This window comes from Patagioenas fasciata, chromosome 23, assembly GCF_037038585.1.
Source record: "Patagioenas fasciata isolate bPatFas1 chromosome 23, bPatFas1.hap1, whole genome shotgun sequence".
NCBI classification, from domain to species: domain Eukaryota; kingdom Metazoa; phylum Chordata; class Aves; order Columbiformes; family Columbidae; genus Patagioenas; species Patagioenas fasciata.
In genome coordinates this window covers 6,750,566-6,821,445 of record NC_092542.1, presented here as the reverse complement: position 1 = coordinate 6,821,445, position 70,880 = coordinate 6,750,566, and the positions used below count along the sequence as shown (strand labels likewise).

The window sequence follows — 70,880 nt, the reverse complement described above, 5'->3', positions numbered from 1 at the left end:
TTCCTCTGCCTACCCTGTTTCCCTGTTGGCCCAAAACCTTGAGATGTCAGCTGCTTTTGGATAGAGCTGTTTCTTTCATTATCAAGCTGATGTGATGGGATTTTGAGTGGCACTAGTTACACTCCTGTGTCTTTACACATCATGTCTTCGAGCCAAGAGCTATCAGCTGCACATTTTGCATGTCCCTGAGAGGCGTTTGGAGGAGGTCAGCAGCAGGAAGTGTGGCCAGATCCCCCTGAACTGGCAGAGCAGAACTTGCCCTGGAGCATGTAACATGTAACCTGTGATATTTTCCTGAGCTAATGAAAATCACACCAGGACAGATGGAGAGATGAGCTCCCACCATCGTGAGCACACATTGCTGAGCAGAGGCTTTTGCTGCAGGTTGTGTTAGAAAGATGGACACAGATCAGGGCTGGATGTCTCTTGTGAATTTTTAGCTGGTTACTGCGGATTTGCTCTGGATTTCTGACAAAGGGGCATGAGAACACATGGATCCATCAGGGTGCACAGTGAGGTTTTTCTCCACCATCTTAGTTCGTGGCATTTGGCTCCATTTCGCAGCCAGGTCCAAAGCGTCTGGATGGAGTGGGGACTTCCTGGGGGTCATGCAGACTGTGTTGTGTGTAGCCTACCACCCCGATTTCCCAGGTGGGAGCAGCAAGCAGGGAAGCTGGTGCCAGGGTTATGAGAGTGTGTTTCTGCCATGCAACTCAAAATCCACTGGGCAGGCGAGCTTGAGGTAGCAACTGTAGTTTGCAGGGGATCATCAGCCTCCAGTTTGGAAGGAGAAGCAGTGCCCAGGGATCACTGGGCACATCCCACCACCGTTGCTTTTGGCAAGCTGGTGGCTGGCTGGTCTGCAACTGGTGGTATCACATCCTCGTCACCTTGAGCAAGGTGCTGCCTGAGGTGGAGGTTCAAACCTCCAAATCTGTTTCTTTGTGCCTCACCTCGTCCCCTTTTATTCCTTCCAATATCCCATCACTTTGGCTGCCAGCAGCCTGGATGGAAAAGCAGTAGGACAGCCAGAAAGTCATGCCAGAAACAAATTTCTTGCAGTTCTGGGCTGTTAATTAACCTCTCTCTAAGACGATGCTAGATGCTGGGATGCTGCAGGCTCCGATTGCTTTGCTTTTCCGGCAGCAGCTCACCATCCCTCTGCAGACACCGGCAGTGCCAGCGAGTGTGAGCCTGGGGCAAGGGCAGCAGCACCCTGCCCCAACCAAGGCAGACATCTCCATCGCTCACCCTGAGCGCCAAAACCCACCAGGCATCAATAACAATACCTGCCATGCTCCTTGGTACTGCCATCGTAATGCTTGGCTCCCGAGACGCTGGCTGCAATGGGACAGGAGGGAACGCTGCAGGGGCCTCTGTTCCTACATCAAACACAAGGAGGATTGTTCCTCTTGCCTGGTTCGTGCAATGAGAGGAGCAACTGGTGCCTCCTCTGACCCACTCCTGCCCCGCTGCCTCCTGCCTTGGCAAACATGCCCTGGCTGGGTGGCATTGGAGAGTGGAGAGGATGGCAGGGAAGGGGAGAGCCTGGGATCTGCAAGGTGCAGCCACCATCCTTAACTTTTTGTTGTATCTGCTACTTTCTCTTAGGGACAAAGGCTTCAAATGTCACTGTCTCCTGTTTAATGACCTAAGAAGCAGTTACATGCCAAGGGATCCTCAGGTTCCAAGCCCAAGCCTGGGGAGGTTTCCAGATCAGCCCTTGCACTTGGAGATTGCAAGAATGCACAGGGTTCCACTAGCCCGGGTGTCAGCTCCACAAATACCCCCTTTTACTGAGCCCACAGAGCCTCACACATTGTGGAAGTCCTTTTTTCAGTACATTTCCTCAGTGATTTGGCAAGCTCATGAGAAAGAGGGGTTATTTTGCTGTGGGATCACATGGGGTCAAGCAGCAGGCTGGAGCAGGGGGTGGGGAAGGCACGTCCCAGGCATGGAGACGGTGCTGAGTCCAGGAACCGGCAAGATGGCCAGAGCATCCCACAAGGCACTTATCAGGAATTGATCTTGAGACTTCGCCATTTAAATCTGCTTATTTATACCAGAAAAAGATGCTGTTTATAAGCTCAAAAAGAAGGAAATTGATGTGAGGCCTCAGTGGGAGATTGAGATTATTATTTAATTCCAAGATGACCCCATTCACTCACCCTCAGAACCCACAAGTGTCCAAGTGGTTCGGCCAGGATCACTTGTGTGCGATAGAAGGGACAGGGGGGGTCAGTCCATAATCCCATCTCTAGCACTGGTGGTGACAAACTTGTTTTAACACCCTTTGGAGAGGCAGCAGCAATTGCAGGGTGACATCTCATCTCAGGATCTTGCTTACTTCAGCCCCTGAAGACTGCGAGCCAGGTTGCTGCCCATCTCCTGGTGTTTCTTTGTGACCTCATTCTACAGCCTTCCATCTCGAGGTCTTTCCCAGGACTGGCTCGAACAGGAGCTTTTGTGCCATTGAAATCCTCCTTCCTCTGGCACGGGCAGGGCAGGGCTGGGTTCCAGGACAGATGTGGAGGGAGATGCCCAGATCATGAGTTATCTGCAGTGGGGAGTTTGCTCTGTGCCCTGTGGGGAAGGGAGAACTAGTACGAGCTTCTGTAGACCAGGGAGGATTTACCATCTGCTGCTTCAAACCAGGACACACAACCTGTAGAAAGCATCCCTTCAATGTTTTGCTCAAAGAAAGGATTTTTCAGAGGCAAATATAGTTTCACAGTGGTCATGAAAAGCTTTATCATCCATTTGGGTTTGGCATCAGCCTTGGTGTCTGGCGGTGAATAACACAGGGGCAGTTTGAAAGGCAGAAATTGGGTGACTGCACCATGAATTCAGATATTAATATGTAACTAGGAAACAAAGAACTCTTTAATGCTCGCCAAGGAAGGAGCACCTTTCTCCACAAGGATTAATGGCAAGAGCAGCTCAGCCTGTGCTGGGCGATGAGAATCATGCGCTCGCCTCTCTCTGCTGGGGGTCTGACATTTTGTCTGCATGGGGACACCTGGGTCTGGCGTGACGGATGGCGCTGCTGCAAGCTCCCAGAGCTGCACGTCTCCTTGGGCTGGATCCCTGTAATGAAGCCTGACAGCACCACTCAGATATATTCTCCTGCTCAGCCTTAGTGTTAATGAGGGCGCAGATGAAAAAGGAAACTACATATATCTTATTTGCCCATTCAAGAGATAAACAAACAACCCACTAACACAAGCAGGCAGAGTTTGGAAAGGCTGTGCAAGGCCTGAGGGCATATAGATATCACAACTCTTCTCACATCTACTGGGTCACTGTTTTCCTTCCAGAAGCAGAATTAACATCTGCCAACAGCACAGGCCCAGCAAACACGCTCCAGTCCCCACGAGCACAGGAAGGACTGTGAACAAGTTTTGCATCTCCAACCAGAAGAGGAATCACCCGTTGAAGCACAGTCCGGTTCTGAATTAAGGGATCCTGAGCATCTTTGATATGATGGCATCCAAAGGGGTTTCTTTAGAAATTCAGATATCCCTGGAACCTATATTTTCCAAAGATATGTTTTTGCCCACGCCAGCCATTTCACACTAATGGCTTTGAGATTAGCAAATCAGGATTTTCTGTAGGGAAAAAAAAGAAAAATCACTGTCCAGCCCCACTTATCACCCAGCATCCTTGATCCCACTGAAGATGTCGAAGCCTATGAAAAACATGAACTGGAAGGATCCACACCTCTACTGTGTGACTGTGGTGAGGTCACCAGATGTGCTCACCAAGCATCTACTCATCTCCTGACTCCCTGGACACAACATCATCTTGGTCTCCTCCTTCCCCCTCCTGCACTGCCGTAACCCTCAGCCATCCTCATGGTCTGGCTCTCCAGGGCAAGATCTGCGAGCCCCATCCCTGTCCCTGCTGCACCTGCCGGGGATGGAGACCACGCTGGCCCTTGATGCAGCCAATATGTGAGCAGAGTGCTAATGCCAGATGCTGTTCAGAAGAACACATCCCTCAAGTGGTGACAGGGCAAATCAATACGGTGGCTGCTCTTTAGCAATCCCTGGCAGGGAGCAGCAGCGCTCCCAGCACTGTCTGCCAGGCAGGCAGCCGCTCGTCTGCAGGATGGATTACAGGACAGACTGACAACGGGCGGCTCTTCCCCTGCCACTGCCACCCACACAGACAAATCACAGTCGCGCTGCCTGGACACAGTGGAGCAGCCTGGAATAGATGAGGATGAGGCACAGGGACCAGGTCACATGTCCCATGCACGCAGCTTTACACCCACACGTGCTGGAGAAAACATTGGCTTCCACAGATCCTGAGACCCCACGGAGCACCATGTGCTCCCTGAACACGGCACAGGACAGTGGGACAACCCACAGCCACAGCTGTGCTGGGCACATGGCAGAGGGCTCACAGCACGGTGCCACCGGCATCCATCCACAGCAGTCATGTACAATCCCACTGTCAGAGGGAGGCAGATGGACACCAGGCATCGTGGCCAAGAGAAAGGGAAGGTTTTAGCTCACCACTCTGGGTTTAAATTGGTTTAATCTGTCTCTCCGCAGAGCCCAAACCAACAAACCCCTTAGAACAAACCAAAGCCACAGAGATGCATCCAGCTGGGCCATACATTGATCCCAGAAAGTCCCACGTCCGGCCCATTGTGCAATGGCTCTGGGTAACTCCAGCACTCTGGCTGCACCCTGGTTCCCCAAAAGGCCCTTTGAGATCACGTCATCTCTCCACAGTACTTTTGGTCTGCATGGAGCACACACCTCTCCTACCCTTGGCTGCACCAGAGATTGGTATTCAGCTTTTTCCACCCAAAACCTCTGCATGCCACTGAGCCATGCTGATCTGGGGGCACGGCTCATCCCCAGGTACTGTGACCTGGGGCCAGCAGCAGCGTCCTGAGGGAACACACATGGCCAAGGGGAGCCCAAGCAGCACAGGAATCCTGCTGCTGCCCTCCCACTGAGGCTCCCATGGCCAAGATCCTCAAAGGGACCAGGGAAGAGGGTAGAGGGAAGATCTCCCACTGACACCACAGGTCCCACTGAAGCAAAGGACCAAGGGCTTGACAGAGTCCACAAGTCTGGCAGCGTGCTCAGACAGCCGCTCGTGGAGACGAGCCAGGGACGGCAGCCAAGCCCGTCCCAGGGGAGCCCATCCCTGCTCAAGAGCAGCAGCACGTCGGAGCCTCTTTGTTGTCTGCTGATGGGGGGGGCATGGTGGCCCCATGGAGGTGCCACTGCCAGCAAGGAGCTTGCCAGGACACAATGCAGAGCTGCACCGCGAGGTCAGTGGGACCACATCAGCACAGTGCTGCAGGGCCAAGGTGACCGGGATGGTCAGGACAGCGGTGGGAGCTTGCAGGGATGCTCTTGTCACCATCGCAGTGCTCCCAGGACAAACATTGCAGCGCTGAGGCAGAGCATCATGAAGGTACAATCCCTGACCAAGTGAAAGCCTCTTCCTTGATGGGAGAGATGGGGACAAGGTGGGGTAGAGGGTGAACCAAAGCATCAGGACCAGCTCTGGAGACTGGGAGAAGTAGCTGCCTATGCTAAATGCTAACATGCATCACTCAGCCCAAGTCAAATCCAAACCAGCCAATCACATGTAACAGAAAACACGCTCCTGCTGCTGCTGGGTGCAGGCAGGGAGCAGCAGTGGCAGCACAGAGGTGCCCAGAGCAGGTCCTGCTGAGGACCAGCCTTCCAACTGATAAGAGACTGCAAAGAATGCCTGAGAGCACGTCTGTGGCTCTTAGCAGTGATAAAACTATTATTTAGCAAAGATCCCCAACCTGGGAACAAAGCAGCTTTTCCATGTGCCACAGGGTGGCTAAGGCCACCCCGCTGTTCATACGAGGGAGCTGCTGCTGCAGACTTGCTTCAGTGCAGAGGCATTAGGTGAACACACTGTTAGATGGGACGGGTAAAACGCATCTACACGGAAAAAGAAATAAATAAGCTCCCTCCAGAATCTTTGAGCAGTCAGAAGCAAAATGTGTTGATTCTGATTAAAATGCGGGAAATAGTTTAAATGCAAGATAGGTCCCTTATACAACCTGAGCCAGGAGAGGTGGGACATCAGGTTTTCAGGTCACCTTCTGCTACGGAAGCAAAAGCATCTTCCAGATCAGAGTTCTGGGGAAAGAGTGCTGGGATCCCTGTGCTGTGATGCTGGATCTCAGCCCCTCTGGGCTGCCTGCGAAAGCTTGGAAGAGCAAGAGCAACATCTATTAAGCAGATTAACTTTGTGCCAGGGTAGAAAGGCCAATGAAAAGCTGCTGTGCTACATCTGGAGCGGGGAGCCTGCCCTTAGGAAGGCGGACTCTGCCACCATGCAGCAGGTATCATTTGACCCTCGCTAGCTGGGTACCATGTCTTCCCCCATCATTTCAAAGAGACAAAGAGAGGAGACTGTCTCTTCCTCCTGAAAGATAAATGCCTCCAGATTGTAGCCACTCGACAGGTCTACTGAAATTCATCAGTTCTGACTTGAAATGAAAGCTGTAATAAATCTCCCTGTTGAATAGGAGATCAAAGGCAGATCATTAGAGCTCTAGGATTACCCAGTGAGAGTGCACTTCCATCAGCTGCTGTGCTGCCGGTTCCCTCGTGTCCAGAATGACCCCTTCAGCGGTGGAGCTTTGGCTCTAAAGACAAGGACAGTTTCCCTCAGAGGAGGCCGGGGCTGTGCCCCTCTCCTCTGCCACCGCCTCCCTGGTTGCTCTCAGGCGGCTCTGCAAGGCTCATGGCCACGTCCTCAGCAGCTGCACTGGTACGAGCTGCTGCACAGCAGGGGTGGGACGCTGCTCCACCGCAGAAGACAGAGCAGAAGAGCTCGGTGTTGGCCCAGCCCTCAGGGGAAGCTCTGCTCCACGCTACAAACCTCCTGTATCTCCTTCCTAGGGAAGGAAAATCCTCCCCAAGCTCTGGAAACGATTTCAACTCAGTCACCCTCCTTTAATTAAAGACAGACCTCAACCTGCAACACTTCAGTGGGACAGAGTGTCCATGTCAGCCCTGGCTCTGGACAGACGTGTAAGGACGTCGTGCTGATTCTCCACTCCACCCTGTGGTGAGTCCCGGTGCAGAGTTTGCTGACCTGTGCCCACCGGGGACAGGAGCAATCCCCTCCTCAGCCTCTCCACACCCATTTGTTGGTAGCAGCCTACGATATGGCCATGGTCTCCATGGGCTGTGCTTTCCACAAATCTGTGTGGGCTAAACCCTCCTCTTTGTTCGGACCATGAGATCCAAAACTCAGCCAGTCCCCTGGGCTTCCTATTTCCCTCATTTCAACCTCAGTAACTGCCTTCTTGGTGCCACATCCAAGTTGGCATCTGCTTGTGGGTGCAGGGAAGGGCTGTGTAGCAGGAGCAGAAGGTAAAGGCGGCTTCAGACTGCAGGTGGTGACATCCTATCAGCCACACAGATGCTTGTCCACCCTTCCTGGCTCCTTGGTCCTGCTGGGGATGATCCTCTCCCAGCCTAATGCTGATCTGGGGAGACAGCTGCATCGGAGCCAGCTGGAGGGACGCTGGACAGTAGATAGAACAGAGTCAGCCCTGATTCTCTACGTGGTTTTATTTCTCTAACAACTTAAGGCAAGTTGGTCTTTCCCAATGCTCTGGCCTGTGCACTGATGGATTGTACCGGAACAAGCTGGCAAACATCATTTGAGGTCCCTTGCTCCTCACAGGTGGGACCCACCACTGTGGTCCAGGTCTGGGTGCAGCAGGGCTGGGACCAGGCTCATGGGCTGCCCAGCAGCGTCTGGGGAGCCGAGGAGCTGAGGGACCGGTCCACGAAGAAGCCACACAGAGGAGCGAGGTTTATCTCCGTGCCGCACACAACAGAGTGAATTTCATTCCTGGAGAGATTTTATATATTTTTTTTCCCCACTGAGACCAGGTTTGCTGAGCTTAGCTCTGAAATGAGGGACCATAATAAGTCCATTAGCTTCAGAGGAGTTATCCTGAGCACAGAGTTTGACCTGTGATCCCTCATTTTACAAAGGGCTAAACGTAGAGAGGATGTAGCAGTGGAAGTAAGTAAGACACCCTCTGCCATTTTACACACAGGAGGACGTGACTGTGATGTGAAAATCAGTACTGGGGTGAAAGCCAGGTTACATGGGACTTGTTTCACCATTTGAAATGCGCAATCCTGCCGGTCAAGCTTCTCACTATAAAGCTTCTGTTCTGCACTGCAGGATGGGGTATGGGGTGTCTCACACTGAGAGGTGTCTGAAGACATGGAGGTGTCCCGTGACGGCAGTTTGGGTGCCCTGTGATACACCCAACAGGACAAGGTGTGTCAGATACAGGGTTCCCTGCAGCATGGGATGTCCTGAGGACATCTGTGTTGACACAGGACACCCAGCTCCTTGAAAAGAGGCACTTTGGCCTGATTTTCACTATTTACCAGTCTGGCTGGCTGAAGGGAAAACTCTGCAGCTGGGAAGCAAGAAACAAACAAGGTCCCAGTGCTGTGGCTCCAATAATGAAAAAACAACCCTGCAATTTGTAGCTGAGCTCACAGTTTTGGAAGCCCATCTCCTGCCTTTTGAAGTGCAAACCTGCACGACACCCCACCACTGACCAGCTCACTGCCAAGAAAAGCCCACAGCCCTTTGTGTCACCTCCATCGCAGGACGTTTCCTGGACCCTCGAGCAAAGCTCTGAGACACCGGTGCAGACAAAACTGCTGAGCAAGATCAAACATGAACCATTCCCCAGGCTCCCCCCCGCCTCCTCCAGCTGCCCGGATAATCCCCCAGACTGAAAGGGACCCTGAACCCTGAGTGGTTTTGTGCAACGGGAAACAGAGCTGAGCCCCCGAACCCTCTTTGTGCCGGGATAATGGTCCCGGTGTCTGACATCCCCGCGCTGTCCTGGTCCCCGCCAGCCCCGGGTGGAAGATGAGCTCTGGAGATGTCACCGCTCGGAGCTGCAATCTGGCACAAACCAAACTTTTTGTTTAAGGTAGTAGTTAAAAAAAAAAAAAAAAAAGAAAAAGAAAGAGCGCAGCATATGTCTTTGATCTTGAATAAAGCTTTTATCACAGAGCCTTCAGTCCCGGTGAGCAAAGGGGATTATCTTTCTCTCGCACAAAAGTTCACCTCCCAGTGCAGGTCACGGGAGGAAGATTTCACTGGAGTGGGAAGCATTTTCTCCGGGGCATTCACCCCAAGTCCGGCAGGCAGCCGCTCCCAGGGAAAGCTTTTTATGCGCTAACCTAGTGCCTCAAATCCTTTCAGATGCAAAGGAAGATTAAAAAAAAAACACCTCCAAAAGAAAGAAGCGGGTGCAAACTCCCTGACAATCGCTGCCGGCCTCATTTAGCAGGATGGAGCTCAGCGCAGGAGAGACCTCAGCCCAGCCTCCCGCCGGCAGCCCTGACTCCCAGCAAACACTCAGGACTGGCAGAATTAACCCGGGGCTGTGGCAACCCCGACCCAGCCCGTGTGCAGGCAGAGTGCGGGATGGACCCGGTCCTGCTCAGGGAATGGTCTGGTGCGGACACGGCTGGGCAGGCTGGAGCCCCGGGTCATCGCTTTCCCTGTCCACAGGTTAACGCAAAAGGTGCTTGTTTCCCGCACCATGGGTAATCACAAAACCACAGAATCACAGAAGGTTAGGAATTGGAAGGGACCTCAAAAGATCATCCAGCCCAATCCCGTTGCCCGAGCAGGAACACCTGGTTACCGATGCACTGGGCAGCCTCCTGCCTCCACCTGCCCTGCCCGTACATCGGGCAGCCATGCTGTGTAACAGGATTTATCATCAGAGCCTGGAAGCTGCTGGTGCTCCCAGCATCCAGCAAGAGCTGGGGGCAGGAGATGGCACCACAGGCGTCCTGCAGCCCCAGGGGGTCACAGCACAGCTGGGCCATCCGGGGAGCAGCGCCACCCCGGAGCTGCCGGCTGCCTCCACCGCTGCAGCCGGGAGGAAGGGTGCAAGGGGGGCTGCCGAGTTCTCCGCTCCCGGGACATTAATCGAAGTGACAAATATGCCTTGACATCAATTATGTTGCTTTCTTGTTCAGCCAAGAAGTAATTAACTTAAGTGAAGCAATTAGGTAAACTTATCAAGTGAGGTTTAGAGTATCTTAAGCAAACAGCTAATTGGGCTGTGAAGGGAGTGAGGATAAAAGGGGATGGGGACGACACACCCAAAGGGGACGCGGGGGTCCCCAGGGCTGAGGCTGCCGCAGCCATCAGTTCAAGGGTCAGATCCTGCGATGGGAACATCTGGAGTGGAATATCCCCCTGAAACACCCGGCATCCCGAGCAGTTCTGCTCCCAGCCTCACTGTCCATCCTGCTTGTCTCAGGACACAGGCAAGAGGAAAAGACACAGCGCCAGGGGTCTCCTGAGAGCAGACATGAGAAATAAAGCAATCGATGGGGAACCCCACCGTGTACAGGAGATTCACACAAACAGGTCTCAAAGTGTTTGCTGATAATAGCAGGTGAGGCAGAGGATGGAGATGGACGCTGAGTGGTGCTGGATTCCCCACAGGGACAGCAAAGACACGGCTGTGTCTCATTCCCAGCCTGCACCAGAGGAGCAAGAGAAAGGGCTGGGATGTTGTGTTGGGACGCGGTCCCAGCGCGGTGTCCCATGGGAGCTGGGACGGCAGCGTGGAAAGGGGTGCTGGGCCAGGAGCCCCCGCGGCCTAGAAATGCTGCTGGACCCCCCCTGCTCCCAGGACCCATCACACTATAAGAAACTTAACACCCTGTGAAAGCCGTCTCAAGAAGAACGACAGAGCAGCGGAGCACACGCCAGACCCTGTCACATGCGGAGACGGATGGGACACCCAGGCCAGCGCCGCCTCCTTCGGCTGCGTCCCTGTGCCAGGCTGGGTTACGGTCACTTTGCAAGTATTCCTTAAGCTTTCTCTCTCCATTTAGCAAAGTGACTATTTTTGCCCATTTTTGTCCATTTTCCCATCTTTCAAGCCAATGAACTACTAAATTTTCATATTTAATTTCCAGATTTCAGCAGAATCCATGGCACGAGCCGCTTTTAAAGTTTGCTAAGGTGTCGAATCAAAATGCAATACTATAAATCATTAATGCACCCCCGTGTTGCAATGAAGCTGGAATATTTTAATCACTGAATAATGTAGTCAATACTCACAAATCTCAGCTGTCATTAAAAGACCCGCACGCCTCTGTGTGCCCAGTGGGAGAGGAAATCTTGCAAGTGGACCAGATCTGCCCACGGGAGGTGCAGCCGGGAGCCCCGCAGCGGTGATGGGACACAAGGGGATGGTTTTGCAGCCCTGTTTTGTGATCGGCGGTGAATCAGCATCCTTTGTGGTACCTGCTCTTTAAGCAGCATGATTGGTAGAAAACAATAAAGTCAAGCCAACCTGGTACATGGTTCCTGGGCAGGAATAACGGTGACCTGAGCGTGTTACAGCTTGGATGAGTGAGGGGTTTTTCCAAGCGAACACCGTCAGGCTGCTTGCCTTGGTACCACGAGAGTTTTCTCCAGCCCCACTGAGGACAGACTGAAGTCACCCAGACCGGGGACGCCCTGCACACGAGGCCAGAGACCATCCTAGAGCTGGAGAGGCCCTGGAGACAGCAGTGCAGGGAAAACCAGAAAGGGCAAATCTGGAAGACGGTGAACAGAAGGCAGAAGGGCAAAGTTGAAACAATTCTGCAAATGCTGGGACGTGCCTGCAGGCACCAGAGACACCATGTCCCTGGCACAGATGGAGCGAGTGGCTTGGAGCCGCAGCAGAGCGGGGGGAGGATGGTTGGCCCTGCCAGGGGAAAGCGGGGCAGGCAGCAAGCATTTCCAAGTAAGAGCAGCTCCCACGAAGAAAGGGAACCCCTGGAAGGGCAGCGTCAGGCTGGCAAACAGCCACGGCCAGCACGCGGGGCGGACACAGAGGGAGAGGGGCTGGCGACTCTGCCTGCCCCCGGTCCGGTGTCTGCTGTGACGCTCAGCTGTGTGCTCCCACTGCTTGCAGGGCATCTTGCCCCGTGACAAGCCTGCGGCCACAGAACCGCAACACCAGCAGGATGGGGTTGCCGTCCAGCCAGATGTCTGGGTACTCCTGGAAACCACAAGGTCAGGTCAGCATCACTGGGACAAGAGAGCAGCTTGGGCCAGGGACCCACCATGTTGGTACCTCCAGAACTGGGTCACAACCCATTCATGGTAAGATACAGCTGGTGGGACCTGTGGGAAGTGGAAGAGGTTGGAAATTGCCCTTTCATTTCTTCATGAAGTGGGGAGCAGCTGTAAAATTGCTAACACAGGGCTGTTGTGGTGGGCACAGAGCTGCCAAATGGCCACAGGAAGCACAGGAAACCTCCCTGGATCTGGAAAGAGCAGGTCAAAGAACCATGCACCAGTCTTTCTGGATCCATGGCATAACTGAGCCAGATGTTCTTCCTCCAGGACCAGGTGAGACAAATCTTCCACCCTGAGTTGAACTGCTCCATCCCAGTTTGGCACTAGGATGGCACTAAAGCCCACACCGAAGGTCTCTTGAGTTTGGTCCATTTTTTCTCTGGCATGGAAACAGAAACAGCTCTTGACTTTCAGGTTTGCTTGATCCTGCTCTGTGCTACAGTGGGGAAGCCCAGGCAAAGCCCCTCCGGGGAAAATTTGGAGAAGGCTGCAAAAAACTTGCAATCACAGAACTGCAGAGTAGCTGAGGTTGGACAGGACCTCTGGAGATCCTCTAGTTCAACCCCCTCCTGCTCAAATCCTTGTTGTGCCTTTTTCCTCCCAACATCACAAAGCACTTGGAGATGCAGCGCTGGTCTAGAAGGTTCTCGCCACGGGGTTTAACAGCACACAGAGGCACAGTTGGACATCCAGCCAGCGTTCTCCTATGGGTGACCATCAGCAGCGCCCATCAGATGTGACTCCTGCTTCACTGTGCTTGAGGCCACGATTTGACAAGGGGGAGCAACCTGGAGTACGTGAGCCCAGAACCGGACACAAGGGGTCTGGAGCAAGTCCTGCCAACCGACTCCTAAATTAATGTCAACCTGGATGACCTGGGGAGCAGAAGGGCAAAAGCTCGCTTGATCTTGATTTTCAGTACGAATACAGACCGTGAAAGCGGGGCCTCACGGTCTGGGTTTTTGGATTTTAAGCAGGAGGTGTCAGAAAAGCTACCACAGGGATAACTGGCTTGTGGTGGCCAAGCGTTCATAGCGACGTCGCTTTTTGATCCTTCGATGTCAGCTCTTCCTATCATTGTGGAGCAGAATTCACCAAGCGTTGGATTGCTCACCCACTCATAGGGAACGTGAGCTGGGTTTAGACCGTCGTGAGACAGGTCAGTTCTACCCTACTGATGATGTGTTGTTGCCAGCGGTGTAACAGGGTTTGACCCTGCAACGGGACGACCAGAACATTTACCGAAAAGCTGAGAGGGCTACAGTGCTCCAAAGGGATTTCTTTCCCCTTCAGGCTGCTGCAGAAGTGTTTGTGTTGATGGCAGAGGATTTTCACCTTTGGAGCACGACACCGGTCACTTCTGAAGAGAGGACCCCGAGCGAGCTGGGCCAGCGTGGCAAATCCCGTTTCCTCATCGATTTTTTTGAAGGATGCTCCGGAGGAAGCTGGGTGTACATATTTGTGTGAGCAAGGGGTATTAGAGACTCGTGCAGTGAGATTATAACAGACACCGAAGGTCGTTCTCTCCTAAACCCCTCTTTTCAGGTGTTAACAACTTAAAAAAAGATGAATTCTTTGTGCTGGAGATGTCTCAGGTTTCATCACAAACTACACCTTTTTTGGAAAACGGAGACGGAATCTCTGTGGATGTGTTCTGCATTATCTGAGCTTGGGAGAAAAAAAAGAGATGGGGAAGCGCTCTGTGGTAACAGCGTTTGTCGTAATCCTCTTCTTGCATCATCCTGCCCAGCAACAGCCCTTGGCAATGCCACTGCTCCTTCTACGAGACCGGACACCGATGCAGCCTCACGTCAGCACCCCCTGCACCCCGTCCCGCTGGAGCCGCTCAGAGCAGGTGGGTGTTCCAGGGCACCCCTGTATCCCTGTGAGGTGCCCGTCCAGAGCACCCCATGGGTGGCAGCTGGAGGACTCTGCACCTCCCTGTTGCCTCCAGGGAGAGTTTCCAGGCTGGTTCTCCTGCGCTCAGCACCAGCAGGGCAGTGATGCCAGGACAAGCGGGAGCTGCTCAGTCTCAGCAGATGATTCTTCTGACTGCGCTTGCCCAGGGTGAGCAGGGGAAACTCGGTCCAGGTCTGCCCAGCCCACGCAGCCCCTGTACAGAGCATGGAGGGAAACCTGAGGTCCACAAAGAGCTCACTGAAGGCAGCGAGGGACACAGCACAGCGGGCAGGGCCAGAAGAAAACGGAGCAGCCCACCGATGAGCAGAGACCTGCCCCAAACCAGCGGGAACAGAGGATGGTATGGCTCCCGCAGTGCGGGGAGGGAGACGCCCCCAGCCCCAGCACAGGGACCCGGAGCCACACGGTTCCTGGAGGGTGAACTGCCAAGGCTGCAGCCCCCAGAGGCCTCTCTGGGGTCTCCAAAGGGTCTTTGTCTGTTTGCCCCCCAAATCACCACCCGTCAGCCCCACAGCACAGTGCAGTGGGCTCAGGGAGGGCGATGGGCCAGGGCAGCAGAGGGGCTCTGGGAGATGGGGGGGCACTGGAAATGTCAATATCCAGCCCTAAGGGTCCCGCCAGCATCCCCGAGTGTGGAGCAGATCCCACAGCCCCTGTTGGAGCCCATCACCAGCTCAGGGCTGCATCCATCCCCCCGACCTGCAGTCACTGGTCCAGCTGCTTTCAGATTCTTTCTGCTTCCCATTGCGGGAGGCAGTTCGGCTTCTTTCATGTTTAAACCAGCAACAATTAGTCCCCCCCCAAATTATAGGTCTGAGTAACAGCTCCCCCAGCCCAGGGGAAGGGATTGTTCCCTTGTTCCCAACAGGAGACCTGTCCCTGTAAGCGCTTGGCGTGATCACAGCCCCAGGAGCGGGCTCATGACACAGAAAAAGGAAATTGTGTTCAATCGCATTGGCAAGGGGACCTCCCAGCTCCCCAGTGGGGAAAAGGGATCTCGGGGTCCCTGGCAGGGCTGCAGAGCTTTGGCAAGGGACAAGGAGCCAGGCAGGGGCAGGCAGCAGTCACCGTCATGCCAGGCTGCCCCACGGCCGCGTCCCACGTCTGCACGGGGACAGGGCTGACACACGGAGCACAGAGACCTTGATCACCCTGTCGCTTCCCAGAGCTGCTCCAAGGCACTCAGAATAATCTCTCAGGTGTTCACAATTCTCCACCAAGTGCTGAATCATCCTTCTGCAACATTTGCATTAGGCATGCAGGAGCGGTCGAGCCTTTTGCAGTGAGAAACGGGAAGGCTGGAGACAGGTACCGACACACACGCAATGAGAAGTATCAGCAGTAGCGCTCTCGGTGCCACCTGCACTGCTGGCCCTCCTGAGACAAAGCGGAGCAGGGGACAGATCCTGCCGCAGCTCCGCACTTGCCTGTGCGCATCCCAGAGGGACACAGGCAAAAAGGGTTTGGGCACACAGCAGAGCCGATGGTTTGGCTTCTTCAGCATGAAAGTCGGTCACCATGAAGCCCTGAAGCAAGTCCTACCTGTCCCCATCCTCCACCACAGGAGATGGAGACCCAACCCCAACAGTGCAAAGCTCCTGGGATCCTGCGTCCCATCATCTACCACAGGGTCCTACCAGCTGCATCACCTCCTGGTCACCAAAAACCTGAACGGCCCATCTAGTGAACAGCAATGCCTCACCTCTGAAAAAGAAAAGCCCTCTTGAACCATTAAGAAACGGATGAGTAAAAGCGGTTTATTTATTGACTTTCAATAAAAGTTTGACAGTATCTTGCACTGGAGGATTTAAAATCTTGCAACCTACCCTGGTTACACACAAGGACACCAGAACTTTTGTGTGTTTAATAGATCTACTGAGATGTGGCAGATAGCAGAGGATTATCTGGGTTAGTCGATGAGAGAGGCTGTAGGGAGCTGCAGAGGGAATTCACTGCTAACAGAGACCAGTTTCGCTGCAAGGGAAGAGTACTGTTGATAAATGGAAGTTCATACACACCACAGGGATCATCTGACCTACTCCTGCGTATCACCAAATCCACTATCATCTATAAGCACACTGGAAAAAGCCCTGTGTGTCACTGGACAGCTCAATAACAACGGCTATTAAATGCTCAGAGAGAAGAGAAACAACTTAAGGTTTCAAGTGCAATGGGCTAAACAAACATAATATCATTCTGGCTTTACGTATCAACTGGCAGGGTGGTCCTGCTCTAAATTCTGTCTCAATTGTAGCCTCTGGACTGGAACAAGCAAAAGCAACACAAGCTGGATAAAGACAACCACCCACGTGTTTGTAATCGCCAAGGGGTCCTTGCAGCCATCCCACCCACCCTCCCCCGCCGCAGAGCCTTCGCTGCAACCCCTGCAGAGGCCAGGAGTTATTTACCAGCAACTGGAGACTCCCCAGATGTGCATCCACATGCAGTCTCTACAGACAAAGCCCTGCATGGGGCTCAGCTCCTGGCAAGTGTAGGTTGACATGACCATCTCTGTAGGATGAGTTTCAGAAGATGCGCTGGGCACTGACAGGCCAGGTGAAGGTGGGCGGATGGCTGGGTGAACCTGCAGAGACCTCATCCATGTGAAGCTCAGCGGAGCAGAGGGGTGAGGGTGGCTGGCAAAGACTGGAGCTCAACCCTTCCCTGTCCAAGTGCTGGCCAAGAAGGCCAGTACCAAGGAGTAGGTGGCATATGGCCTTGGCCTCCTTGGGCAGAGAAAGGCAGATTTGCACATCAAGGAAAGCCATCATCATGCCCATCAGCAGGTTCAGCACAGCTGGAGGGGCACGGATTATCTCCACAGGCAGCGTGAAACTTGAGGCAGGGCTCTGCTCACCTCATATGGCCAAGAGGAGGAGAGAAAACTCCATCTCTGGCAGAAAACCTCCAGTGGTTGGAAGACCTGTGGGCTGAGACAATTTTGCATGGCACCAAGCTAGATTTAATCTATCTGGACAGACCCATTAGTTGGCAGCTACTTGGTGCTGCAAACGAGGATGTGCACAACAGACCCACCCTGGCCAGCCCTCCCCATCTGCAAGAGGCTCTGGGGCAGTGGGAGAAGGTCTGGCCAGCACAGAGAAGAACATAAGGAGAGAGACTGCCCACACCAGGCTTCCCACATGTTGCAGGGCTCAAAGTATCCCTGATCCAGGGGATGAAGGAAATATCGGTCAGCAAACTTGACCCTGAGCTCCCTGGGAACAAGCCAGGGATCGACCGCTCCTGTTAGAAGTGAAAAGGTCACTGTCTGAACTGCCAACAGTGCTGGGCGTCGCAAGGCTGTCCAGGAGGGGAAGGGAAACAAGGCAAATCCAAGCGTTTGTGCTCTGTACAGATGGACCCTCACCAGCGCTGATGCCCCTCAGCACTCTGACAGAGCTCAGAGACAGGAGCGAACACGGTCCCCGGCACAGGGGCTGACGGCTGCCACCAGGTCACTCAGCCACGCTGAGCAACCATAGTTCATCATAATTCTTGTGTAATAAGGCAGAGGTTTCTGCTTTTGGCTCCTGCTGGTAGTCGCTGCCTGTGCAGCCACCGGTTTGCCATTTATCTGTTAGATGCTGCTGCAGGCGAGCAGCTGTATAGGAATGACATCCAGTCCCAGCCATGCTCAGAACAGGGGACAGCCACCAACACCTCCTGCCAAATGCAGCCACTAAACACCGCCAAACATCGCTCACAGCTCCGTGCACCTCCAGTTATGATCAGCAGACCCCAGGAAGCTTCCAAACACCCTGACCAGAGTCTCCTCTTCTCTCCATATGGCCAGCATCACCTCTTTGCAGACACACAGCCTGACATTCAGAGATGCTAAGATGCTCACAGCTTGACTGTGCTCACGTGCCCAGTGTGGATCCCAACCACCCCACGCTGCTCCTCCAGCCTCCTGCCCGCACACTTTGCAAGCAAGGACCTTGTGTTGCCTTGCAGGTCACAGGAACAGATGCCATGACCTAACTCACAGGTGCTCCTCAGCCCCACTCCTGTTTGTAGATGAGAGCTGTATACAGTGGGCGCTACACAGCATCCACGCATCTTGTATTGAGTGCATGTAGAGCTAGCTTACTTTATCGGGTTTGCTTAAATATTTTTAGGAAACTGCTTTGAATGATCATAAACAGTGCAGGGAAGGCAAAGTGAGAGCTGCTACTTGTGCTTTCATGCAAAAGTCTAGCTGGAGATCCAATAAAAGGAATTACTGTTTGAATGGGAATCGTGGTGACTTACTGCAAGGAGACACCGTACAGCTGACTGTGCCGGGGGATCAGACACATTAACTGATGCTGGAAAGACCCCCAAGCTCCCTCTATTAGCCAGCCCACTCCTCCCCATTACAGAAGGTTACTCACAGAGTCAGCAGCAAACCCCCGATATTCGGAAGAGGGAACTCCCTCTGGCTGCTGAAGCATCTCGTCTCTGCCCTGTGAAATGCTGCTCGGTGTTTGCTGAGCTGGAGGCCATAGAACACATCGCTTCCCTTTTCCAGCGCTTGAATCTTCCAGGGATGTGCTGGCAGCCTGCCAGGCTGGTAACGAAATCTGCCCAGACAGCAGCAGCGGCCGGGGCACAGGGGCTGCCAGGGAGGGTCTGCAGAACGCTGGTACCCGCTCTGCTCCTCCGCTCCCCCAGGAGAGGCTTCGAGCAACGTCCATGCTCTCTCCACGCTCCCACCACCTCCATCCCTCACTCCTGGGCAAGGCAGCAGCATCTTTGCACCTCATCACAGACGGGTTGGGTTTAAAAAAAGATAAATAAATAAAATGAAGCCCAGAGCACAGAATTTGTATATAATACTGTGTTAAAATACCACCCTGGGGCTGCAAAGTCACACTTTGGATTGGGAAATGCCAAGTTGAGGTTGCTCACAGCCATTGCTGTACCCAGTGGTACCTCGCGTTTTTCCAAAGGATCCTCCAGTGAACAGGACAGACCAGCTCAGAATGGAAGCTGTGCAGAAAACAGACATTTCCTAACAGTCCCGAGCTTAGTCCTGCACCCTAAATGGCACCAATTAATGCACAGAGATATATACATCATTAATTGACCTAACACCCTCCATGGGACGTTACTCTCCAGGCTTCTGTTACAGGCACTCTGCCTTTTTTCCAGAAGCATCTGGCACCTGCAACAGGAGGACACAGTGAAGGGCAGGACGGTCCCATGCCCTGACAAGAGCTTCTCCACTTCCTTACCGAGGGTGGCACCGAGGTCCAGGGGGGCACAGGACCCCGTGTAACCCAATGGGTCACCCAGCACCTGGCAGAAGACCTGCAAAAATCACGTTTCCTTCCGATCAACTACTTCACATGACACCGTGTAGCTACATCTTTCATTCTCCATGTTTTATTTTTACAGAGAAAATAACAATATGCAGCATAACAAGAAATCACTAGTGATCGGCATCTCCAGCGTTGCGCACGCCAGACCAAGATGTGTCCTGGGAAACGCATCTTCCCTCTGGGTAGGACACCAGTGTTGCTAACACTGCAATTTGCTCTGACATGCGTATCTCACCCATCAAGAAGGAACTGGAACAGAGACATCTGAGTTATTATCTCTCATAATGATACGGGAGATGCTTGATGGTCTCTGCACAGCTGCCGAGCTCTCACTGGGCGTGTGCTGCGGGCAGGTCTATGCTGAGGATATGTCCACACAGGCTCTTGCTGGGCACAAAGGCAGGAGACACGGCCCTAAACAGGAGACGTGAGCCTGATGTGCGATTTACACCATCCCTCTTCAACTGTGACAACAGTCGGTCAGCAGGGATGAAATGGATCAAAGTCAACATGCATCACTTGCATGCTCTTCCCTAGCTAAGTATTATGAGACAGCTTCTCCCCAACCCTGATAAAGCTTCAGTCTTCCTCCAGAGTTTTTCAGGAACAAAGAGAGATCAGCTTCACCCAGCCTGTGCAGGATTCCCACAGCTTCCAGCCCCCATGGAGCCAGAAATGGGACTACAGCTTCCATCTCCACCAGCCTGTGGGATGAAATCCACCACTTACCTCCCAACACATCTGCTCTGAGACCATCCAAACGTACTTGCTTGTTCTGTCACCATCCCCGTGCTCATCCTAAGCACCAAGCACAGCTCTCCTGTTCACAGGCAGGCATGAGATGGTCTCCAGCAGTCCCCCCTCTGCTGTCCCCCTGGCCAACGGGGTCCCAGGCATTTTCACCGCTTCACCTCAGTTACAGATGTATTGTACCCTCTCCACAGGTGGTCTCAGCCCAGTTTCAGGCTCTTCTTTAAGCACCAATATCCAGGGACTGCAGGTGTCCTGTCCAGGGCTTGGAGTTGTCCTTCAGCTTGGTGTTGGCTCGAGGTCTCTCACCCTCCAGGCCAGGAGCTGGGTAAGGCCTGGGATGCTAAGGGGAGCTTCAGCAAAGGTGCAGAGGCCACTAGCACTAATCCTCAAGACCTTGAGCACCATCTCCTGGTCATTCCTGGATTAGTGGCAGCTTAACCTCCTGCCTCCCACATTTCACTGTCACCGCAAAGCCTGGGGGACAAACTGTGTGCGCAACCGAGGAAGGGGGGAGCACTCCTTGATGTGTGCAACACTTCAGCAGGGTCATGTGCTTGCTGCCACACACATGAAAGAAATGCCATGCAGAACATCAGCTCCATCAAGCCCCTCTCCTGGGGTCACCACTCACTGTTCACTTCTTTTCTCCCAGCTGTCCGAGGAACAACAAACTGGCACGGGCACAAACACCTTGGCACGCTCTGGTGTGGCCACCTCTGCCTGGTGGCTGTGAGCAGCCAGTGCAAAATGCTGCTGGAAAACTCCAACCTGCTCATCTCCCGCATGCCCGTGGCTCTGGGCAGGGTGATAACACAGGCGCTGCTCGCCGCGGGATGCGGCGGGGATCACCGCTCCAAATGTAAATAACCCGGCGGCAGGGTTCAACCTTTTGGCATAAGGGAAAGGAAGATAAATGCTACCGGTCCCCTCAGAGTCACAGGAACCCTGCATCTATCTAATTGCACTTCATAATTGATTCAGCAAACCATTAACTATCAGATTATATTTTAGGAAACTGCGGATTAAAAAAAAACTTTGTGAAATGTAGCCTTAAAGGAGCCGGTGCGCTGCAGTGAAGATGTTGCGTTGTGCTGGTACTGGAGAAGCTACTTTTACAGTAGGTATATGTGCACACGGTACAAAGCAACGCTCTGTGAGCCACGGGGACCAGTTGTGTGCAGGCACAGCGGCTTTTGCACACTCAGAAATACCCACACTAGTGCCTACCCACCTATATCATGAGGAGGGGCCCTGGCACACAGGCACAGCTCCTTCTCCCTCCTCAGAGGCTGCAGCTTTGGCATCTCCTCAGTGGGACAGAAGAGGGTGAGACCTCAGGGCTGTTTGTTTGCAAGGATGATGTGGGTGCCCAGATTTGCCCACGAGCCTCCTTCGTAAGGGATAGCCACAGCAAAAACATGGATGGGATCAGATCTGTGCTACACAAGGTGATTTATAAACAGCTCCGGAGCCATTTAGCACAACTCCCGAGCAGCCTCTGCTCAAGTAGAGGCCCCAGTGTCAGCTCTGCGCTGGAGACTCTTGTAGCTGGCACAACAGGCAGCACAAACGCACAGGGGAGAGCAACAGAAGAAACAGAGCAGCCCTTACCCTGCAGAGCAGCAGATGCCTGCAAGCAAATCACTGATTCAACCACAAAAATCTCCACAGCAATTTCTCAGGGCAGTTTTATCTTTGGTTTCACATACCCAAACCACCCCAGCTTAGTCCTGCACCAGTCTCCTCCCCTCTGCTCTGTTCACATCGGTGGAGGAACACATGTGAACACATCCAGTTCTCATCTTTTCCTTTGCTTCTTCTCTTGAGCTGGAGAGACAGGAGGTGCAGCTCACCTGAGCTGGCAGCTGCTGACTGCAGCGAGACTTCCCAGGCCCTTGTGCATGTCCCCAAACCCTTCCTGTCCTTGGCTACACCGTGCTTGCTGCGTGACATCTCTTCTGCAGTGCCGCATACCCAGGGCTGTTTTCCCGAAGAAACCCTGACTCTCCCTCCTGAAGCAGCGCAATGCGGCACAGGTTCTGAATGAGTCTAGTGGATGCCAGGGGCCATGCATGGGCACCCATTGCTCATTCTCACTTGGTTTCTTCACAAATCAGAGTGACTTTGTCATCAAACAAGTCCTCCATGGTCACTGTCACCAGCTCGGAACCAGCTTGGCTCACTTGGGATTCGGGCAATGTCACAAAGACTTGGGAGCCAGTGAGCTGGGCCTCATCAAAAGAGATGATGTGCTCTGCTGCTCCTTGCTCCGATGTCTGAATCACCTGCATGGAAGACGACCTGAGAGTCAGACACTTGCAGCATCACCTTCCCCACGATCGCTTTGCCACTCACATCTTTCCCAGCCCCAGCTCTAGTAATAACATTTAGCTTCACACCAGAGGTCTGCAATTACAATAGGTATGAGACTAATGGGAAACACCAAACCACACACACCAATGGTGCAGAAGAGAAAACAGGAGAGTAATTTAAATATTTTGCTCCGCAAAATTGCTATAATTTAGCTCCACAAGCAGTTGTAGACAATAAATGCTATGTGATTATCCACTGGAGGAATGCCAGTCCAGGGAATCTTGCACACTGCCTCCCTCATCCAAGGAGCTGTTCTTCACTGATGGCTGAGGTCTGGGGTCAAGCCCAGCATTTGGCCTCCAACAAAACAGCTAAATCTCATGGGGTGTGTCATCTGTGTTTTAACAGCCTCTGAGTACCCAGGCACCTCTGCACACACTGTCAGTCCCTCCTCCTTGGCTCCTGAAAACCAGGACTGAACTGCTTCCCCTCCAGCGAGCCCACCTTGCACTAGCACAGAAATCCCAGAGCGCGGTGGGCTGGGGGCCTTGCACCTTGGACCTCTCTAAGAAGGGGGAATCGGGGAGAAGAAGGAGTGATGGGAGCCACAGGGTGGATTTGGGAAGAATAAAGAGAGTTGGAGAGGAAGGATGGACAAACACCCATGGGGGTTGCAGCACAGAGGAGTCTTTACCTGCACGATCTGGGCCGTGGTGGCTTGGGAGAAGATCACCTTGGGGTGCTCAGCACTGCAGTGCCCCTCCAGCTCGCCCTGGGAGGGGAAGAGCTCCCCGCAGAGCTCACAGGTGAAGGTGCTCTCCGTCTGCTTGAAGTGCTCGCTGGTGACGTGGCTCTGCAGGGCCCCCGGGACAGGGAAGGAGGCTGAGCAGTACAAGCAGCAAAACGGCTGGGAGCCTGCGGGCAGAAGTGCTGCCCTGAGCCTGGGCTGAGCACAGCCAGGGCTGCAACATGGTCCGGGCAGCCCAAGGGCACAGGGAGCTGCAAACAGCCAGGACACACAGGGCTGAAACCCACCAGCGACTCAGGGCACGGCGTGTACCAGTGTCCCTTCTCCTGGCTACACCACTGTCTATCAGACATTTAGTGGCTGTTCAGCTCTGCTTCAGTTCCAGCTCCCTGCAGCACCGGTGCTCAGAAACCAGGCTGGCATATCTGATTGTTGCTGCAGCTGCCCCATCTTGCAAACATCTTGTCTCCCCCTTCCCTTAGACCATCCAGCACTGCTCCTTGCTGGCCTGGTTTGCATCTCCTCATTCAGCATTGCATGATGCACCCCAGGGACTCTCTCCTGTCTGAGCTACATCTCGGTCTTCTCCACCCTCACTCTCCAGGCTGCTGTTGGCCTCCCCGACCGGTGTCTACTGGTCCCTCTCCTCTCCTGCTATCCCATGCACAGCCCTGCAGACACACTTTTCCTAGCAGCCTGGTCTGGCAGGTCACTCTGCACTCACCGCCTTGCTTCAGCTTGCCCACTTGCCAAAGGCTTCTTGACGTGGTCTCCCCAAGCCCAGGTCTCTCTCTGATCTTTCTGGTGCTAAACTCTCTTTTTTTCCAGTCTCCCACTAGCTCTGTCCTCCACAAACCCCAATGCTCAGGGTTCAGTTCCTCATTTCTCTGTGTCGATGTCTCCACACCCGCACCTAGCTCTCTTCTCCGCTGTAATGGGCAAATCCAGACCCCTCCTTGACTCCGGTGGACCCAGAAGCTTAACAAATGTCCCAGCCTCACCAAACCAGCGCTTATACAGTTCAGCCATATTTTCTGTTTCCTCACACTCTACTTCCATATTATGTCCATCTTCACTCTCCCACCTACAGCTCAGACATCACTCGCTGACAGGAATCATCACTGCTCACAAGGTAACATGAAAAGCAGCAAACAGACCTGAGTGCCTGCACTTCACGTGGACCTGCAGCAGAGCCAGCGTGGGGAAGAGCTCCTTGCATGTCTCACACTCGTGGAACTTCACATCTGCAAACGAGGTCAAGAATAGAAAAGTGTGCACCCCAGGTCTTCTACAGGAGACTTCCCAGACCTGAGCTCTGTTTAGTGTTTCAGCAACACCACACATGCACAGAGACAGGAGGAGCATCTTGGGAGATACAGCAAATAAAGGAGAGGCCAAGATGAGACTGGCCAGAAGAGACTGCTACAGGACACAAAGAACTTGCTGTGATTTGCAGGTGAACAGTGTGGGAACGGCAGGACGTGCAGTTCCAGCTAAAGGGTCTTGGACAGGTTACACAGAAATGTGGTTTTTAGGAGTATAAGGAGTGGTAGGCCAGGCCAGTGAGAATGGTATCTCAGGTCAGAAAACTGAATATATGATGTGTGACTGTTGGGTCTGAGCATGTGAATGAGTGGGTTGGAATGCCGTCCAAAAGATATGCATGGGAACGTGACTGAAAACAGTCCCAACATGAGTGTTTGGAATAACATTTTTTGAAAAAACATCCTGTCTAACCTCTCGGTCCAGGTCTGTTATCTGTAAACCTATACATTGAGAACTGTTATTTAAAGTCAGCTCAGCCTGGCTCAGCTCTGCTCAGCTCTGCCCGGCTCTGCTTTCGCTGCTGACAAGAACTCTGTGTCTGTGTGTCTCTGTCTGTGTCTGTATGCATCATTCCTCATCGCTGCAAAACAGGATGTGCAGCCTTGTCCTATCAGAATTATTACATCTCTTCTGGCAGTCACCACGTGGTTTTGTTCGCTAATGAATGGGCCGTTACCTGTGTGCTCTGCCTTGACGTGCTTTCGGTGAGCAGCTGTGCTGGAAAAGGTTTTGTCACAGGAGCTGCACTGCAGGGAGGAGAACTTGGAGGAGCGGTGGTTCTGAGCTGCAAAGACATCAGGGTGGTGGGTCCGGTTGTGATACCATAACCCTGACAACTGCTGCAATGATAAGGATCAAATCATGGTTACAATTCAAAGATGTTCCAGAGGTATCGAGACAGCAAGAGACTGCATGGAAAGCAACAGGAACAGTGGGGCTGTGCTCAGCAGGTACAAGACCTGCCCATCCTCCCACAGGACAAGAGCCAACACCTCACTTCTGTTTCTTCATTGCCCCTGAAGAGCTGAACACTGCTGACTCCCTCACCCTCATCTCACTCGCTGCAGGTCCCATTTTGCACTGAATTTCTGTTCCCTGGCAGGAATGTGCTCCCACACACACTCCCACTGAGTATTTTTATTCCTACGCTTCTTTGCAAATAGAAACTTAAGTGAAAGAGACTCCTGAGGTTCCAGACAGGCAGGTATGGAGCTCTTTGAAGTCATGGCCCATCTCTCTCCATGGACTTGCCTTTTCCCGACAGACTCTGGCTCTTCTTGTTGTCCCAAATACAGGGTTCTGTGACCCGGTGTGCAAAAAAGCCAAATTGTAGTACACAGAGACACATAATGAGCAACATTCAGCTAAAGGAAACTTTATCCAACTGTCTCGAGATACGTATTAAAGCAAGACCCAACTAATTGTGCGGGCTTCAAAATGTCTAAAGCTGCAAAGTTGGTCTCTCTGATTAGGCATTTTGCAAGTCACTTTGTCAGACTGACATAAAACTGAAAAGATTCACTTATCTTTAGGTTAGCAGTTGCAGACGGGAGTCATTATTTTAAGTGGCAATGACAAAACTGTGCAATTTTTCCTTCTGCTGACCACAAACTGCTCCGCCCAGTGCACGTGGCCAGGAGAGACATCCTGGTACAAGAGCAGGCAATGGCAACCGCCAGCATGAGACCAAATCCTCGCTCACCTGGTAAGCCTTGTCACAGAGGTCACAGCTGAAGGGCTTTCCTCCAACATGGGTCACCATGTGTCGCTCCAGGAGCGATGGGGCGCTGAAGACTTTGGAGCAGGTGGGGCAGGGGTGGTACTCGCGCGAGTGGGCTTCGTGGACGTGCTTGCGGTGCTCCTGGAGGGTGGCGAAGCTCATCCGGCACTTCTTGCAGTCATAGGGATCTTCGATGTCTGCCGCCCAGAAACGCAACAAAAATCACAGTGCAAAGAAATCAGAGAAAAAGATAAAAGAACTAAGAGGAGAATTCACAGAGGAAGAAAGAAAAGGGATAGAATCACTTGTTACTCCCCAGGTGAAAACAAGCACTGGAATTTCGGCTTTGCATACAGATGTTGTTGCTGCTCCTGCTCACATCCAGCTTCCCACGGTGGGTTCCCAGCAGCTTATTTGCTGGCAGCCAGCCCTACCATTTTCTTTGGGATAACCCTACTCATAGCACCAAACCACTAAAGAGTCTTGCTTTTCTTGGGAGGGAAAAATCCCACCAGGAGACACCCAGGCAGCCTGCAGGCACCGGTAACACACACAGAAGCCTCCGCTGGCACAGATGTCTCTGCCATGATCCCGCACAGGCTGCGCCACTCACTGTGGAAGGTCCGGAGGTGGATGGAGAGCCCGTTGGCCTGGCGGAAGCCTTTCCCACACTCTCGGCAGACGTACGGCTTGTCCCCCGTGTGAGTCCGGACGTGGCGCGACAGCTCGATGGACTGTGCGAAGACGGCGTCGCAGTACTGGCAGGCGTACATCTTCCCTGCGGGGACACCCGGGGTGAGCCTGCACCTCGTGGGACAGGAGCTCTGCCTGGAATACACCCCGTTTCAGAGGGACGGGGAGAGATCGCAAACTGGACAGGCTTTCCTGGGGTAGTCAGAGCATTTCAGTGCAGGGTCAAAATGGTCCTAGAGGTGCTGGAGAAAACCACACCTGCACAGGGAGTATTAAATTACTACAGACCTCAAGTATTTGGAGGTACTACACACTTCTGGAGGTACTACGTGTTGGCATGTCTCGTGCTCAGAATTAACTGCACAGCTCCAGCATGTTTATGCCTCAGTACTGGAAGGGGCTGGGTGCAGGAGCGGGAGAAGCACTGGTATGAAAAACTATGAGGAATTCAGCCACAGGGAGGGACAGGAGAAAGCAGGTGAACCAGATGGAAGGATGTGTCACAGGAGTCTAGATGTGAGGGGACAGAGAGGAACTACTCAGGAGAAAATCAATGAAGGTGGAGGAAGAGGAAGATTCCCTTAATGCAGAGTAAACAGGTAACTGGCTCACAGATCGGAGGACCTGGAGAAGGGGATGGGGGAAAGGCAGAGAGGGAAACTGCATGGAAAACCATGAGGGTAAAGGAGATCTGGGAGCAGCCTCCTGCCCAGGGCTCCCCAAAAGGATGGGGAAGCTGGCAGGAGGCAGACGGAGGAACAGGGCACAAGGCGATGGATGGAGCAAGCCAAGCCCATGGCCGGCTCCCACGGGGACAGCTCACCCTCAGCGTGCTTCTTCTTGGTGTGGTAGGCGAGGGCCGAGGCCTGCATGAAGGTCATCAGGCAGTGCTTGCACGTGAAGGGCCGGTCCCCCGTGTGCAGCCGCAGGTGGTTCTTCAGCGTGGAGTTGGCCGCGAACTTGGCCCCACACTCCTCGCAGGAGAAGGGCTTCTCGTCAAAGTGCTCCGTCAGCTTGTGGTACTGCATCCCTGGGGAGGCAGGCAGGACATGAGGTGACAGCGGGGGGACACGGTGCCAGCCCTGCCTGACCCCACTGCAGAGACACCACTCCACCCAGCCCGGAGGTTCACAAGGATACCGTGAGGCAAAGAGACTCAACTCATCTCACTTGTCCTCCTAAACCAGCTGCAGAACTGGAACAGCTTGACTATTTTTGGAGGCTTTTAAATTTGCCAGTAGCCCCACTTCTCCTTGATGAGCCATGTGGAAAACCAATTAGGGAAGAACTAATCAGAAAGCAGTTGTGCTCAGTGGGGCAGGAGAAATGAGCTGAGCTGGGTTTCTCACACACAGTGCTCACAGGGCTGCAGGGAGGAGATTTCAGATTTATCACTTCATTGCATTGTCCAGACTTGTGTACAAACACCCCTGCTCCCACCAGCCCTACCTGAGGCATGAGCAAACTCTCGGCCACAGATATCGCACGCCACAGGGAGCCGCTTCTTCTTCTTCTTAGCTGTCCCCACCACCCCGTGGACCTCCAGCTGATGTTTCTCCAGCTCCTTCTTTGTTGACTTGACCTCGCAGCACTCCTTACACTGGATTTGCTTTCCTCTGGCCACCCGACAACGTTTCATGTGCACCTTCAGACGGCAGTAGAAGTGGAAGGTTTTATCACAGGCTTTGCAGACAAAATTCTTCTTGGAAGAAGTTTTTTCTTGGGGTTCCTTTGGTTCCTTGGCACTGGCACCTCCTGCCTTGTCCTCATCTTTGTCCAGAGCTTCAACTTGGGATTCACTGTTCACCTTCCACTTCCTGATCCCAGGTTTCTCCCCATTTCCCTCAGTCAAGAGACCTACGGAAATAGCAATTCCTGTTCCAGTGGTGACTGGAGGGACCGGACACCAGCCCCCCAGTCTCCCTGCACAGCAAGAACTGACACACATCGGACACGCTGTCCCATCACAACAATGTCACTGGCTCTGCTCAAAAGTGGCCGTGGCCATGCAGGGAACAATGCATGGAAAAGTGGTTCTTGAGCTCTCCAGCGCACACCAGGGGCTGGATTAGATGGCAAGAGCCAGGGCCAGATTCTCCAAAAAGACTGCTCCTCAAGCAGTACAAACTGCTGCTCCCAAGCACCTGCCTCCTGCTCACACACATGAACTTACAGCTGTGCTCAAACGTTTGAAGAGCTGAGCCTCAGGTATGATACTGTCTACGTCTGCCACCGAGAGTGGATATCCAGCCATTAATTACACGAAATCTCAGGAACACTTCCCCAGTGCAAACTCTTTGAAAGGGAACAGATAATCTCACCACGACCCTTTCGAGTTCTCTGGTTAGGGCCCTGAGGTATTTTAGATCGCTCATTATATCCATTTCTTACAAAGTCTAATGCTTTTCTGAGTCCCTGTAACACCATCATCTCAAAAAGCACAAGCTGGAAAATTCACCCAGGATCTCAATCTACAAAAAAGACCCACAGGGAATGCACATATGGAAGAAATCAAAATACAAACAGATATATTTGGTTTCTTTGCTATAATGAGAACCATGCAATTGTGTGGCCATGGAAACCAGTGCAGACTTCTCCTTTTGCCAATGCACAGGAAATTCAGCCTGTGCTTGCAGAACTTAATTTCTGCCTTTCTCGCTATGGGAAGAGCTCAGCAAAGCATCCTACCTGCACAGCAGTACTGCCCTGCATTTCCAGCCAACTAGAAACAAGGTGACATATTCCAACCGACTTGGAAATGTTAAGATGTCAAGTGGTGACCCATCGACCTCTAACATATCAAGGGAGAAAACCAGATTGGTTTCCAGTTTGTCCTGCTCTGTTAGGATAGCAATTCATGCCTTTCACCTCTAAGGTCTCTTCCCACATCCCTAAAATCATCGCTGTCAGATTGTTTTGAACCAAGTGAAGAAGTATCTTTAAATCTCCCAGAAATGTTGAACGTCAGAAAGGGCCATCTTGCCAGGCAGGAATGTGGACAAAGACACAAGCACTAAAGAAAGCAGGACTGGAAAGGTCTAGAAGTTGTGTCATGGCAGCAGGGGTGTAACCTGAGTCAGATAAAGTGGAGTTTTGCCCCAGACTCCAGTGCACCAAGAGCTGGCTCACGGTCCTCCTGCTCTCATGCCTGTGAAAATGTCGTTCAGGATTACAAACTTTTAGCCTAAATCTGTAAGCACAAGCCTGTAAGGGTATCAAGGCAAGGGGAGCTCTCAACTTCAGTCCATTTCATGGGGAAATGTACAAAGGGGCCCCAGGGACAGCTCTCCATCTTCAGGGGGATGCTACTACCCCAGAGAACAGTTTTGAAAGAAAGCTGAAGCAACTCACATTAAATCAATGGCCAGGTACACCCTGTAGTCCTGTGTAATACATACATCCTGGGTGGCAGAAGGAACCTTCCCTGATGGTGGAATATACCCACAAAAGGGTATCAAAGGGTTTCAAAAGGCTTTCAAATCTGGCTACCATGAGACAGCAGAATGGCAGACATGCTGAACTGCATGACACAAAGCTGATGTGGAAGCAAGGTTGAGTGTCAGATGCTGAACATGAGGTTTCTTTAACAGCATCAAGTACCACGGGTTGGCTGTTGCCTGAAGAGAGGAAAGGACATGTGGCACTGTCACATCAGGGCAGCAATTCCTTTCCTCTTGGCAGCCAGGATGTCACCCAGAAGCTCTCCTATGGGTGAAGACAACATTTCATACCTCGCTCGAGCAGCAGACAACACCCAGTCAGCTTACACCCTGGAGACGCAGGAAGCCTGATGGGGAACACAAGTGCTCTCCTGAGAAATGAGACCAGACTGAAGAAGCAATTGCACATCAAGTTTGAGAGGCAAGAACTTAGCCAGAACCAAACTGCCTTGGCCATGGCCCTGGCTGAGCCCCCGGGAGCAGACAGAGCCCGACGGTAAACACGCGCCAGAAAGGGCCCAGACGTGAATTCCTGACCACAGGGACCCTGGACTTTGCATCACTTTCCATTCTCTGGTGACAAAAACATTCAGTACTAGAAGAAAAACCCTGTTGTTAATTAAGGTGTATTTCACACCAAGTTCTCTTTCTCTTTTGGAAGTGGTTTGCCAAGTCTGCAATCCTGGTGGCTGCTCTACCTCCCTGCAGTTCATGATAAATATTATACTCCAGAAGCAGAAGATCTCTTGGGTGTGCGACCATCCTGTCTCCAACTTCCTCAGCTTAAGCTGGAAGAAAATTCCCCCTACCCCTTTGCATCTGGAAGGTCATTGTGATGGTTGCTGACACACATGGTGGCTTCTAAAGCAGAACCTTTATAGCACAGAATGGCATTTTGCTTGTAAACCTGACAGTTTAACAATTCCGGGGGCTGACCCAGTCCTAAGTTAGATGCTAACAGTCTGTTTTAAACACAAGACTATGCAGAGGAAAAGCCTTTTTGATGGAGTTCTTGACACATTTCTGACATCTGACAATGAGGCATATCTTGGCAAACATGATCTCCCAAGAAGTGACTGTACAGAGACCTGGAAAGCAGCTGGATAGAGGTTATGGAGTTGGCTGGAAGAGCCACACCTCATCCTTGCAAGTGCTCGGGCTACAGAAGGGACCCAAGGAGAAGCCAACAGATTCCATGTTGTACTTCCAAAGAAACCAACCCCTTACTTTGATAGTGCTGAGTGTGGGGGGTGGATGCAGCAGTTTCCTCCACAGGGACGCCTGGCGCTTTTCAAGTGGCTCCGCTCACTTTTTTTTTTTTTTGGTGGTAGAGATGTAAAAACTATTGCTTTCAAGTGGAAATGCAAACTCTACAAATCTCCATGCAGCGCATATGTTCCTCCAAAATGTAAGATCTCCTCCGTTTCAAGTGGAAGCTCACATCCCTCAAACATGAGGCCCACAGTTATCATTCGTACCTCATGCCAAGAGCCACACAGCATAAAGCTACCTGCAACATTTAGGGCTGGTAAGCAGCGATATCAGAGCGGAGAAGACTGGCTTAGAAAGTAAGATATGGAAGTTCAGTGTAAAGATCTGTATGGTCCCAAAAAGGGGCTGGTAACCGGCAATCCTCCTCTGGACACTTCATATGGAATATATGCTTCCGCAAGTAAACACCATTTTTCCAGAGCTCTTGTTTTTGATGTTGCTTCTTGCTCGATTTCATCTCAATCTTGGCTTGAAGCCCTGCAAAGACACTCAGTAACAGCAGTCTGCTCGCTCTGATATCGGTGCCAGAGAAGCCGGCATCTGCCAGCGCAATGCAGCCGACTCCACGGGTCCCTCGCAGGTGGGCACTGCAAGGTGCGCAGGAGCCATGGTGGGCGGCACGTTCACAGGCACGTGCCATTTTTGTTGGCTTATCTCCTCCAGGGTCATCAGGGCATCAGCCCTGGCACATGCCATGGTCAGACAGGGCCAGGGGAAGTGGGACAAGTGTTTGCAGCATCAGACGGAGACAGAGAAGGAATGGCAGATAAGAAGGTATTGCCTTTTCTCTGAAAATCGTCATCAGAGTTGTGACCAGGTGAAAAAGCCAACTGGACTGGTGGCAGCTCTTGGTGGAGTTAGGAGAGGGGACCTAGATCTGAATCTGGCATAAAAACTGGATCTACAGTGTAGGACATCTCTTAGGGAGACCACTAAGGCCACTGAGTCAAGAAAGGGGAGCAGAGCACCCCCCGAGCCCTCCAGCCAGGACAGGGAGCCAGGGCCTCAGTTTCTCCCACAAGCTCACTGCTCCGAGTCACCAGCATCATCCACCGCCCCAACAACATTTCCTCGTGGCTCAAGAACAGAGAGAAAGTAACGAACCCAGAGTGCAGAGAGTGCTTCCCGGTCTGTGGGGAAGCTTCGCCTGTCACTGTCACAAAACGATGCTGAGTGCCAAAGCCAGATCATGGCCCTGAGCCAAATTTTCAGACAAAGAAATTAAACATCCTACCCCTAAAAAAGACGAGACATTAATAACAAGCTGCTTACTGTAACTACCTAGCAATCCGCTAATATTTCCGCACTGCACCATAAGCCAAGCAGCTCTGGCACCACGAGTAAACAGAGATGGATTGAGCTGAACCGGTGCCTGTGCTTGGATAAAAATCACACTGTGCACACCCCAGTGGACTCCAGAGCCCAAAGAATCTGTACTTGGATGCACTGGAAAGCACGATGTCATAAAAATGTATGCAAGCAAACAGAATAAGCAAGTCGCATTTGCATCCTTTTCAAGAGAACGCAAACCTGCAGTTAGCTTCCTGGCCCTCTGTTATCTTTTTCATTAAAGCACTGAATTCTGTTAAGCATTCTTCCTTCCAATGATGGATGCAGAGATACAATTTGCTCAGCTGGAAAGCATCCCACAGCTCAGGGCAGGGTCTCACACACGGTTATTGCTATGCATTTGTTTCTGGAGTTTACCAAATTGCGATCTGCATATGCTTTGTTCATACCTTTCCCAAACTAGTACAGTGTGTAACATCCCCCTGCTGCTGTGGGACCCTCCCAGGGGATCATCTGCTCTGTAAGGGGTGTCCACAGCAAGACCAAAGCACAGCGAGAAAACAAACTCACAAACTAGTCTGGGACTACAAAACACACCATCATGGTGATCTGTGCACAAGGCCAGTGCACTCCGATGTGACCTTTTCACAACCACCCTGTGCAGTATGCACACATACACAAAGTTAAGGGATTGTAATACAAATCCAAGTTCGTACAGGTCCAACAGCACGGGAAGAGCCAAAGAAACCCCACTGGTTAAGGATTAAAATCCTGAAAAATAGCCTAATATAGACACAAATTATATAACTAAATTTACCCCAGGTTCCAGCATAAGTTGGGGAATGACCTATTAGAGAGCAGTGTAGGGCAAAGGGACCTGGGGGTCCTGGGGACAGCAGGGTGACCATGAGCCAGCACTGGGCCCTTGTGGCCAGGAAGCCAATGGTACCTGGGGTGGGTTAGAAGGGGGTGGTCAGTAGGTCAGAGAGGTTCTCCTGCCCCTCTGCTCTGCCCTGGGGAGACCACACCTGGAATATTGTGTCCAGTTGTGGCCCCTCAGCTCCAGAAGGACAGGGAACTGCTGCAGAGAGTCCAGCGCAGCCACCAAGATGCTGAAGGGAGTGGAGCATCTCCCGTGTGAGGAAAGGCTGAGGGAGCTGGGGCTCTGGAGCTGGAGAAGAGGACACTGAGGGGGGACTCATTCCTGGGGATCAATATGGAAAGGGGCAGTGTCAGGAGGATGGAGCCAGGCTCTTCTCGGTGACAACCAGTGACAGGACAAGGGGCAATGGGTGCAAACTGGAACACAGGAGGTTCCACTTAAATATGAGAAGAAACTTGTTCGTGGTGAGGGTGTCAGAGCCTGGCCCAGGCTGCCCAGGGAGGCTGTGGAGTCTCCTTCTCTGCAGACATTCAAACCCGCCTGGACACCTTCCTGTGGAACCTCAGCTGGGTGTTCCTGCTCCATGGGGGGATTGCACTGGATGAGCTTTCCAGGTCCCTTCAACCCCTGACATCCTGGGATTCTGTAAATTGCTTAACTGCCTCCAGTGCAAGGGTTGGGATGGAGAAACGCAAATGCAGTTAAGGAACACCAGACTGGGGTCAGTTACTGTCTCCACAACCCTCACAACGTACAAACCTTTAAGCTGGTGTGTTTTACCAGCAGGAGAAATGCCCGCTCCAGGGCTGGGATCCAGAGCTCACCCCTGTGAATCCTCCTGCAAGTACAACCCCAGCATTTGGCCAGGGGATTGTTCCGTGGAATGACCTCAGGCCACCAGCACAGCGAGGTCCACTGCCACCCAAACGGCCCAGGACTCCCAATAACCGTGTGTAAAAGACTCCAAAGGACAAAAGCCTCTGTTTTTCTTACCTACGTGCCCCAGCTCCTGCATCACTGGCTGCAGGTCTGGGAAGGACTCGTGGACGTTGCACAGCAGCTGACAGATCTTGATGGCTGGGACAGACTTCTCCTGGGCTGTACTCAGAGCCGCTTTCAAGGAGGCCTCTGAACTCTCCTTCTGAGCTGAAATACTCAGGAGCTGGAGAATTAAGAAGAAGGAAACATCGCATGACAGAGATTTTGGGCTGTAAAAGGTTGGGATGGTCTGGGAGTGAGGGCACGTCCGCTTTGTTTCATCTCTACTGCTGGGAAGCTGCTCTGAGAAACCAAAAAAGAAATCCCTTTCCATACAGGTCTTTGCCTCTCCACTGATGCACGGGCATGGGCTGAGAGAATTTCAGGATTAAACAAAGTCACAACAAATTACATTCTCAGACTTTCTGGTTTGGTATTAGGTCATTTAAAACCACCTTTCCACGGAAAAAGCAGTTCCTCCATGCCTTACAGAGTTACAAGCTTACCTAACTCAAACCTGCGTATCATACACAACTCTCTTGGGCCATTTCTCTCTCTTCCAAACCCAAACCCACTTCAGCCAGTCACCGCAAGGAGAACCAAGGTGAGGACCCGTGCGCGCCCACCCGCACCGCACCCTTCCAGATCTCCAACAGCAGCCAACTAGAGCAGAAACAAGCAACCATAGACTGCTTGGTGGAAAAGGGCAGCTCGTTACTAACACATTTTCTTTGTCAAGGGCAAAACAGACAAGGCACTCAGGGACACTACCCAGTCACAGCATCCTCAGTGCATTTTCTAGGGGTGTTTCATTTTCGTATGTCCTGGAACAGCCAAACAAATGGAAACCCATCCCCTGGCAGCTCTGCTTTCTCTAGGACTTCAGCACCCTTGCAGAGCTGAAACAGTTTTTCTGTGTTTGAATACCTACATCTCACTGAGAATCTCACTGGTAATTTATTCTACATAAAACCTCCTGCAGAATTTATATAAAACACTGAATGCACTGTCTCTTCAGCAGAGGGGCACCTACAACTTTGGAAGGCTTCCCCAGCCTAAGTAATGTCCCTTAATTTCAGAGCACGCTCAGCCCTGTCCACCCCCGGAGCAGCCCCTCGTACCTCCTGCACCGCCGCTGCGAGTCCTGCCTGCCCCGGGGCCAGGCCCTCCCGGCCCGTGCTCTGCTGGATGGCCTCCGAGACCAGCTTGCTGTGCCGCAGGATGATCTCAATGGCTGTGCTCTCACTGCTGGCCACTGAAGAGGAAAACGAGAAGTAAAGCTACTTAAAAACACAAAACCCAAGGAGAACCTGAAAGTCTTAGCTTCGCTTAGCTCTGTCCAGTCCGCTCCTGAAGCTGAGCTGTTAACAGGAGTGACTTCTTCAGGGCTCAGGAAACAGCAAAAAGGGGCAAAAAGCTTTGGTTACACTCACTGCAGCACCGATGTCCAGCATAAAACCCCAGCAGACCTCACTTCTCACTGCCTCTCCAACTTCGGGCGAGAAGGTGAGGTTTTCCATAGCACATTGCTGAAAGAGGCGCTGACAACCTCAAAAGGCTGGCATGATCCTCCCAAGACCGAGGATTTCTTCCCTCCCCCAACTATAGACAGCCCGTTCCAACTTTTGTGGAGAAACAGGAGTTTCTAAGCACAATTTGCCCCATCCATGGACAGCCACATAAAAAGCAGCTGGATACATCACACACCAGAAGTGCTGGTTTCTCAGGGCTGAGCAGGCAGGGGGTGGAGGAGTTTGGACAGGGACAGCTGTCCCATATCTGCTGCGGGCAGGTCGGTGCCACACAGGCAGGTGACCCAGGCTCTGTGTCCCCAGGGCCAGCAGAGCCAGGCTCTGCACAGCCTCACCACCACCAACCTCAGCACTCCTCACATTGACATGGAATGGTTTTACACTAAAAGAGGGGAGATTCAGACTAGATATAAGAAATCTTCGCCCCCGAGGGTGGTGAGAGCCTGGCCCAGGTTGGCCAGAGAGGTGGTGGATGAAGCATCCCTGGAGACATCCCAGGCCAGGCTGGACGGGGCTCTGAGCAACCTGAGCTGGTGAAGATGTCCCTGTCATGGCAGGGGGGGCACTGGATGACCTTTGAAGGTCCCTTCAACCCAAACTATTCTATGATTCTGTCACTTTGGCAACAACATTGGGGGAAAAGCACAGTTTAGGTTTTCAAGTAGGAAAACTCAAAGGCAGAGGCTGAGGCTCTGTGGAGGACACACACAGACTCCCCTGTGCTGTCAGCCTGATGAGCCTCCAGCTGGTTTTTAGTGCAGGATGGTGGTCAGATCTCAAGCAGTTTGTTCATTAAAAAACACAGAGGCACAAGCAAAGCAGCTGCACTTGCAGAAAGTGCAATTCCAACCAGCTGAGGTTGTCCTCGTTTCACTGAGGACACGGGTGTAGAGGCACGCTGGAAGAAAAGAGGTTCCTGGTCAGGGAGAGGGTGAGCAGTCAGAAAGCAACTCCCCCCAGCAGCAAGAGAAGCTCAAGGGAGGGCGTAGGGGACACCAAGGACATTACCTGCTTGGAAGAAAAACTCTGCTCCGGGTTGTTTGCGGATCTCCTCCATGAGCAGGTTCAGCGGTGCAGGCTCCCGCACAGCCAGCAGCAGCTGCCAAACGGCCGAGACCGGCAGAGACCGCTCCTCCAGCGCCGCCGACACCAGGGAGGCGAAACCGCCGGCCTCACGCTTCACAACCTGCTCCATCGCCTTGGAAAGACACACAGCGAGGTGCTAAGGAGGGATCCCTCCACCGCCAGGTTTAGCCATGACCATGGCTCACGCCAGCCCCAGCCTTCCCCTGCTCCAGCCCCGCAGACCTGGCTCATGGCTGCAACTCAAGCAGCGACCACCTGGCAGCCCAGCACTTCACCCAAACACACCAGACATCTCGACTCACTCCCAAGCTGAACATCTCTCTCCTCAGTGCCCAAATCAGCCACTCCTGCTTGCCAGCCTTCAGCTTCATATATGTTACTTGCTTCACTCCCGCTACAGGATACTAAGGCATCATTAAACCAAGTCCTGCTGGAGACCTGCCCAAATCAAGGCATGATGGAGTAAATCAAGTCCTTAGGACTCGACAGACATCCCAAATGGAGAATAAAGCTCATTACTTGATGCACACACAGGATTCTGCTTACCTCTCTCTCAGCAGGAGCCAGGCTCTGTGCAGCAGAGATGCCCTGCAGCAGCATCCGTGTGTCTGTCAGCAGCTCCACTAAGTTTTCTCGGTATCGTCTCAACAGTTTGGTTCCATAATCCTCTGGGTTACACTTGGCTGAATGCAAGGGAATGAAAATAAGAACAGCTCAGCTTGCAGCACCTCCCGAGAGAGCTCGCGAGGGAACCAAAACCACCAGGGCAGGCAGATGTGCCTGGGTCACTAACACAACCTTGGGCTCAGGACACCTGCATTCACCTTCAAGCAGAGGATGAACATGACAAAGCGAAGCTTCTCCAAATCAAAGACAACACAGAATGCCTTCTGCCCAGATGTGCCCACCGAAATAGATCCCTGGCCCCCAAACGTCTTCCAAGTCCCAGTCCTGGTCTGAGCTCAGAAGAAAGTCTCAGTTTTCAGCCATGTTCAGCAGGTAAACGTGTGGCCCTGTCTGTGAAGACAACACCTCGAGATGTTTACCAGCCTCTTCTGGTGCCCTGGAATCAAGGAGACTCCATTACTGACTCTTAATTGTAGTTTAATCGAAAGAGTAAGTGAGAGTCTTGGATCCACTCCACCAAGGAGCTCTGCAACATGCTCCATCTCAGTGGTGTATGACTATCAAACATGCCAACACTTTACAAACCCCAGGATGGTCCAAGGTAATCAAGAACCCAGCAGGCTGAGCTGTCCTTGGTGAAAATGGAACACAAACCAGACTTGTGCTTGCAAAGCAGCAATAACACCCTCTTCTCTCCCTTACACCAAAAAAATGCAACTTGTACCTCATTCCTTCCTCCTCCCATATCTAATTCCAAGCTGGGTCTGCTGAGGTTTGCTCTCTGAGAAATGGCGAGTCCAGACTAACCCCACAACCCTTTAAAGACACCCCAGCATCAGGACACAATGGACTAATTCAAGAAAGAGGAACGGTGTTTATTCAGGATAATGAAGACACTTGGGCACAATACACCATGTACCAAAAGCAATATACGATTGTACTTGTCACCAGATTAGCTCATAAATAAAACTGGAAATTTCCAAATAGATTAATCTAAAAAAGGATTTCTTTCACTGTTGGAGTTATTAAATTAGAGAAGATGCATAGTTATACTTTTGCAGAAGAAACCAAACCAAAAATCTGTAGTTCATCCAAGACACCTGTGTGTATTTTTTGTTTGTATGCTTAGGTCTTTAAATCATTTTGGTTCAGCACCAAACAGAACAATCTATTATTCGCACAGCATTACTTGGGAGAAAAGCAGCTAAATGTACACAGCTTGGCAACAAGAAAATGCAGTCCCTGGGACCCAGCAGACACACAGTGCCAGGTAAGGAGAGGAAGCTCTCCGGGGCGGTGAGGAGGCACTGGCAGCCTGTGGGACTAATCAATGGAAGATTTTGAGCTAATTTGAAAAACCCCCTGGTTAAAGACTTCTTGGAGATGAGTCGACTCCCTGGTGCAGCTGAGGGAACGTCATTAAGCACCTGAGCTCCATCGGGTTTAGGTGTGACCTGGACGTGCCCGACATGGATCAGGGGGTGGTGTGGTAGGATTCAAACCCCCCTCTCTCCCCCTCCCTCCTTCAGTATGGAAGGAGTAGGCACATCTCCCTCTCTCTCTGCTACTTGAGGCTGACAGCTTCTTTTGTTTGGCCCCAGAGCCCCTGGCCAGGGCCGTTAGGAGAAGGGAGCGCCGAGGTGCCAGGGACCCGCTGGGCACCCACGGTCAGTGTGGGGGATGTTTGGAGGCTTCAGGGGCACCCACAGCCAGGGTGGGGGTGCAGAGAAGCTTCTGGAATGGCCACAGTCAGATCTGATCAGGCTATAAAAACGGGACTCTTGACGAGACTCCGCCCATTGTTGCGGGTCTCTGGGAGCACGAGCGAGATGGTGCCACCGAGAGGTCCCTGGGATGGAGACTCCGCTCGCCTTCCCGCCATGGGTGTGAGTAAAACTGCTCGCAGGATTGTGAGTGTATCTACTTTCCATGCACATATGCACGTGTAGCTTTCCGTGCTCAATATGAGCACGTGTAAAATTAATCCTCGCATAATCGCGGGTGTATTTGCCTCCCGTGCTTCCACATAAGCACGTGTAACTTTCCGTCCACAATTGCATGTGTATTTCTCCTCACAGGATTGCGAGTGTATTATAAATTTACCCTCGCAGAATCGCAAGTTCAATACGAGTACGTGTATCCCTTTACAATAACCCCACACCATGTTCAGGCAGTGTGTGCTCCTCCGGGACTCAGGGACGGCTCCGGCATTGTTTTGGTGAAGCCAGGTGCATGCACTCTGTGGACCGCCTGTCGTATTGGTTGCTGCCCCTTAGTAATTTTCCTCAACTGATATCCGAACCTGTATTTAAGTCACTTTTGGAGTGCTAAAACCCTGTTTCTCACCGGTTTAATAAAAGTTGTTTCGGACCCTGTTGTCCCTTAAACGAACCTCGGGTGCCTCCATGACAGGTGGTTTACAAATGAGAATATTTTCCCCCTACTCCCAACAGAACATTTCTGATCTTATTACACAAATTTGAGTTATAATGAACACACTCTCAGTTCTGCTGCCGTACCAAGGTGGGCTTCACAACCAGAGCGTGCCCTGCAGTGAGACACCGTCCCTTCCGCTCGCAGGACTTCAAAGCCACCAGTGGCTCAAATCATTCCCTCCCCCTTCATTTCCACCACAAGAAATATTTGTGCTTCTATTAGTTCAAGCTGCAATTTGAGGAGATTCAGCTCTATGTAATTAAGGAATGCTCCTCCTTGGAATGGGTATTACCACTAGATAATTAACCATGTTGGGAGTCTGGCGTTTCAAGAAAGCAATCGTGCTTAACAAACGACAAAGCAAACTGCCTGTCGGGAATGTTTGTTAGAGAGGAAATTATCAGCATTATGAGCACAGTTTTGCTTTCTATTAAACACTCATTTACATTTCACTGCATGTTAATTTAGTTTTTAATATTTAAGTGATTTCAGAGCTGGTGAGATTTTCTCCTCCATCTGAACTGCTCAGGGGTTTGCCTAAGCCCACCCAAACTTGGAAGGTTGTCCCACCATCAAAAAATGAGGGTTCACGAGCCCCTGAACCACCACAGGCAGGCAATAAACAATACAACCCCACCAAACAAAAAGAAGGCGCGAACTAGCTGTCCAAGATAAGGACACGAAATGGGGACACTAAGTGTGAGGCTCCCATCAGCACACTGCTCCACATTGGAGACCACGAGTCCATGACCATGATGTGCAGAGATACCACCTGCGTTTAGAAGAAGAGAACAGCCCGACTAAATTTTCCTACAATCCCTCAATGACAAGGGAATCACAAAGACAGCAGCCAGGTCAGACAGTGTCTGTATTTAATGTCAAGACATCTACAACTTTGGGGAAGTTTTAGGTATTTGCTTTCAAAGCCAGCAAGTACCACGACTTAAGTCATCTATAGACCAGAGTTGTTAAACATGTGTTCAACTATGGAGTGTTTATTATTTGAAAATGGTTCTATTTATCATGGAGACACATGCTGCTGCTTTTAAGAGACTCAAAATCAAAAGTAATTTGGCATGGGAGGGAACAGTTTCCTGTTTTCCAGATACGACATCCCAGTTTCTACTCCACCAGTGTCAAACCCAAGGAAGGAGCCCAACCTTGCTCATCTCATTGCAAAGCAGGGGCCTTCCTGCTGGCACGGTCCTCCTGTCCCAGTGCTCCCAGACCATTTTTGTCTGTGTAAAATGGCCATCCCATTGCCTTACACATAAGTTGGATTATAAGAGCACACTGAAGTCCAGACACATCCAAACCTCCTGGCAATTCCATGAACCGCGTCCCCGGGTGTCTGAAGTTTGGTGTACCCATACCTTTGCCATCAGAGACGTTTGTTGTTGTCATCAAATTGTCTAGCAGAAGGTGAAGACCAGGGAATGATGCTTTCACAGCCCCCAGAAGTTTGACCAGACTTTCTGCTTTCAGGGTTTTCTCTTCATCCACTTTCCTGAGCAGATTGTCCACAGCTTCCCTCCGAGAGCCTCCTTCACAGCAATCCAGAACCACCTGCAACAGAGCAAGAACCTGGTTGTGAGAGCTTCCTACACACTCTTGGAGTTGAACAGAGAGATCAGAGAAACACAAGAGTATCACAGTGCACACTACTGCAAGAAATCCATGTTCACTGCTCCAACTAATTAGATGATCAGGGTGCTACAGGAACACGTCCCAGGTACATTTGATACGTGCCGCCTTGAAAGCTGCCCCAGTGGGTTGTTCCAAGTGTAGCTCATGGAAATGGCTAACGAGCAAAAACACCTTTTCGAAGGGAACAACAACAACAACAACAAAAAAGGCTATAAGACAGGATTTAAAACAATATGTCATTTAATGTTTTAGCAAATACTTCATAAATTGACAGTCTCTTTTCCCTTGTCTGGCTGGTTTTTCTGCTTGTCATCGAAAAACAAGGATGGAGAGGAAAACGAAATCATTATTTAAATAAGCATCCTATTAATTGAATGACTATTTCTATGACAAGGCCACATGAGGCACCTCTTACATGAGATGCAACCACTACAGCTTGGAAAATCTCTAGTACACTGGGTTAACACCTACAAGGCTCGTACAAGGGAAGCCGGTTGACAAACACGGGCTGACATCCCCTCTGCAAACATTGTGCTGAGCATCTGAAATGTAGATCGGGCAGAAACTCTGCAGGTCACCCGCCCAGTTCCCTGATGTCGTAGGCAGAGTCCCATTAATAAAATTATTAAGATCTGTCCTAAAACTAGTTACATTTTTGCTCCCTTTCCCCCAGTTGGAAAGCTCTTCCACGGTCTCATTCCCCTGTTGATTCTTCTAATTTTCAGCTTAAATTTATTCATGGCCAGTGTATACCCATTTGTTCATGTGCCAACATTATCTTCTAGCTTAAAAAGCTGCTCTAAACTCTCTGAGGTGTTTACCTCATCCTTCCCCTCCAATTTCTTTATAACGGCACGATCATGTTCCCTCTCAGTCTTCTTTTCACACATCAAAATAAGGCAGCTCCTCTCTTAAAACAGCTTTTCCACTCCCCTGATCCTACAGCTGCAGATCTGCCTCTGCTTCAATACAAATCCACCTTTTCTGAACAAGACTGGAACTGCACACAGAAATTTCAGATGAGGTCTTAATTCTTCGTTCTTGTTATTTCATCTACATGCACGTCCTTCACTTTGCCCCATATTATCCAGTTCTCACCGCTTAGCTCTCCAGCCATGAAATTCTCCCTCTTGCAGATCCTCTTCTGCATGGACAAAAGATCCCGGCTTCGCTCATCAACAAGTTTTACCAAGCATGCTTTGATATTTTTGTGTCTATAACATTAGTGTTAATATTAAGTGCCAAGAATCCCACGGTAACCTTGCTCCAAGCTGTCAGTCCTGCCTTCAGCACAATCTGTAGTTATCTCCAATAAGATACAACCCATTTTAATACCACCACTTCATCCAGTTTAACAATTTCCTCACATGAAATTCAAATGCTTTGCTGAAGTCTAAATTGAGGCAGAAAAACCCATTTTTATCTCATCAAATAAAGATTCCAGGTCAGGCAGAAACAATTTACTTGAACACCCGTTGCTGCATTTTATGCCATTTTTTCGCTCACGCGCAGTGCTCGAGGTGCGTGTGTCCTCCAGCCTGTCCCAACACATGTTCCTGTGCACCCAGAGCTGGCTGCCTACATCCCTGCTCCCTCTCCCGCTTCTGTCCTGGTCACCAATTACAGGAACCACTTTCAAGTTGGAAAATACAGCAACACACGTCGCAGTCACCCTCACAGCCACTATCAGCTCCTCCAGCCTGCCGAGGGTTCCCTCGGAGCTGTGGTTTCACCGCAGCTCCAGGATGTTTCTGTGTCCATGTCTGTCCTGGACTTGTCCCCAGGCTTAATCATGAGTTTGAGGGTCATCTCATTTTTCTTTACTTCATCAGACAAATGTTCGGTGCTTGTCTCAATGAAGGTTGTGACGCCCAGCAGCCTGATGTACCTCAAGACTCTCCTCATACCTCCAAAGAACATTTCTTTGCCTGTCGGACATTTCCACCTTTCCTTGCAGGTTCTAACGCCCTTCCTCGAGTTATTGATTCACGCAGGTCTGTAACCTCTCACAGAGGATGCAAACTTCAGACAGTTCTCCTACCTTTAACATAAAAGAGACTAATCCAACAGCTCCTCCTGTGCTCTTATGAGCAGTTGATCTCATTAATTAGTTTCTCTCATTTCTAAAAACCTGTCCTTTTATAGCCAAAACTCTGTTAGCGAACCTGTTGACACATCTTCCCATCTAATTCACACTGAGTTGACTCTGGATCGCTCAGTCTGAAGTTGTCTTAGAAGAGAACACAAAAAACGGTACAAAAGCAGCATCTTTGGGGGAACTCATGCTGTAACCCACTGCTGCTCCCAGGCAGGTGTTGACAGACACAGAAATGATGGCTCTGGCAGTGGCGGGCACAGTCCTGACATCTTGGGCTCTTTCTGACAAGAACCAGGTGAGACAGTCAGAAACACACCCATGTCCTGCTTGCAACGGGACTTTTCCATCCCCTGGTGCGTCCAGCTAGGATTGCTGCTGCAACAGCCGTAGCCTCACTGGAGTTGTCATTCACATCTGTCCTGGCTCTGGAGCAGTTTGGTTTGAACATTGAGTCGTGTAGGCACTGGAGCCAGAGGGGAGGGAAAGCAGAGAGCTCAAAATGCCCAAGTCCTCTAGAAGAGAGCTTGGACAGAGGGAAAGGACTGAGTGCACCCTCAGCAAGTTTGCTGATGATACCAAACTGGGAGGAGGGGTTGATAAGAATCCTCAAGTTGCACCAGGGAAGGTTCACATTGGACATTAGGAAACATTTTTTCATGGAAAGGGTTGTGAAGCACTGGAACAGGTTGCCCATGGCAGTGGTGGAGTCACCATCCCTGGTGGTGTTTAAAAGCCATATAGATGAGGCTCTTAAGGACAGAGTTTAGTGCTAGACTTAGGCTATGGTTGGACCCGATGATCTTAAGGGTCTCTTCCAACCAAAATGATTCCGTGATACACCAGAGGCTGCGCTGCCATGCAGACACCTGGCCAGGCTGGGCTGGGCGAGAAGAACCTGATGAAGTTCAACAAGGGCAAGTGCAGGGTCCTGCACCTGGGGAGGAACAACCCCCAGCACCAGCACAGGTTGGGGTGACCTGCTGGAAGCAGCTCTGCAGAGAAGGACCTGGGAGTTCTGGGGGACAACAGGGTGACCGTGAGTCACCAATGTGCCCGTGTGGCCAAGAGGCCAATGGGACCTGGGCTGTGTGAGGAACAGTGTGAGCAGCAGGTCAGGGAGGTTGTTCCTCCCCCTCTGCTCTGCCCTGGGGAGGCCCCATCTGCACAACTGGGGCCAGGCCTGGGCTCCCCAGCTTCAGAAGGACGAGGAATTACTGGAGAGAGTCCAGCGAGAGCTACAAAGATGCTGAGGGCTCTGGAGCATCTTTGTGATGAGGAGACACTGAGAGAGCTGGGGCTGTTGAGCTGGAGAAGAGAAGCTGAGAGGGATCTGATCCATGGATCAATATCTCAGGGTGGGTGTCAGAGGATGGAGCAGACTCTGTTCAGTGGTGCCCAGCGCCAGGGTGAGGGGCAAAGGGCACAGACTGAAACACAGGAGGCTCCATGTGAACATGAGCAGAAACTTGTGTGCTGGGAGGTGCCAGAGCCTGGCCCAGGCTGCCCAGAGCGGGTGTGGAGTCTCCTCCTCTGAGCCATTCAAACCTCCTGGACCCACCTGTGTGATCTGCTCTGTGACCCTGCGCTGGCAGGTGGGTTGGACTGGGGCATCTCCAGAGGTTCCTTCCAACTCCTACTATTCTGGGATTGTTTCTACCAGTTACTCTGATGCTCCACGTTCAGGGCTGTACAGTGGACAGGTTGCTCTGAACTCTGGGATGACCTAAGCCATGGGACACCAAGCACAAGCAGTTACCTGCTCTTCCTTTGTATCCAAGTTTATTTCTCTTAAGTGAGAATCTGTACCCAAGCCATCACCCGAATCCTCCCCACATTACAGAAACACTAATAAAACCACAAAGCTAAGCCCTCAAAAAATAGATATGCTAGGTAAAAAAGTTTCTCAGAAAAACAGGTATTTACCAAGAGGCTTCACAACACATCATGTACTGGCTTTCCAGCAAAGCAGATCAGACTTGCTCCATGCACAGTTTGGGGCAAGCACAGAAAGAACCCAGTTACCCGGAAAAAAAGCTGTAAAACTCCTGCTTGTCTTGCTGAATAAATGTGTAGCTAATGAGGCAGGGACTGCAGGAAGAAAGAGGGAAACCTCACCTTTATGAGCCCTTGGAGAACCAGATCCTACCTCTGCCAGCCCAGAGCTCCAGTGCAACGCTGGATGAACCGGGTAAGACGAAACCTTCAGAGCTGGCTGCTAATTCCACGTTTGTTTTCCCAGTACTGCGCCTGACACCACAGACCCCAACTGCACATACGCCACAGGCCCACCATTTAAATCAATTTAACTTCTGAAATAATTAAGTACTTTTCCACTTGCCTGAGGGGAAATAAAACAATTTTTTTTGTTGTTTTTTTTAAAAAAAAGTATGAAAAAAAAGGGAAGCCCCCAAGGTCAGTTTACACTTGGTAATTTCTGCCTTATTTTCCTGTGTCACAACAGGGACAACGCGATGCACTCACTGGAGAGCTCCCCAAATATGTTTGTTATTTGCTGGGAACCTGTGAGCTCAAGAGCACAATGGGATCTCATAGAGAGGAGAAGGATTTTATATTCGGAGCAGGGTTTGGAGGCTCTGCAGCAAACAGCATAAAGTGACTGAAAAAAAACCACTGAATAACACCACCCCTTCACCAAATGAGGCAGGAGTCCCATAGTATACAATGATGCAATTATAGGCTGTATCCTGTGCCCAAGGAGCAGAATTACAGCGCCAGAACGTTGTTTGGTTGTTTTTTTTCCAGTGAGGAGATTAAAAATGGCTGCATTTTAACTACCTAATTTCATGAAGACAAAAGGAGAGTGCAGGGAAAAGGTGAAGCTTTTAAAAGAAAGACGACACTGCAACATGAACAGGTATATACAAAAAATCCTAATCTCCCCACTGCTGATGCAGCTTTCCCAGCCACGAGCTCCGCTCCAGGCACCCCGCGCAGGCTCTGCTGACAGCCGCAATATCCCCGGGAGATGCTGAGTCCTCTGCTGCATTCACACCGCCCGCTCTCCTCTCACGCCCCCATTCCAGGCTCTGCCGTGCTGCGTTCGGAGGGGAAAACTCACCAGCTGCCAGTCACCCCCCAGCCCACGAGGACAAGGGAGGTGCCTCCACTGACAGCACCTTCTCTGGTACCAAGCTGCACCCACACCCAAGGATGCTCCACAACAGACACTTGGTCCAGGACCACATGCAAATGACCAATAGGTTATTGAGGGGCTTAAAAAGTGGGCAGAGGGCCTCAGCCATGCCATGGCTCTGGTCAGGCTCACTCGGACAGAAAGCAGACATCGTTCACGTGAGCGAGCACAACAGTGCTTTCCACTTCCCTTCATCAGGGGAACCAAACGATGTGACAAACTAGGACAGGAGGTCTGTGAGTTGTGTACTGGACGCAGCATGCTGGGGCACCCTGCAAGTTGCAGCTGCACAGGTTGGATACAGCCAGCTTCCTCCAAAACATAGAAAAAAGCAGTTTATATGTGATATTGGGTCTGTTATGGCTTCTGCAAATCAGCACGCATAATAGAGTTGCTTACAGGAAAGCAACAGTCCTCCTCGCCAACTGCTGCTCTAAATATATCAAAAAAAGTCAGTGGATGTGCTATTCTTGCAAGAAACTGCGTGGTAAGAATTAAAGAGTTAAAGCTGGGAGAGTCAGCTGAAACATAAGTCAATGACACAAGAGCACAACTGGCAGACAGGCAGCACCGAGGTTTTAGAGGTTCTGCTGACACCAAACTCCAGTACAGAGCCTTCTCTGGGCTCACAAAAAGGCACTTCCAGGGCCTCCAAGGAGCACCAGGCACCTCCTGTGCCCCAGCTCCCCTTGCAGGGCAGTGAGACAGGCGGCATTCATCCCGCTCCGGAGGTACCTTCACAGCTCAGCCTTCTCTGTTCCCACAGTTCAGCGCAGACGGACATGAGACGACACAGACGTGCAGCCCGCGCTGTGCAAAGGGGAGGTTGAGTTTGCCAGGTGAGGCCAGCACGTTACTTGGCAAACCACGCGGTAAGACAGCACCTTGCAGACACCCCCCCCCGCCCCCCGCTGCCCACAGAGGTTTCCTTATTTCAGGTTTTTTTACCCGCTTCTCTGAGGCGGTCAGGAATCCCTCCTCTGCCTCCAGGAACTCTACGATGGGGCTCAGCTGTGTCACGCTCTGGATCAGCTCCTCCCTGCGACCCAGCAAGCGAGCGGTCAGCGTCTCTCCCTCGTCTGCGCTCTCTGGGGGGAAAAGGATTCAGAAACACAAGAGAAGAAACAAGTCAGTCTGAAGGAACTGACAGGCTCCTGAAGCGAGTGAGAGTCTGTGAAAGATCTAAGTGAATAGCAAAGCTCATCCCAAGCACAAGCAGTGGAGGAAAACCACTTTACTATTCTCTTTAAACTCTATGAAAGGAAAACGTCTCATTTATCTAACAGAGCACAAAGCCATAAAGCAAGCTGGAGGTTAACACCAGGTTTGCAAGGCCACTGCTTTGTGTCAGACTCAAGTAAGACAGGAGCTTTCGATCCCTAGGCTCAGCCGTGCTCTGACCACGCTGGCTGCACAGCCACCGACCCAGCGCCGCCGGCAGCGACGGGGAGAGCCCTGCGCCCCATCCCCACTGCTGCGGGACGGAAACGCTCCAGGATCTTGGCCAGCACATGATAAACCTCCTGCATCCGTGTAAGGTCACAGGGTTTACGGAGATCTGCTTTAAGGTCGCCCGCTCGCTTTGCCAGAGGCTGCACCCAATTCTCTACCTGTTTGCTGCAGGGCTTCTCCGCCACCCCCTTCCCTCTCCAGCAAAGCCGCTCGCAGCTTGGGATTCGTGTCTTGAAACAGCTTCAGTAAAGACAGGAGGGTCTGAGCACCCAGGGTCTGAGCGTCCTGCACTTTGCTCAGCAGCTTCTGGAACACGGGCTGGTCCCCTCCCTCCGCCAGACAGGCAGCCAGAGCCTACAACAGAGCGGGGAAACGCAGGAGAGGTTTTAATAACAGAGTTAACTCCCTTACACAAACCACACAAAGAGCAGAATGCCAGGGATTTGTTCAGAGGACCAAAAAACCACCAAAAACCAGAACAACCCACCACACAGACACACACCGCCGAACTGAAGCTGTGGTCTGTGGCACCAGCCCTGGGAAGGAGGGCAGCAAACCTTCCTGCCAGCCCTTATCTCTACAGCAAGTTCCGCAAACTGCAGCTGGTGCCAGCACCAAACACCTCGCCATTTCTTCCCCTAAGAGTCAAATACTAATAAATCTAAGAGACCTAATAAAACATGGTTTAAATACGGTTACTTGGGAAGCTCAAGGCCAGGGCAGGGGATACCAGGTTTCAGCGCAGAACAAGGAGCTCGCTTGCACAGAAAGCAGAGAGCATTTTAAGCGGAACTTTCAGGAATCCCCATCCTCAATTCACAACGGAGTTGCATCTGCTAAAGAAAGATTTGGAGAGAAGGCACGCGAGCGTTATGGGCTCTCAGCACACCCGGCAATCGTGCCCAGGGCTCCAAAATCCACTCCAGTGACCCCAAACAGCAACCAGAGGCAAGTTATGGAAATAAAAGGAAAAGAAATAAGCTGTAACTCTTGCTCCCATTTCCCCGGAGCCCTTTAACGCTGTAAATATTGCCCCTAAAGACACACAGTCCCAGCTCTCCAGGAGCGATGCCAGCCTTTCAGAGCAGGCGTCCTTTATTAGAGACTCCAGGGATGCTATAAAAGTACCTTTGAAGTGGGGAGCTTAGCCCAGCTCCAGGGAGAGCGGCCATTTTCCGCTGTCATTGTCATTTTTATTTCTATGATAAAAAGGCTGAATGCAACTGCTTGGGGCCGCACCAGGGGGATGCTGGACTGGCTTTTCCTAGCAGGTGTAAACGCTCGTATATTAGGGCAGCGTGACAGTGCAGTGACCTATTGCAAAGAGTATCCACAGAGGGGAAGCTGCAGGAGTCCCAGCTCTCACCCGCTAACGGCATTTTTCCTGCCAAACAGAGATGGGGACATGAAGGGCTCTGTTACAAAGGAAGAAAGGAGCTGCCGCAGACGTGCCGAAGAACAAGCTCAAAGGTGTTTTTTTAATGCAAACGTTAATTTGTAATGAGACTTTATTACCAGATCATGTTTGTTCTCAAGGTTTGCACACCTGGCCTCTTCCAGACCAAAATAATCCCCTTGGCTCCCACCATCTCAAAGGTGCTCAGCACCCTGCCAAACACATCTCCACTAATACGGATGAAAAGTATCACAATATTTTTTAATTTTTATTTTTTTAAATTAAAATCAGCACAGCTTTGCTACCCAGAACGCCAGGTAACATCCCCTCCTCAATGCATGGCTTTGGTTAATGGAAATGACTTTTCAGAAACTGAAAGGTTCTGCTATTTATAGGCTCTTTCTGGAAGGCCTTTCCTTGAACACGTTGCTCAGTGGGAACAACGGCATTTTAGCATCGTTTTGAAAGGGCACGCAGCACAGTCTAGACTTACTTTCAAGCTCTAACAGTTCTCAAAGACCCTGGAAAAAAATGAGAGATACTGATATTAGCTGGAATCCCAGCTCCCACTGGGTCATAATGTGCCCATGTGATGACTGATCCATTAGGTTTTCACTGCCTGGGACACTTGGAAAATCCTTCATGGCCAAATTGGCACAAATCAGCACAGATAAGCACAGCCCCAGCTTCCAGGCTGGAGGAAGAGACGGGTTCTCTGAGCAGGGAATCCTGCTCACCGAGATCTGGCTTAAGCTTGAGCCACCAAATAGGCTCCATGTCCAGGGAGAAGTTGGGTCCCAGCAGAGGGTGTCAGTTCTGGTGGTCACAACCCTCCTAACTCGGTAGCTCAGCACCACTCTGGTCCAACACCACACAAGAGCCCCCAAAGTTCATGCAAAACCTCCCCACATCCATGGGAGCCCTGAGAGAAGCTCTGAACAGGAACATCTGCAGGTAATGCTGCAGGAGGTACACCTCCTATCTCCACAGCATCTCCACATCTTCCATGTTTTTCCAGATCTATTTCCTGACATAACCAACTCCTACACCGCTGTGTCCCTTTGTCCCACTGCAGGACTGCTCACTCTACTCCACTGCTCCTTGTCTTCCACTCCCTCCAATGTCCCCTGAGGCTTTGGCTGGGAAGATGCACGAGGCTGCTCAAGCGGAGCCACAAGCTGCACAGCAAGAGTGGAGTGAGCTCTGTGTCCTGCCAGCCGGGCACCGACCGACCTCCTCACACCACCCACAACCCTCACACCACCCCACAATGCCCCAAGGAAGACAGTGCCTCTGGGACTTCCACCTCCCCCTCCAACACTATCGTGACATGAGGTTTTTCTGGGTGGGAACAGGGATGCTGGAAGAGCAGCTGGTGGTTGGCCCTGCAGGGAACGACCTTGTGCTGGGCTGAAGCCAACTGGTGTGCCATGCTGGGGCTCATCTGGGACCCAGACAGGACCTCGACCAAGCAAGCAAGCGATGTACCTTCTATCAGGGAGCGCAGTGGCCCGAGACTGTGCGGGGGCTGGAGCACAAGTGTGATGGGAGCGGCTGAGGGACCTGGGGGCTTCAGCTGGAGAACAGGAGCTGAGGGGAGACCTTCTGATCTCTGAACTGCCTGAAAGGAGCTTGGAGCCAGGGGGGTCGGGCTCTGCTCCCCAGGAACAAGCGCCAGGAGCAGAGGAAACGGCCTCAAGTTGCGCCAGGGGAGGTTCAGATTGGACATTATGAAACATTTCTTCATGGAAAGGGTTGTGAGGCATTGGAACAGGCTGCCCAGGGTAGCAGTGGAGTCACCATCCCTGGAGGTGTTTGGAAGACATACAGACGAGGTTCTTGGAGACATGGTTTAGTGCTAGATTTAGGTTATAGTTGGACTCAATCTTAAGGGTCTCTTCCAACCAAAATGATTCTATGATTACTGAGTGATCTCCCTCAAACGTGGGCTTTAGAGCAAATGCAAGCACCTAAAGGAAGGTGGGGAGGAACCTCCAAGAGACTGGCTGGAAAGCAACCTGTGGAAGGTGACGGAAGCAGTCAGGTCCCTTCAGACCCCCCCTTGCAAGCTGAGGGACATTCAGCCACCAGACTCACCCCTAGGGGTGGTAAATCCTGTGCCTGCACCTCAACACCACCTCCATTCCCCAAGGAGAGCTGCAGAGACCCCGACCACGGGGAACTTGGCACCACTGCGACATAATCATCAGTCCTTTGCGAACACAAGCCGCTTCGGGGCTTTATACCAATTGGTTCTTGATGTGCGTAAGGTGAAGGCAACATAAAAAAAGCCATGGGAAGCCTGCACGGCCAGAGATGCTGCCCAGAGGGTCGGTGGGACGGAGAGCACAGGGAGCTCTGCACAGCTGGAGCACAGAGCAGCTCGGAGGCTACGACCGCGTCACAAGGTCTGTCAGCTGCCACTGCACACACAGTAATCACAGGAAAACTAGGCTCCCTTTCCTCATTCAGATATCCAAAGCGCTTTTATTTCAACTCTGCATTTGTACGTGACTGAAGGAGGACACCCCAGCACCGGGAAAGCTCCATGGAGAACGCTGACCCCTGCTTGGACCACACAACACAAACAAGAACTCAGCCCAAACTTCCACATGAATACACCAGAACGAAGGGAAAAAGTTCTCTAGCTCTGCCACTGTGAAATAAAACCCTCACCATCTATCACTCCTAATCAGGATGCAGAAAATAATGGGAAACTTCTTTCTTCTGTCGCATCCAAAAATCCCTGCAGCTGCAAACGAAGGACGACAATAATTGGACAGGCCCATAGGCAATGGAAATGATCCACAAGCAACAGTGACATTTATTCTACGTGTGAGAATCAACACTCCCCCACTTCATCTGAACCCAGAAGTAGAGGGAACAAATGAGCTGTGCAATAATTTGAATTGAGTTTCTCTAAGAGAGCACAGGAAGATAAGACTTGACACCAGCAAAGCTCTTCTACGCTTCCCCAAATTACTGCAATTTCAGTCTTGTTCTCATTTCCAAGCTGGTTTCATCCAGGCCAGAACCAAATTAGATAGGAATAGTTTATGTGAGATACACAGAGAGACTCTAAAACAAAAACAACCTCAAAAATCACATCTCCCTAAACAGAAAAGCAATGCGGCCGCATTTTTCAGCCCAGGGAGCAGAACATAACATCAAACTTAGAGAGAAGCAGCAATTCTCTCCAAAGCAAGCCCTGAACCACGGATCTCCTTGGGGTGGTCAGCAGGTCAGAGAGGTTCTCCTGCCCCTCTGCTCTGCCCTGGGGAGACCACACCTGGAATATTGTGTCCAGTTGTGGCCCCTCAGCTCCAGAAGGACAAGGAACTGCTGGAGAGAGTCCAGCGCAGCCACCAAGATGCTGGAGGGAGTGGAGCATCTCCCGTGTGAGGAAAGGCTGAGGGAGCTGGGGCTCTGGAGCTGGAGAAGAGGAGACTGAGGGGGGACTCATTCCTGGGGATCAATATGGAAAGGGGCAGTGTCAGGAGGATGGAGCCAGGCTCTTCTGGATGACAACCAGTGACAGGACAAGGGGCAATGGGTGCAAAGTGGAACACAGGAGGTTCTGCTTAAATTTGAGAAGAAACTTCTTCGTGGTGAGGGTGTCAGAGCCTGGCCCAGGCTGCCCAGGGAGGTTGTGGAGTCTCCTTCTCTGCAGACATTCAAACCCGCCTGGACTCCTTCCTGTGGAACCTCAGCTGGGTGTTCCTGCTCCATGGGGGATTGCACTGGATGAGCTTTCCAGGTCCCTTCCAACCCCTGACACTCTGGGATTCTGTGAAAAACCCCACGACATAACAAGCCTCCACTGGAGGTAGCAGGACACAAAGCAGAAACAGCGTTGGGAAGTGACCAGGAGCACCACAGGGAACAAGGCACCTGTGCAGGGACGAGCACATAAGCAAAGGAACAGAGATACAGGGGCTACGTACGTCAAAGGCAAAATGCCAGCGAAACTAGAGGAGTTCAAACACCAGGACAGCCTCAGTGTCAACAGGCAGGTTTACAAACCCCCCCCAAACACCCAAAAAACCCCCATGCTGCCCAGGCTTTGCCATCCCAAACACATCACTGCTTGTTGACAAACCACCAGCAAAGGCTCCCGAGCAGAAGCACCCAGCAAGGCTGCTCAGTGCAGAGAAACAGCATCTCACCCGCTTCCAGACCCACTGCCTCTTGCCCCAAGGCACTCAGAGACTTCAAGCAAATAATTGGCAAAATAATATGATACAAAAAGCAGAGGGAGACACGAAAGAAAAAAAAATAAATATATATATATTGTCATCTACCACTGGCACCACCTCAGCCTTAATTAGATATCCCAAGCTGGGCTCTTTGGAGCTGAACTTGCACTTTAAGCGTAACTTTAAAAGCACACTGCTGTGTTTCCCCTGAAGAACACACTGGGCCCTTGTGAGAAAAAGCCACTGCACCTGCTGGAAACAGAGCCAGGTTCGGTGCTGGTGCACACAGGTCCCACTTGCCCCATGGGGAGCTCAGAGGGGGACAGATCTGGCCGAGCCCGCCCACGAGAGGCTCTGGTCTGTCCCCCCCTGCCCCAGCGCTGACACTTTTCATGCTTGTCACAGCTGAGAAGTGATTTTTCACGAAGGCTTAAAGAAAATCCATTTCTCATTTATTCAACGTTTATTTATAGCTGCAGAAAAATGGTCCAGCTGCCGTTTTGCAGTCAGACACCCAAACCGGCTCTGAGCTCCACAACCTCTCCCTTGGTTCCTGCTGCAGCAGCTCATTTGGGAGCATAAAGGGCCAGACATGGGTCTGCGAACCTCACCTGCTGGGTCTTGGAGGTGCTGTAGAAACATGAAACAGTTACTGCAAAGCAACAGAAAATGGGGCTGTTAAGCGGTGCAGATGAGAGGCAGCACGCCCGCCCGGACCCTTTGCAGGAGCTGCTCTGCCCTGCGACCACGCGGGCAGCACAAGAGGACAAGGGAAGGCCCGGTGCTCGGGTGCTTGTGCCGGCACAGGCGCATGGAGCTGCCAAACCCCTCCTGGCAGCACCCATCCCCATTCCACAACACCCTCCCCAGCTCTGCTCCAATGCCAAGGTGCACAATAGGTAAAACCTTACACCTGACATATTTTTCCGATAAGGACAATGAACAAACTTACAAAAACCTAATCCTTCTCGGGCACGCAGTCATGCTGAGAGCAATGAACTCACAGACAATTGTCAGCCCGGCCGGGTTTGGGCTTGCTACTGCGAACAATAAGCAGCCACACATCCCTCTCGAAGTCCCAGAGATGTTACATTCAACACCATCAGGAGGGTCAGTAGCTAAGGGAACACGGGCTTTCCTCCAGAAACATTTGCAGGCTCAACAGAAACCTGCACTCCCTGGCTCAAGAAAATTCTCCTCTCTGCTGTCATACAATGCCATCATGGCCAACATGTGCCATGTCCCATGGCCACAGCGGTACTGGAGGGACCGAGTGACTCCAGCTTCCCAGCCAGCAGGCACACGGGAACCTAGAAAGCATCGCAGCCCCAACCTATGGAACAGCATTTCTCAGCTTCCAAAGGTCAACAAAGCACAGAACCACCGATGAGAGGGCAATAAAACAGTCACATTCTCATTTTTCCACATACAGAAAAGGTACACAGGGCAATTCATACAGCAGAAACAGCCGGGGTGAGGGGAGCAAGCACAGGCCCATCCTCACTCTTTTTTTGCAGGCCCTGTGATCACGCAGCAGTTTGCAGCCAGTACCATGCCACCCAGACCTGCTGCAGTCACCTCTGAGCTCTACATCCTCCTGCACCCACACAGATGTCACCTGCTGTTTCTGCAGTAGCTTTGAGCCGCTACAACAGCTGGGATCTGGCTACCGTTGTTCAGAACCAAGGGCATCCTTCAGCACTGACCACGCACCAGACTCCCATTTCCCCTCCAATGGGAACTCGAGCACCATTCCGCAGCGACGACGGCTTTTAAAGCACCGCGGGGCAGCACCCGCGAGCCCATCACATTCCCCACGAGCAGCCTGGCCCACGCAGAGCGGAGCAGATGGAGCAGCGAGGCCTCGCTGGGCGCTCGGGAGTTCTATTTTGGGATCTCATATGCCAGTCATTTACAAATCAATACAGTTCCTGAAGCAAAAGCCCATAAAGCAGAAGAAGAGCAATCAGTGCTGGAGCTTTCTACAACACAACCAAGATGTCTTCAGGGCAGGACATATACATCTTTACCTACATGCACAAGCCACTTGCTCTTATAGTATCTTCTCTTCCAGGTGTTGTTCAGGTGAGCACGTGTTGCCCTTCAAACAACCAGGCACCAGAGTTCCTGTTTCCCATGAAACAATTTCCTACACAGGACACAAACTATTCTAGTCCTCAGCAGGATGAAGAAAAATCTTGTATCATTTACCCAAGTAAACATACCTACCTCCTTTTGAGAGGCATCAATTTCTCTGCACTCTTCCAGTCTCTTCAGCACAGCTCGGGCATCAGAAAGGGCCTCAGAGAAATCACTTTCATATCGAAGAAAGAAATCCAGTTTACAGCTTTTGCTCTCTGCTTCTGTGTGATAGAAACAAGATGAGTTATTTGCTAATTGAAGGGATTCACGGAAAGCGTGATGTGATTGAAAGGCATCAGTTTGTAACCAGCACATTGGCGATAATAGGGAAACTGTGACTCACAAATCCCTTCTAAAGGATCACGCAGCCTGGAGGGAAAACCAACAGTTTATTCAACACCAGTTATAAACGGAACATTTATTTTAAACCCAGTACAGCCTCTGTTTTCCTCCCATGCTGAATAGGAGTCTAAAGGATAAGGCAGCATTAGCAGGCAACTCTGTTCACTTACTGTCATACAGATTTTGCTTTATCACCCTCACGTCCTGCACTAACACAGCACCCACTGTATGGCACACGCAATCACACGGGTGGGCAAAAAAGTTTTGCTCACTACGGCTCTGGTGAAGCGGTGGGAGTGAAGCAACTGCAAAGGCCAAAGGAGAGCATTGCGCAGTGCCAAAGGAAGAAAGTCCCTGCAGAAAAGGGGAGCGTGTTGGTGCTGCTCCCAACCCAGAGCAGACGAGAAAGAACTAACACAGAGGAAAAGGTTCCCCATCACAGAAAAACGTGAGTCAACAGAGTCACAAATAAGAGGCAACACTGTGCCGAGCCCTGTAAAGTCTCACCTAAATCTCTCGCTCCTCCTTTCTCCTCCAGAGGCTCATCCGGCTCCTCTTCTGCACCATCACCCTGCTCAGCAGGGGCAGGCTGAGTGGGACGAGACCCCGAATCCTCCTGGAAGGATCTGGAGTCACTGGCCATTGCACCCTGGTGAACCCAAGTGTGACCCATGGTAAGTTCCTGGCCAGTAGGAGAAACATCTGCTTCCATTTCTGCTTCTGCAGGTCCAGGAGAAGGGGAAACTCTCTGAAGGAGGAGGATATCTGTTCTTACTTCAGCAGGTTTTTCAGACTGGGGCGGGTTATCAGTCTCAGCAGGGTTTCCAGATGAATCTGCTGCCTGGCTGGAGATTTCTCTCACTACCTGGTCCTGAGTCGAGCAGCTGATGAGGTCCCTGAGGAGGTTTTTGCAACTAACAGCCACATCAAACATCTGCAGACTATCTGCCACTGAGATTACCTTGGTGAAGTTGTGCTTCCCCAGGGGGAGTTTGCCACTGTACATCATCTCCAGCAAGAGCGCAAACTCCTCGGGGGTCACCACAGAGGCGTCGATGGAGATGGTGTCTGTGCTGTCCAACAGGGATTTAAAAAGCAGGCTGGCAGCAGCCAGAACCACCTTGTGTGCTCCAAAACGAACATCCCCAACAAAGATGGCGCAGTCGCAGAACTGCTGCTCTCTGCAGAGCGGGTACAGCTGCTGCAGCAGCTGCCGGCTGTAACCGGGAAGCTCCATGGCGCCAGGGCCCACCGGCCTCCTCTCGCCGTGCTCCGCACACCTTTCACAAAGCCCAGCTAGCGAAAAAACAAAGGATGCTGTTAGCACTTTGCTCAAACAGTAACAAGACAGAAAGAGTAAACAAAATTACTTTCCAGTTTACACTTCTTAGTAGCTTACTATGCTGGACATCAGCGGTTACAGCAAAAAGAATCACAGAAGCCCAGGCTGGCTGGGCTGCAGGAGCTCTGCAGATCCCCAGCCCAGCCCTGCCAGCGCAGGGTCACAGAGCAGATCACACAGGTGGGTCCAGGGGGTTCGAATGGCTCAGAGAAGGAGACTCCACACCCGCTCTGGGCAGCCTGGGCCAGGCTCTGGCACCTCCCAGCAAACAAGTTTCTGCTCATGTTCAGATGGAGCCTCCTGTGTTTCAGTCTGTGCCCGTTGCCCCTCACCCTGGCGCTGGGCACCACTGAACAGAGTCTGCTCCATCCTCTGACACCCACCCTGAGATATTGATCCATGGATCAGATCCCTCTCAGCTTCTCTTCCCCAGCTCAACAGCCCCAGCTCTCTCAGTGTCTCCTCATCACTAAGATGCTCCAGAGCCCTCAGCATCTTTGTAGCTCTCACTGGACTCTCTCCAGTAATTCACTGTCCTTCTAGAACATGGTAATTCTGCTCCCTGCCCATCTTTAAAAGACTTTCTGGAGAGGTTCACAGCTTCTGCCCAAGGAGAGACAGATCAAAGCGTTCCTAAATCACATCCCATGAAAAATGGCTTAGGGGGTCAGTGGTATCCAGGCTTTGGTTCCCAGCCAAAATTCTAGTGGAAGCATCTTTGCTCTTAAGTGCAGGTTACAAAAGGAAAGATCCTTGCCATGGTTTCCTTATATTCAGACGGAACCTTCTGAACATGCAGTCCCCAAATTGAGCAATAGAGTTGAAGGGTCTAGATATTGTTCAAACCTAAACACTTCAGAAAGAGCTTGGAAACGAGCACCAAGTCCCAGGAGGTATAAAAAGGAAGAAGAAACTCCCCAATGTGCCCCTAGTACAGTTCAAGGAGGTGTGAACGCTCTTGAAATCAGCCCTGATGCTGAATTCAGCAGCTGGTTACGAAAGGGCAAGGGGATGCAGTGCAGAAGCCTGTTCAGACCAGCTACCAAACACAGAGCAGAATCTGAGGTGTTGGGTTTTACCTGTAAAGCACTAAGTGCTTTGAGACCCATTAGTTTTCTCCTGACATCACTGCTAAATCAGCAGGGGCACACAAGCGTTGGAGACAGAGATGTGCTTGCAGCCCAGGGCCTTCAGCACCTCCCTCCCCAGCACATCACCATCCTAACTCATCCGTTTACAAGTCTTTTGCCCCAACCTGTAATTTTTTGCACAAGTCCACAGCTCTAGTCCCACATACCAGAGCCTCTTTTTAACTCCTGTTCCCTCCTTCCCCTGTTGCAGGAGGGAGGACAGATAGGCCATCTGCCAACAGAATTTTTATCAGTGGGATATCTGGAGTTTTTATCTAAGCCAGACAAGATAAAGATGTTACTGCCTTGTACACACTAGGATGCCCCACACTGGTGCTGGCAATGATGCCAAAACAAAACAGCATGAGCCTTAGAGGGAGAACACCTGGATGGGCACGATTTACATGACCTTCAACTGCTTAACATCTTTGCACCCAGCTTCTTACTCTCTCATAGAGAACAGAAGTAATGTTGTCTATCATCAGGGCATGAGCTTTAATGAGTCGATGCTCATACGCCACCTTGAAGCTCTGCCTCGCGCCAAAGAGGGCTCGGAGCAACTCCCAGCTTGCACCAAATTGCAAGGTGTGAGCAGCCGCTGCATGCAGGTTGAGCTGGTGCCTCGCTCCCGCAAGATGCCAACCCCTCTGGAGTTCAGACATCACAGGAAGCCGGAGCTCGGGTGTCCCGTGTGCCACTGCCTGCGGGGAGGGAGGAGAAGCCAGGAGACACCACTTCATACCAAAGCTGCAGACACAGAGCACCTGGCCGGTGGATGATACCACCCGTGCATAAGAGCTCTCCTGCTCAGCCAAGAGCTACCCTGTGCTTGAAAGACAAAGTACCATGGAAGTCACTTTTCAATCATCAGATCACAGATGATTTTGACATCACCTTATGGCAGAGGTGTCATGTTCTCCCACTGAAAACATTCAAAGTGAGAGCACAGGGTAGGTGGGTCCTTTTCTGGAAGGCAGGGAAACCAAAGTAGTCGCTGATACCCCCGTCCTGCTTCAAGAAATCGCAGCATCCCTGGGTGCATCGCTGCCAAAGGCCATGTGCTCTGCAGCTCATCTCTGCTGCTCGGCGAGTACCAGATCTGCCCCCCACCCATGCACAGCGCCACCTGCACTTCCAGCCCACTGAACACGTGGGCCTCGCTTTCCTCCCACGCCACTGAAACCCACGAGTAACCAAGCTGCCATCAGCAGAGTAGCTGCTGCTTGTGGGAGAAGAAAGACCCGTTTCTTTTGCCAGGTCCCATGTACCAGCAGTTTTAGTCCACCCACTCCTTCCCTGGAGCTGAAGGACTTCCAGTATCTGAGATGAAACCACGTCTGCTGGTTAATTAATAGTAGCTGCGGCTCTTCCTACAAAAGCACAAGCAGGAAACATCAATGTCCTGGAAGAGATGTCTGCTCACTTTGCCATGAAAACCCATCGCTTCCACCGTGGCAAGCTGGAAGCAGCAGCAGCACCGTCTGCTCCCTCTATTTCTGGCAAGAAGATAGAAGATATATTTGCCTGTGACAGCTTAAAACAGGAAAGTCCCAAGCAGCTTGTCAGAACCTCCTATATTACAGCAACTCAGAAAATGTGTCCTGAGCAATTGGACCAGACATATTTGTTTCTACTTCTTTAATTATAGGGAGCTAAAGATCTGCCAAAGAGAACAGACATTATTCAAGGAGCGGATGGCCAAGACCATCCCCAAGGCAATTGCCCCCTACTTGGAACACACTTCAGGTTTTTATTCAAAGCTTACAGCCAGAAGGGACGACCACCAGCAATCTGATTTCTGATCTGTCGCTGCCTCCTAGATCTCCAGACTCAGTAACTTGGGTTCAGCTAAAGCAAGGGGTCCAGTCATGATAAGAACCCATTTTTAGCAGGAGGACCCTCCACTGCCACAGTTATCCTAACAGCTAAATGACATCGCCGAATCCCAGAACGTCAGGGGTTGGAAGGGCCCTGGAAAGCTCATCCAGTGCAATCCCCCATGGAGCAGGAACACCCAGCTGAGGTTCCACAGGAAGGTGTCCAGGCGGGTTTGAATGTCTGCAGAGAAGGAGACTCCACAACCTCCCTGGGCAGCCTGGGCCAGGCTCTGACACCCTCACCACGAACAAGTTTCTTCTCAAATTCAAGTGGAACCTTTTGTGTTCCAGTTTGCACCCATTGCCCCTTGTCCTGTCACTGGTTGTCACCCAGAAGAGCCTGGCTCCATCCTCCTGACACTGCCCCTTTCCATATTGATCCCCAGGAATGAGTCCCCCCTCAGTCTCCTCTTCTCCAGCTCCAGAGCCCCAGCTCCCTCAGTCTTTCCTCACACGGGAGATGCTCCACTCCCTTCAGCATCTTGGTGGCTGCGCTGGACTCTCTGCAGCAGTTCCCTGTCCTTCTGGAACGGAGGGGCCACAACTGGACACAATATTCCAGGTGTGGTCTCCCCAGGGCAGAGCAGAGGGGCAGGAGAACCTCTCTGACCTACTGACCACCCCCTTCTAACCCACCCCAGGTACCATTGGCTTCCTGGCCACAAGGGCCCAGTGCTGGCTCATGGTCACCCTACTGTCCCCAGGACCCCCAGCTCCCTTTCCCCTACACTGCTCTCTAATAGCTCATTCCCCAACTTACACTGGAACCTGGGGTTGTTCCTGCCCAGATTCAAGACTCTACACTTGCCCTTGTTGTACTGCATTAAATTTTTCCCCGCCCAACTCTCCAGCCTGTCCAGGTATTGTTTCTTACCTGAATGTGTCTGGCTCCATCTCACAGACACCATCTAGATGGCTTTGGGGAGATCATCATTGCCTGGGGGACGGGGCTGAACGGAGGATCTCTGAGAGCAGGTAACGAACACCTGAGCAGTGCTGAGTGCTCACAGAGCACGAGCCACCTGCCTCCACCACCACCACCGGTCAGAAAAAGCCATTTGTTACTTTCTCAGCTTAAAGCTGCTTCTCTGCATCCTCTTTGGAGCCAGATGCACTGGGGACTTTTTATGAATTTCAAATTTGAAGCAAAACATGGTTTAAGTGGCTGCTTCTAGGGCCTCTGACACCCAAACCACACCAGTGCTGCCTTCTTCCAAAATATCGGCCCACTGGAGTCATAAGTGGGGACAGAGGTCACAGAGATACTTGCTTCTCTGAGCTGCACAACAAACAGGCTTTGCAGAATGAATCTTTTGAGGAACATCAGGGGTCATCTTAAGCCTCGTCCTGCCAGCTTCCCAGGAAGAACACCAAGACGGCTCAGGAGTTTGCATTCCACAGCGAGACTGCAAAGTCAACCCATTTGAGCCAAATTTTCAAAAGTGCCTAAAATTCCCAAGGCCCCACTTGACCAGGTGTTGGTAAACGTCCCCCTGTTGTCCTTAGGCAGCAGTTATCACCTGTGACTGCTCCCAGGACACCCACCACAGCAAAGAAACCCCTTCTTATTCTGAACTGCCCAGGACAGGAGATCCAGAACAGGTCTGCAGCAAACATGATCCTGCATTACCCAATTCCAGCTATTTCTTCTTTTTCCCTACTTATTTCTCCCCTCTTATACCCCCAGTTTGAGGGGATCACATCTTTTATTGAAGCTACATTAGAACAGGAAAAGGATGTGTTGATAGCAACAAGGCTTCTTCACAGAGGAGGAAACAGAAACACCCAATTCTACCTACGTAACTGAAAAGCAGCTTCCAAATTAAATCATTTCTCTTCATTTTTCATAGAATTACTTTGATCCAGATTCAACAGATTCAAAAGCCATCCACGTCGCTAGGTTCATCAAAAGATAATTGAAATTTAGGACCAAGCACTTCAGCAATTAGACGCCACCGAGACAGGCGCTCCAAAGATGCTCCGAGGAGAGCGTCCCTCCCCTGCAGCCCCAGGGCTGCACGCGCCTTGTGCCATCAGAAAGCACAGCACAAGGCACAGAAAGAATTTCTAATGCCTTCGTGGCCTCAGCAAAAGGATTCTGTATGTCCCTCACTGGCATAATTAAGGGTTTTTCCAAGGTGCTGCCAAACACACCTGCTGATGTTAATAAAATAACGCCCAAAGGTGCGTCCTGCATTGATTAGAAGTGTCTCAGTGGCCAGGTGGAGATGTGTTCCATGCCTGAAACTCCTCCTTAGGATGCTGTCCTGGTTTTGTTAAAAAACAAGTTTCTCTTTTAAAGATAAAGCCTTCATACTAGCTGCATTTTCCTGGAGAACCAGATACATGTTTTGGTAAACATAGCAATGGAATGCGAAGTTATTGATAAGGACAGATTCACATCTCACGAGAGGGGCAACGAGAAACAGGTGACCAAGAAACCGACCAACTGTGTATAACATTCCATTCATGTGAATATTTCATATAAAAGTGGGAAATCATGAGGATCTCGTCCCTTTTGCCTTCTTTTCCCTTCTGCTTATGGCCAACATTAGGAGAGGACCTTGCGAGTCGCCCCTGCGAACCGAGGCCCAGTGACAGACTGAATCCAGCTCCGGTTGGCTGCAGAGTCCAGTCCAGGACTTTGGCTGCCGGCTCTGCAGTTGCTGAGACTTTCAAGATTGGTTTTGTATATTTTGTATTATTTTCTCTATTTTATCAGTAGCATTAGTAAAATGTTTCTAATTTTTCCAACTCTCTGCTCTCTGTCCTTCTTTTCCTCCCGATCGTCTGTCCTTAGTGGGGAGAGGAGGGGTAAAAGGGGAAAGTGGGGGGAGAGGAGGTTAACAATACATCTGCCAGGGTTTTATTGTCACCCCACAATCTAAACCCTCGACAGAGGCACATGGGGCAGGCTTTCTTTAGTTTTTTTTTAAAAAAAAAAAAATAAAAAATTGCTGCTCTGCCAAGAAATAAGGGAACACCATCCCAGGGCTTTTTAACAGCACCAACCCACAGCCTTGTGCTCCCCCTGCTGCCAGCACAGCACAACCCAACGCACAGCTGGAAAACAGAGCCAGCCAAAAGCAACCTGCACACCTGCTGCAAAACCAGCAGAAAGCGATGTCTGGGCAAGCTCTAAAAAAATGAACCAAAACAGGCAGGAAAAATAATTAAGTGGACAGCAGGAGCTAAGCAAAATGGAAGAAACTGACTTTTCTTTCTTAAGTAAATGCTGGTTCTGTTTGAGTTGATGGAGGGTCCCACAGGAGCAGCCCAACCCTCCTGTTCCTGTGCTCTTGCTTTCTGCTCAAGCTAAAATCCGCAGCGGTCACTGAAAGGTGCAGGTCCCAGCCCAGGGCGGGTCCCTGTCCCTGTGAGAGGAGCTCCCCCCATCGCCACCCGCTCTGCACTTACTCAAAGGCTCATTTCAAAAGACTTTTGTAAACCGGTAACCACAGCAGGGCACAAAGCCCAGGCTCATTCTCTCGTGTTCCTCAGCCCTGCGGTCCCTCGGGTACCACAGCTGCCTCCAAGCGACAGGCAGCTCTCTGGCTTTAGCTCTGAGGAGTTAAGGACAGTGACAGCCATAAATCAAAATCTGAATACTTTTTGTGTGTGTTTACCAGTTTCCTGTTTTCTTGTTCCTAAGATGATGACCTTACAAAGAGGGCTATTGGAAAGTGAGAAAATAATGTACTGCAATTCAATTTCCTTACCTCTCCCACCAAAAGTAATCCACTTTTGAAGTGTTGAAAGAGGCTGAGGAGTCATTACTTTCCTCTGGGGTGTTCCAAAGGGCCAGAGCAGGCACGCTCCCAGAGTATAATGTGAAATCCGGTATCAGAAGCCAGCGCACACCAATTTGTTTTTCAATCTATTTTATTTCAGTTCAGAGCACCAGTGCAGACAGATAACAGAGGAAAATAAGCAGCACTTTGACTAAATTCAGTGCTCCACGGTCTCTAAAGGCAGCAGAATATACCGCTCAAAAAGCACTAAACACTTTGGCTGGCTGGCTGCACTGATGCTCTGAATGGAAATAGAACAGATTGAAAAATGAACAGGTGTGCTCCAACTCTGAACAGCAAGTTTTCTATTACTCTTCAAAGCAAGGGCTGCTGCCTGTCCCCCCTGGAATGGGGCCATCCCAACATGAGAACAAAATCGCGCAGTGGAAAACCAGCACAAACCCAAAGCAGCAGGCGAAGTTCGCTCCAGTAGCTGCTCATCCATGTCTCACTGTGCCCAAGTGCACTGAAAGTGCTAATTGTATTTTGCAGATCCTAATAACATCCTCAAAATCAAAAGCTGGACACGCGAACTCTTGTTTGTCAGGCCGCTTTACATCAGAGAAGATTGCATGTTTTAATTTATTAGTCCCTTTTAAAACAAACAAAAACCACCGCTACTTTGGCCAGCTTTTGCAATCTATTTTGCTGTCAGCAGAAGTTTAGAAGACATTTCTCCCTACACACGATTACAGGCAAAGGACAATGCACGCATAAAGTGCCTTGATCCAAAGGCACAAATGATCCAAACAGAAAGGGGGGAAAAAAAAAAGCTTTAAAATGACGTTTTTCCAACCTGGTCAGCCCAAGACAGGGACCAGTTCCCCCAGACTTGTTAGTGAAATACACAGAATTCCTCTGAGCTCAGTCTATCGAGACAGCAAGCCAGGAGGCACCTGGACTTCCAGAGCGGTCCCTTCTTGCTCCAGGCCATCAGAGAGACGCGTCCACAGCCCCAGAACTCCATTAAGGCCAAAGGACCGACAGCTCTTCAAACACGAGCGCAGCTGCTTCACCACACACAGGGAAGGATACAGTGATGTAAAAGCCTAACAGCACTTACCCCAGGAAGCCAACTTGCTTCCTCCATCTCCTGGAAGACTTCTATAGCTATAGTCTGGGCAACAACATTTTCAGCACCTTCTTTAAGCCGTATGTCAGGGCAGTCAACTCAAAATATACTGGAAATAGAGATTAAACAAGAGCGAACGCACAGGCACAGAGGCAGGGTGGTCAGCTGGGAGAGGACCTTGTCCTGGTCTGTACTCCAACGTGCTGTTCCTGCACCACCCTGTCCTTGGACTGGGGTTTGAAAGCCCGATTCCTCCTCAAATGCAAGACACTTGGTATCTCTTAACCAAAAACCTAGAGAATCATGCTGCCCTATGTCCTATCCGAGCCAATAAATCAGGTGTGCCAGCCTTCCTTTCCAACACACGAGAGGAAATACCCCAAAGGTTCACCCACACGCCTGTCTCTGGGGAGGAGGTGGGTTTTAATGACCCAGACCCACCTCAGCACATTTCCATATTAAATCTAACACGACCTGGGCACACGCTGCTACTGACCGGGGCAGCCCTGCTCCTCCCTCCTCCTCTGCTGTGACCACACAGGAAAACGGATCACACCACTGATTTCTCGTCACAACGCAAACAACAAATATTTATTTGCTCCCTCAGCCTCCCTGTCCGCCCGGTCTCTCCCGGCGGGCGGGAACAGCCGCTCCCGTCCCGCTGCCCCGGGATGACACAAACAGCGCCCGGGCCCAGCCGGGCGTCCCGCGCGGGTTTGGCCGCGAGGTGGGGAAGGGAGGCCGGGCCCGGCAGGGTGGGAGCGGAGCTGCCCGCCGAGCCCCCCGGGCCGCAGCGAAGGGCCCGATGGCAGCCCGGGCCTGGCCGGCGGCCCCGTCGCCATGGTTACCTTTATTGGGCGCGGCGGACACGGCGCGGAACAATAAAGCTTGAACAATAAAGCTGGAACAATAAAGCTTCAACAACAGCCACCCCTCCCCCGCTCCCTCAGCGCTCTGCGCCGCGCGCCATCTTGACGCGGCGGCGGGCCGGCTCCCGCGTCACGTGACAGAGGAGCCGGGGGAGGGGGCACCGGCGCATGCGCAGTTCTGGCGTGCGCGCCCTTCCCACGCGCGAGTCGCCCGAGTGCCGCCCCCGTGGGGCCGCCGTGAGGGAGCGGCCGGTCCTGGCGGCTCCTCCTGGGCTCCGCGGTCAATCGGCCGTCGCCCTGTGGCAGAGCCCGGGCCCATTCCCTGAGGAGGGCGGCGGTGCCCACGTGGGGCCGTGGGTGCGCAGCCCGGTGCGGCTGCGAGGGACCTGCTGGATCAACCCGCCCGTGGACTGGGCGAGGGCGGACCTGGGCTGTGCTGGGCCTGACAGAGGCCAGGTCACGGGCGGTGTGGCAGTGGGGGGGATTGAGGCAGGTGAACCTTGAGGTGCTGGAGCGAGTGGAGAGAAGGGAATGGACCTGGTGAGGGGCTGGAGCACAAGTGTGATGGGAGCGGCTGAGGGACCTGGGGGGTTCAGCTGGAGAACAGGAGCTGAGGGGAGACCTTCTGATCTCTGAACTGCCTGAAAGGAGCTTGGAGCCAGGGGGGTCGGGCTCTGCTCCCCAGGAACAAGCGCCAGGAGCAGAGGAAACGGCCTCAAGGTGCGCCAGGGGAGGTTGAGGTTGGATCTGGGAACAATTTCTTCCCCAAAGGGCTGTGGGGCATTGGAACAGGCTGCCCAGGGCAGTGCTGGAGTCACCATCCCTGGAGGGCTGGACAGACGGACAGGAGGTTCTCAGGACATGGGGCAGTGCCAGGAGTGGGTCATGGTTGGACTGGATGATCTTGAGGGTCTTTTCCAACCAAAATGATTCTGTGATTCTATTCTATGGTTCTATAGCACAGCCCTGGCAGTGGGTTCTGATCTGCTGCCCCTTCAGCCACTTACCCAGTCACTGGCCCTTGGCAGCACAGCAGCTGCTGGCATGATGTCTGCTCTCCTGGCAGCCCTGTCACTGTTGTCCGCTGTGAGGCATCCTCACCTGTAGCCCAGCACCTGAGGCTGAGGTGGCCACCAGGGCCACCAGGCCTAGAAAGTGAATTAGGGGGTCGTCGACAGTTCCAGGAGGGTCCTCTGGGCTGTCTGGCTGGTCCCAGGAAATGCAAGTGGCAAAGGAGCCACCAGGTGCTGAAGGGCACTGTGCTGTTCATGGACCCGTGTGTATGTGCTGTGCATTAGTGTGCGTGTGGCAGGAATAGGCCAACCTGCTCTGCGGCTGAGGCGATGAGACCCCAATTTGTATTTCTCTGTGGCATAGCCGGGGCGCGCATTGTTCTTCCCCAGCCAGACCTTGTTGTGTTTATGTTCTGTCATCAATCTGACCCAGCCCATCACTCTGAGAGGGTCTCTGTGTGCATTTTGTTTCAGCGGGCACTGGGAGCTTCCAGATGGCCCCGGTGAGCGGCACTGCCCCTGCCATCGGGCAGCCAGGCCACCGCATGTCCCTGCTGGCCTGGCTATGTCACGATCATACCCCGGCCAGCAAAGATGTGATCCCTCCCGTGCTACATCAGCCAGGTGTTCTCTGCCTTCAAAGCCGAACAGTTGGACAGTGCCAACGTAAACACCTCAAAACTGCTGCTTCCTCTGCCCACAGCTCTGGGGGAGTGTCGTGTGATTCCTGTCATTGTGGAAGCAGAAAGATTTTGGCCATATTTTGCATGAAAAAAAAAACTTCGCTGGGAAGCAGCAGATTCAGGCACTGACATTTGTGTTCCCAGGCTTGGCAGGGCGCTGTCTGCTGCCATCTACTGATGGATTGAGGGAGAGGCCTAACCAGATCACTCATTTGCATGAACAAGTGCTAATTTCAGGATAAATGCATGGAGATAGGGACAATAATATCCTCGGCTATGTAGCTTTGAGACCGGGCTGTTTGTGACCTGCTAGCATCAGGCTGGCAGGGCCTGGGACTGAGGGTCCTGGTGACTGTCGAGCCCTCTCCGCAGGGCTGCTGATGAAATGCTGGGGCCGGAATGTGGTCGGGCAGATCAGCTTGCAAACGAATGAGTGTTAATTAGAAACCCACAACATCCCGATGAGACCTGCACTGCTCTGGGGCCCCTGCCTTTGCCAGGGAAATGACTTTTGGCTGGGATCCTCGGCCGTGAGCAGCTCAGCCAGCTATTCTGGCTGTTAGAACAGAAATGGCAATATAGCAGCAGGTTTCAAGGTCACTTTTGGTGAAAGCGAGAAAAACAGGCCAGGCCGTTTTCTTGCGGAGCTGTGGAGAGAGGTTCCTGGGCGACCTGTTCAGACTGTGGTCCTTTGCTGGTTTTCAGTAGCTAGTTGTCTCTGTTATGGCTGTCAGTTCCCACTCCACCAGTTTTCTCATGAGAGCTCCTCTGTGTGCTGAAGAGACCCCCATGAAAAAGCGCTTGACCCAGCTCTGGTTGTTTTTATCCCTAGGGTGGTGATGAGCAAAGCAAGTTGATGCTGAAACCCTGATAAGTCGCAGGGGTCTGTTGCTCTGTGACACCTGGAGATGATGACCAGGCTGTGTCCGATGGAAAACCTGCTCCACATCAGCCGCGGGGAGAGGCTGGCACTTGCCAGGGAGCTTCAGTGAGACGAAGGGCAGCAAGTGCTGCCCGCAGCACCAGAAAGACCATCCTCACCACGGTCAGACCTGCGCTTGCTGCCAGCGTCATCTCCTGCTGCCTGAGGCAGTGATGACCCCCAGCAGCGCAGGAGCTCTGCGATGCAGTCGGTGCCTTCTTTGAAGCAGCAAAACCTTTCCTGCAAAGTCTCGATGGCAGAGAAAGGTCCTGATGGCTCTGGTATCTTGAGAATTGGTCCTTGGGGAAGCAACTTGCGCTCTGGTGCTAAAAGGGGTCTAGTGGGGTATGAGGTTTTGGTTCTGTGTTTGTGATCCTGCCTGTGTAGTGTCAGCTTTGGCTTTGTGTTGTGGTACTTCCAGCAACACCTGGAGCAGGCACCTGTGACAGCAGCTTTTCACCAGGACTAGAGAGAGGAAAAAGCTGAATGCCCGTCACTGCCCAGATCAAGGTAGTGCAGGAAAAGGTGATGGGGGGGTGGCTTTTTGCTGAAAACAGCTCTGGAGACAAAATCATGGTTGCTTGGCAGTGTCTGTGGTTTGAGGTGGGCTGAGGGGCCGATGGCAGCCGGCTGAGAGAAGAGCTGCATCTCCTGCCTTGGAGGGATGGACAGTGGTGTATGGAGACAACAGGATGGCAGCATGGTGAGAAGTGGTGGAAGAGAACAACAGATGCCTTCAGAGAAGCCACGCAGGCTTTCCTCCGAGGACTGAAGGTACAGAGCAGACAATCCCATGATACTCTGGTGACAGGGGCAAAAACAGATTGAGAAGTTCCCTTCTCCATCTGCCTGTTTATGTCCACTCTGCTGCTTAACTGAACAGGTCTTGGGGCCACACATTGTATATCAAACCAATGCCATGATCCAGGCTAAGAATAGCATCCCCATATAAGAAAAGGGTGAGGAAACAGGGGACAAGAACAGTGTCCCAGTACACCTTTGTTAATTCCCATCACAGTAACACCCTGTTGTCCCTCGAAAACATCTTCATTCTAATACAGCACATCCTGTGAGCAGAGATGTACCATCTGAGTGTTTTGTTTCCCCAGAGTGTAGGACTGTAGGATAAAGCTCCACCGGGTGACTCTCCAGGCAACCCACAGGAGAGGACCTGAGCGAGGTGAGCTGTTTCTGCATACACCATCGTGCCGGGAGTCACTTGTGTGTCACACAGAGGAGCCCAGGTGAGCATGTACAGTGGCTCCA

The 70,880-nt window shown here is 51.7% G+C and overlaps 1 protein-coding gene across 4 annotated transcripts; it reads right to left on the bottom strand.

Moving 5' to 3' along the window:
- Positions 1-19,433: 19,433 nt before the first annotated feature.
- On the bottom strand, positions 19,434-67,123 carry ZBTB40 (zinc finger and BTB domain containing 40). Of its 4 annotated transcripts, none has more exons than XM_071798308.1 (18): positions 66,976-67,123; positions 57,423-58,211; positions 56,661-56,794; positions 48,998-49,193; positions 48,336-48,475; positions 41,862-42,054; positions 37,972-38,108; positions 37,348-37,537; positions 35,929-36,062; positions 34,823-34,991; positions 28,394-28,801; positions 27,768-27,974; positions 26,865-27,029; positions 26,234-26,448; positions 25,208-25,370; positions 24,363-24,449; positions 23,152-23,372; positions 19,434-22,429 (listed from the first exon to the last, which is right to left on the bottom strand). In XM_071798308.1, the coding sequence occupies exons 2-18, from the start codon at positions 58,150-58,152 to the stop codon at positions 22,238-22,240; spliced, it is 3,681 nt and encodes a 1,226-aa protein (XP_071654409.1). In that variant the 5' UTR covers positions 58,153-58,211; positions 66,976-67,123; the 3' UTR covers positions 19,434-22,237. The 4 variants fall into 4 exon arrangements, 3 of the variants coding, with proteins under 3 accessions (XP_071654409.1, XP_071654408.1, XP_065711453.2); XM_071798307.1 differs by having other exon boundaries at positions 66,119-67,087; XM_065855381.2 differs by having other exon boundaries at positions 56,661-56,791; positions 66,976-67,048.
- Positions 67,124-70,880: the final 3,757 nt, after the last annotated feature.

Bases quoted from the DNA above. Each gene is read 5' to 3' on its own strand.
- ZBTB40 (XM_071798308.1), bottom strand. From the start codon at position 58,152: ATGGAGCTTCCCGGTTACAGCCGGCAGCTGCTGCAGCAGCTGTACCCG. The intron at 28,802-34,822 runs GTAAGAAAAACA...CTATTTCCGTAG, and splicing joins GCAGGAGCTGGGGCACGTAG to GTCTCTTGACTGAGGGAAAT. The intron at 27,975-28,393 runs GTAGGGCTGGTG...CTGCCTCCCCAG, and splicing joins AGAGTTTGCTCATGCCTCAG to GGATGCAGTACCACAAGCTG.